The sequence below is a fragment of the Acomys russatus genome, chromosome 27 (genome assembly GCF_903995435.1).
Source record: "Acomys russatus chromosome 27, mAcoRus1.1, whole genome shotgun sequence".
Taxonomy (NCBI): Eukaryota; Metazoa; Chordata; class Mammalia; order Rodentia; family Muridae; genus Acomys; species Acomys russatus.
The window spans coordinates 51091693-51163781 of record NC_067163.1 but is presented as its reverse complement, the minus strand read 5'-3'; the positions used below and the strand labels follow the sequence as shown (position 1 = coordinate 51163781).

Here is a 72089-nt window from a genome sequence, read left to right as displayed (position 1 = left end):
GACATTTAAACAATTAAACACATTTACAGACACAGAAACAAAATTTGGGATGACAGTCATAAGAGAGACAGTCGTATGGGCAAGACAAAACAAGAAGTGTCTCAAGACTGATAGCATGCAGCCGAAGAGATGCCAGGGAGAATTAGCAGGAGGTATGTGACCCCTTTCAAGCTGTTCCTGTTCTCTGCGGCTTGAAGTTACACAGGTTCAGGCAGCAGAGCAGAGGCTTAGTTTCACTTTTTCTGAGCTTTGAGGCATCCCTTGTAATCTCAGTTTAACTTTTCTCTCATGCCTGGGCTCTGAACTATCTCTAACAAAGGCCAAAAACTAAAAGTATTTACAGGAAGCTTCTCAGGTCTAAAAAGCATCATAATGATCCTGTAACTTTCCTCTTACCATTGTCAAAGTTTTTAAGTACACTGTTCCTTTTACAGGGAGCTATGGGGAAGCACTGTCTATAAACTCTAAAAAAATTAAAAACTGTTGTAGACTTAACCTTTGATCCCCCAGCCTGGATCATATTTTTCAGCATATGTACAAACAGCAAGAAACTATTAACATGGCCCATTTTTACTCATGAAAGATAATCACTGCACCTTTTTTTTTTTTTTATATGAGCTCACTTTTCTCTAGCGATGTCCTTTACTGGACCCCTGGTGTTTAGGCATCCCCTCTCTGTTCAGGCGCAAGTTGACATAGCCAGCTCTGACAACATCGAACAGATCCTAGGTCAGGGAGTGAGGGTTAAGATAAAATAAAAGAACAGAAAGAAGAAATAGAAGCAAGAAACAGTCAGAAATAAAGGATAGGTTCGGGAGGCGTAGCAGTCAATAGCACAGCAGCCTTAGGATTGAATTTGTGACCTCACCGTGCTAGACAAGTGCTTTACCTATCTCTCTATCCCACATTCTGCTTTCTTGGGTGCGGGAACAATCAACTCTAAACCTAGAGGCCACGGTGTATTTATGTTGAAAGTCTGAAGACCTTGTGTGTACTTGACAGATCATCTTGGTTCATCATGGTCTCAGCAATTCATGTGATTCTTATGCTGGAGCAAAGGGCACGAGAGCAATGCCTATGGACAGAAATCCTTTACAGATGCCATCCGACAAATATCCAGTTTTCTAACTCTAGAAAACTGAAAAGTAAGTTACCCAGTTTTTTTCTCCAAGAAGAAACAACCAGGGCACAGTTGCAAACAAAAATCCAACATGATAAATAACCCATGCTTAGTGAGTGGCAGTATATGAAAGGATTATTAGCTGGGGTGTTTTTGGAGAAAGTATGTCACTGGGGGTGGGCTTTGAGGGTTCAGAAGCCCAAACTAGGCCCAGAGTCTCTTGTCTGTGTCTGTCTCTCTGTCTCTGTGTGTGTGTGTGTGTGTGTGTGTGTGTGTGTGTGTGTGTGAGTGTGTGTGTGTGCATGCATGTGCGTGCGTGCGTGTGTGTGTGTGTCTGCCTGCCTGCCTGCTGTGGATCCAGATGTAGAATTCTTAGCTCTTAGCTACTCTCCAGTACTGTATGCTTTGTTCCCTGCCATGACAGTAATGGACTAAATTGTCTGAAAATATAAGCAAGCCCCAATTATATGCTTTCTTCTATGAGAGTACCAAAATCATGCTATCCCTCCACAGCAATAAACACAGACTAAGACACAAATTAAATTTATATTCACAGTTTTGTGTTTGTTTTTTGAGATGAGCCTTACTATGGGGCTTACTATTTAGACCAGAGTGGCCTCAAACTCATGGTGACCAGCCTGCCTCTGTCTCCCAGGTGCTGGTAATAACTGCATGTACTAACTTTATACACAAACTTTGTTTTTGAAAGTTATGGTTGATACAGCAACTGGTTTAAGAAGTATTATTCAAATTCTGCAATGTTCCTTTTTCGATTATTCAGTTTTCTTTCTAGGTGTGTGTGTGTGTGTTGCACAGGATTTCTTCAACCTTACAGTTATCTTTATGCCTCTACATTCTGAGTGCTTGAATTAAAGTTATACGCTACATGACCGGCTTCAAAAATAAGTTTATACTACAAGTTTCCCTTTTTCTTTTCTTTTTTTTTAAGGAAGTGGGTTTTTATTATTTTATGTGTATTGTTGTTTTTCCTGTATCTATGTCTCTTTACCCTGTTTTTGCCTGGTAATGGGGGAGGCTAGAAAAATGTATCAAATTCTTCTGGAACTGGAGTAACAGGTAGTTTTGACCCACCGCATATGTCCTGGGAATAGATCCTGCATGCTTTGGAAGAGTCTTCAGTGCTGTTAACCACTGAGCTATTTCTTCATACTGATTTTTCTATTCTGGACCATGTTTCCTGTCCAAGACAGCCTAGGTTACTAGAGAATCAGACTCCTGTTCATAATTAAAGAGTGGAATTCTCCATCACATAGGATATTTAGCCTTATTCAGATACTAATTGCCCAACAGGTTGTCCAGTATGTAGTTATAAGGCAAGTCTTGAAGCTTTGTACACACAATCAAAAAATAAAAAACTTGGTGTGAGGTAATCATATATTTCTGCATATGTATGCAGACATATGTGTAGGCTCAATTTTCTTAACCAATATATTTTATTACGAACTTATTAACCGAGCATACGTCCCTTATAACCCGAAACCAAAACAATAGGAAAAGAGGATTAAGGAATAACAAAACCATAAGGATATCATTTCTGAGGAACAATTCTCCTGGTGAAATCAGCAGGATTTCCTCTGCTGGAACCTGGAGTAGCCAGAACCCGGAACCTCAGCAGGAGCCACAGTCCCAAAGCCTTCCCTCAAGTGGTTTTTTTCTAGGAGTCTCTCAAAGTGGAGCGCTGAACAGCCAAAACTATCTGAAGTCTCCAAAAAGGCCCCGCCTCCAGTTTGGGGCTCATTTATACATCTCCTCCCAGAGTCTGTTCACAGCGCACATGTACATACAAAAATGACAAAGAAGAATGTATTAGTTGGAAAATTGGAAATGCATGGAATGGAGGCAAGGAAGGAGGAACGATGTTATGATTATACTTTAGTTAAAGTGGATGAAAATAAAATGTGAACAAAAAGGAGCGGCTAGAGATATGGCTCAATGTTTAAGGCCATTGGGTGGCATCCCAGAGGACCATTCATATGCCGTCTAAAAATCTGCTGTAATTCCAGTCGCAGGGCACCTGATGCCCTATTCTGGACTTTGCAGGTACTGCCTGGTAACATGCAGGCAAACGCCCAGTGAGAACTGGAGGTCAGACACAGCATTGAGGAGGGTCCAGAGCAGTCCTTGCAAATGGTAAAAAATACAGTGAGGGAGCGCTTTATTGACCAATAACAATCTTTCAAGAAAAAGTAACTTGGAACATCTTCTAGATCTTTGACTTCTTTCCCAGAGGATCCTCTCGAAGGTTCTTAGCTCCTATTCCTATTTTCATGCTTACTCTTGAGAAAGAGAGATGACTCTCAGCTTAGCTGCTTCAATGGTGTGTGCCTGGATACATGCATTCTCTTCTTCTTTAGTAAAAAAGGAGCTGCAGACAGTATGAACTATCTATTCCTAGAGACTTGACTGTAATACCCATGATCTTACTACATTCTTGAATTTTTATCTGTCTGATTTTAGCCTGTCTTCACTGTATCTTCATCCAGCCAGTGTTCTGGAATGTATGAATTGAAATACACACTATGAACTTTCTTATTTCCTCAGATGAGGGATGAAATGAGAACCATACTCAAGTATACTGGGTTGAGCTGAACCCAGCATGTTTCTATCTGACTTTGCTTGGCCAAAGCCTGGAAGCTTCTAGCATCCCTAAAACCCAATCTTCTGCAAGCTTCCACCTTGAGGGCTTCCAGCCTTTATCTGCTAACCGAGGCCTAGAATGTTTTCAGCCTCCCAGGCTTTCTGAAAAATCAAATGACCCTTTCTACTTCTTTCTGAACTCTGGCTGCATGGTTCAAGTCCCCTGTTCTGGCTCAAAACTCCTCTTGAGGCTGACTGATTTCAACTGGCTTCTTTCTACTTCACATTGAATTGTTCTGCTTAGAAAACCTGCCTGAAAGCCACAAATTCAAGTGCACAAACTCAAATGTACTCAACTGAACGAAACTGCACTAAATTGTATTACACTCCTGAACTCTACTGTGCTGTCTCCAAGAACCCTACTGTATTCCTCTATTACACTGTACTGTTTGTTCCTCTCTCTCCTCCCTATCTCTGCTTCTCTCTCTTTCTGTCTCTCACTCTATGTCTCTGTCTCTCTCTCACTCTGTCTACTTGTCTCTCTCTCTGTCTCTGTCTATCTCTCTGTCTCTCTCTGTCTCTCTCTCTCTATTATTCTTAAATAGTCTTTCTTTCCAGAGACTTATGCATATTCTACCATTCATTCTGTTATTTCTTTCTGAGTCATTACTTTATCACTCGAATAGATAATATTATTTGGAATTAAAGGTTTATACTAAACTCCAGACAGATGGATGAAAGGTATGCCATGTCTATAACCCAGCCAGAAGGACTAAGGATGCTTATTTCAGCCAGTGGGATTAAGATGTATACTAAAAGCGTGGTTGTATTCCAGATAGATGACACCTAAGTTTGTGGATGTGATCACTTGCCAGAGTGGTCCTGTTGTTAACATTAAAATTTCTCTACAACATGCCAAACAAATCAGGAAATTTCTAAATATTTTATGTTGGGAAAATGTTGACACCTCGCGGGATATACTTTTAATATTTCCCTCAAACATCTTAACCCTGTTCTCTAAATTTATAATTTTTTGAAACTTGTTATGTTTTGCAATTTATATAGAAGTCAAAAATGACAGCAGTCAGGCTAAATTCCCAGTTCTAGGGATGGATTTCTATCAGTCAAGCTACCTGAGTTAGAGAATGAATAGTATAATTTACCATATGCATTCTTATAGTAAGTACCTATGGGACAGAGAATGTAGGACACAGAAAACACAAAACATAATATAATGGAGAAATAAATTAGCATGTTCTTTTTCCATAGCATGTTTGTGTCACAGCAACTTGAAGATAAAAGTAACAGCATGGGTTTGACTGGCCTGCCTTGGCAGACAAAACAGTGGAGAATGATCTGGACCACAAGAGTCCTGAGTATCTTAAAGAAAAAGAGGCTGGGAGAACCCATAGGGAGCGTGGGGATGGGACAGCACATTAAGGTATAGCACAGCCTGTATCTACAGCCTCCAGCTGTAAGAGCTCCCAGTAGCAATACCCAACAATCTGTTATTTTTATTTCTGTTGGATGTGTGCTTCCCAAGACTGGCTCTAGGCTGATGCAAATTCCCACGAGCCTTCCAAGTCTAAACAAAACAAAGCATCAGCTTCCTTTGATTGTTACCTAGTGCTGGAGGCATATTCCTAAGAAATTCTTCAGTCCCCTATGGAAGCCAGAAAGTTTATCAAGCAATGAGTCAAAAATTAAATAAACAAAATATACATTCTGCAAATCTGGTGTCACCTTCTTAGTATAAATGTGGTAATATCCTGATGGCTCAATCCCACCAGGATGTTTATGGGTTTCCCCATTCTTGTTTATGTAAAGACATTACAGTAACCAAAGAGGTCAAGTTTTATTGACCTTTTCAGTGAAACCATTAGTAAAATGGTAGCCGTGTTCCATAGCTGCTTCCTTCCTGATGTGCTCAGAACTGAAAACCATTTGGTGGCTGCTTCCTTCCTGATGTGCTCAGTAGTCATGATGGCAGAAAACCATTTGATGGCCTTCTGTTCAACATTAACCAAGCTCCCTGCTAAGGTGAGCCCTTCCTTCAACATGCACTGTATATGTGGGATGCAGACATCTCAGAGGCTAAATGTGCACTGTTAAACCATTTCTTTGTAAGGACACTTTACTTAGCTTATCATGGATACTAGCTTTATTTAGGTTAACATACCACTCTTGACTGTGCTCTTTTACTTAATCAATCAAACGTTTGTTATTTTCTAACATAAAAGAGCACATAATATACATTCCCATCCCAAAGGAAAGAACAGGAGACACAGTGAGGAAAGATTAGACCCAAGGAAAATTGAAACCCAGAGGGGCAAACACCAAATCCTGCAGCTGTTTCAGATACCCGGGGCTTCAGATTCAAAGGACATCGATGGCTTTATCCATGAAGCCTCTCACACAACTCTCTCTTTGACTGCTTGCACAGCCTATATGCAGCTCCCCATGCCAGATGCCTTAGAACATACTTAGCTATCTCATTGTCTCGTGGCCTAAAATGTAACCCGGGCTTCATCCTCACAACTATGTGCTGTTCACTTTCAGGGTCTCTCCTCACCTCGGCTTTGACTCTATCCATTGTAGGTGGCTGCAAAAATGCTGAGCTGAAACCACAGAGGAAGAATTCATGACCTTTAAATTTTACATCTTTCTTATTTCTAGGAAAAGTAGTAATCAGATGATCCCAGAGAACAGAGAAGTGTTCTTTTGGTGGTTTGATTATCTTGGGGATTGAGTAATATTTTTGACATGAAAGTTGTGTGCAGGAAAACTCCATAAGAAGGCACTATGCACAATATAAACTAAAATGGGGAAAATAATGTAGGTAGAAAATCATCTAAAGTAAAAAGGAGATAAAAAATATAGAGAAAGAAACTTTAAAACGTAAACATTTCCACCTAACAAGAAACCAATTCCTCTAGCTGTACTGCCGTCTCCCTTAATACAACCTGGTAAAATGCCATGCTCATGCTATTTCCTCAATAAATCCTTAAACACTGAGTGAATTGGCCTAGATAATATTTTACATGTGAATAGTGACATATAAACATATTAATTGGTTTGTGAAAATAAACCAAGAGTGACCAAATTAAGATACTGTAAATTTCTGTCCAAATTATGCAATGAGATCTTTACCTTCTTAAAAAACGTATTGTCTTCAGGTGGTGGTGACACATACTTTTAATCCAAGCACGTGGGAGGCAGAAACAGGTTTATGTCAGAGTTCAAGGCCAGCTTGGTCAACAGAGTGAGTTCCAGGACAGCCCTACCTACACAGAAAAAAAACCTGTCTTGAAAAAGATGCTGGTCATTCTATGTAAGGGTTAGTGTTGGAATGTATATCTCTCTAGTGCCAGGTGAAGACACAGGAGTAAGCATCATAACTGAAGCACACAGATGGACCTCACAAGCAAGAGATTACTGTTTCTGTGAGGTTTAGACAACTGAAACATAGACATAAAAAGCAAGAGCTTAAAAGAGAGCAACAAAGAATATCAATTCATATCAGACATTAACATATTGAGAGTCCTCAACTCTGAATCACATTTCCTGAGGTTCCTAGAGTTTCTCTCTCCTACTGAGTAAGAAAAGAGAATATGAAGTTTTGAAGATGGTGGCACTGATCACGCACTGCATCTGATCAGCAAGAAAACCAGGACTGCACAGCGACCTAAAGACCAAACTGAGAGCTAAAAAAAACCAGTGCTGCTTATTCCCAGGTGAGAGGGATCCACATTGTGTTGGGCATGGGCAGATGCTAGCCCACAGAAACATCCTGGGGGACAGCCCACATTAACCATCATCTTAGGAAGGACTGTGGGTTATCCATGCAGCTTCGGACTCTCTCAGCCCGTCTACTGCTTGCCGGATCTGGGATGGAAGGACTGTGGGTTATCCATGCAGCCTAGGGCTCTCCCAGCCTGTCTGCTGCTTGCTGGATCTGGGATGGAAGGACTGTGGGTTATCCATGCAGCTTATGGCTCTCACCATCTGTTTCCCAGATCCACGACAGAGTGGCAGACAGGCAGAGCTGAGTCCCAGCACAGGACACAACCCACATTATCTGCCTCCTGAGAAAAGGGGCAGGGAACCCAAACACCTTGGAGCTCTGATCCTTCTCAGCACCACAGCTGCTTGCTGGCCTAGCCTAGCTGGATCACAGAGTCTAGAGACCAAATCAACACGTTTTGCGTTCAGGGCCTGAGCACCTGACCCCACCCCCACCCCTGGAGTTTCCGGGGAGAGCTACAAACACACAGCTAGCAACTGTTCCTAGGGCTTGCACCCCGGGGCCAACCAATCAGAGCTACAGGTCACACTGACCAGAACAAATGAAAAATTCCCTCCTGCAGTTTGGCCCTGATCCTCTTGCTTAGATGTGGTCACCTAGGCAATCAGCTTAAAAGTCACCCTGTTAGCCAATCAAGTTTGTACTAATCGCTGTTGCTGAAATCTGCTTCTGTAAAGGGTATGAATACCCACTGCTTTTGCTGCTCAGGGTCTCCTCCTTCTTGGAGGCAGGTAGACTCCATCGTGACGGATCAATAAAAGCCTCTTGCATTTCCATCGATCTCAAACTCAGTCTCTCATTGGGGCTACCAGGCAAAGACTCTCCTGACATGAGTCTTACAAGAGCATATAAGCATAGTGTTGCCATCTAAAGAGGGACCTTGGAGGACAGAGCTGAATCCAGGCTCTGGCCACAGTCCGCCTTAGCTACCATCTTAAGAGCAACTTCAGGCCTTGGTCTGTCTCTGCCCACCTGCCTGAAGCACAGCGCTCACACAAAATAAGACACAAAGCAAACAGGCTGAACAGAGAACTATGCGGCCCACAATCTTCATTAGCTGCTATCCTCTGAGCAACTTTGGGCCTGGGTCAGTCTCTTCCTGCCTGCCTGAAGCATACCGTTCTGACTCAGCTAAGGCATAAAACAAACAGGCTGAGCAGAGACTTGCTTGGGCCACAATCCTCATTAGCTGCTATCCTGCTAGGAGCTTCTAGCTCTGATCTCACCCTGCCCACCTACAACCTATTGGCCTGATCCACCTAAGTCACAGAGCAGAAACCTGTGCGGGCCACACCCTGCATTAACTGCTGTTTTGTGAACAGCTTTGAGCCCAAATCTCTCTCTCTTGACCAGAGGCTTACTGACCTAGCCCATCTGGAACACAGCAGGTAGACAGAGCCCTGCCATCTGAAAAAGGACTGTAGGGCACCTGAGCAAATTTGGGCTTAGAAATCTATCAGCCCACTCCTCTCTTGCCAGACCCAATTGGGATACATTCAGGAAACCCAGCTGGGCTGAGCTGGGTGCAGGTTCTAACAGCCTCTGTCCAACATTGTGAGGAGGCCTCTGGGGATCCCAAGGAAACAACCTTAGGATCATAGCTCTCTTTACTTTCTCCCAACCTGCCTGGCCAAGGTGGGACACAGACAGCAACCTCATTAGAGGAACCTCTAGGCCTGCTAACACCAGAGACAACCTCAAGAAGACTAGCTAAGCCAGGCGTGGTGGCCCACGCCTTTAATCTTTTTTCTAAAAAGTGAGTCCAGAATGGCCAAGGCTACACAGAGAAACCCTGTCTCGAAAAACCAAAAAGATAAAAAAAAGAAGAAGAAGACTAGCAACAAAATTCAGAGCCACATAACAACACCAGAAACACAGCAAGCCCTGGAGATATGAATACCCATGAAGTTCAAAGAGAAGACTTTAAATTTGATATGATGAAAATGATAGAAGCTTTGAAAGAAGAAAATAAATCACTCAAAGAAACACAAGAAAATACACTCGAACAGATTGAGTAAATCCTATAAAGAATTACAGGAAAATTCAGTCAAATGGGAGAAAGAAATGAATAAGACTTTCAAGACCTAAAGATGGAATTAGAAGCAACAAAGAAAAAACAAGCTGAGGAAATCTTAGAGTTGGAAAACATAGGGAAGAGGACAGGAATAATGGGCACAAGCCACGCCAACTGAATACAAGAGAGGGAAGGATTCGCAAGTGTGGAAGATATGATCAAAGTTATTGATACATCAATTAAAGAAAGTGATCAAACCAAAAAGTTCCTGACACAAAACACCTAAGAAATCTGGGACACTATAAAAAGACCAAATTTAAGAGTAATAGAAATAGAAGAAGGAGAAGACTCCAAGCTCCAAGGCCCAGTAAACACTTTTAACAAAATCATAGAAGAAAACTTCCCCAGCCTAAAGAAAGAAGTGTCCATAAACATACAAGAATCCTACAGAACATCAAACAGATTTGACCAGAAAAGAAAAACCTCCCATATAATAATCAAAACATTAAATGTACAGCACAAAGACAAAATATTAAAAGAAGCCAGACAAAAAGGGCAAGTCGCAGAGGGGAGGACATCCTATTGGGACTCTAAATGAGAGAAGCATGGGAGAATAGCAAAGTAGAAGGATCCAGAGGGTCCTAGAAACCTACAAGTAGAACATTATGATAGGCAGATTTGGGCCCAGGGGTCCCGCTCAAACTAAGGCACCAGCCAAGGACAATACAAGCAGTAAACTTTAAACCCCTACCCAGATCTAGCCAATGCTCAGAACATTCTCCACAGTTGAGTGGAGAGTGGGATATGACTTTCTCACATACTCTGGTGCCTCACATTTGACCATGTCCCCTGGAGGGCGAGACCTGGTGGCACTCAGAGGAAGGACAGCAGGTTACCAAGAAGAGACTTGATACCCTATGAGCATATACAGGGGGAGGTGATCCCCCTCAGGAACAGTCATAGGGGAGGGGAATAATGGGAAAATGGGAGGGAGAGAAGAATGGGGGGGGATACAAGGGATGGGATAAACATTGAGATGTAACAAGAATTAATAAAAAAAATCACTAAGGACACTGTTATATAGCTATTAACATAACTTCTCAAACTAGATGCAAGGTTTCTATTGGCATCTTCAGTCACTTTAGTTAGAGATTTAATCAAGTGCAACTATGATTTTATTATAATTAGTTCAACCCTTAGCATCAAAGTAAAATTTTGTGAGGTCATTTTGTTAAGCTTAAAAAAATCGAGCATGACTAAATGTAATGAATGTGCTCTTCCTTGAAGAAAACATTATGTTCACATTTAGATGGAGCACAGTGCTATGAGAGGGAAGATGTTCTACTTTATTAAGAAGCCAGCACATTAAAGATGTGATTGAGATGGGCAGGACACAGAGCCATTACTCTAGTCTATGAAGGTGAGCATTCCCATGAATTAAAGCAGAGAATTTTCAGAATTGCATGTATATTGAGTTAGAATGACTTGATAATAACACATATATGACAAAGCTGAGGTGAAATGATCACAATCAATATGGAAGAATATACATTGTTTGGGTTTAGAAATTATTACAAATATTTCTAGAGAATTATTTTGTAAACTAATATACCTACAATTTAGTGATATCCATTAGCAAACAAATGTTCCTGGACATATTTTGTTAGCTCTTTTCAAACAAGTGGAATTCACATTTAGAATCTGTGTCAAATCACAATTATAAAAAATTAAATGTGAAATTGTAAGCATTAAATTACTCATAAAAATCAAGATATCAAATGAACAAGTTTGGTGCCATATACTGTATTTAACTTGTTTTAAAATTCAATAGTGTGCTTTGGAATATTTCAAAATTCAGTTGTGGAAAGAAAAAACAAGAGGCAAGTCACATATAAAGACAAACCCATCAGAGTTACACCCTACCTCTCAACAGAGACTATGAAAGCTAGAAGGGCCTAGACCGAAGTCATGTAAAGATTAAGCGACCACAGATGCCAACCCAGACTACTGTACCCAACAAAACTTTCAATCATGATAGATAGAGAAAATAAGATATTCTATGACAAAACCAAGTTTATTCTGTACCTAACCACAAATCCAGCCCTACAGAAGATACTAGAAGGAAAACTCCAATTCAACATCAATGGCCTCAACTCCCCAGTAAAAAGACACAGGCTGACAGAATGGATGTGAAAACAGGATCCATCATTCTGCTGCATACAAAAAACCCACCTCATCCCCCTCAGTCACAGTCATAGGAGAGGGGAGTAAGGAGAAAATGGGAGGGAGGGAGGGAGGGAGGGAGGGAGGGAGGGAGGGAGGGACGAATGGGAGGATACAAGGGACGGGATAACAATAGAGACGTAATATGAATAAATTCATAAAAATATTAATTTTAAATACATTTTTAAAATGTAATGCAAGGAAAAAAAGAAACCCACCTCACCAATAAAGATAAACATGACCTTGGAGTAAAGAAAACAGTATTCCAAGCAAATGGACTCAAGTAGCAAGTTGAAAGCCATTCTAGTATCTAATAAAATAGGCTTTCAAAAAGATATGAGGAAAGTCACTACATCCTCATCAAAGGAAAAATACACCATGATAATGTCTCAATTCTGAACATATATGCACCAAGTGCAGGAACGTCCACATTTGTAAAAGAAACACTACTAAAGCTTAAGCCTCACATTGAACCCCACACATTAATAGTGGAAGACTTCAACACCTCTCTCTTCCCAATAGACAGATCATCAAGACTGAAACTAAATGGAGAAACAAGGAAACTAATAGGCATCATGAAACAAATGGACCTAACTGATATCTACAGAACATTTCACCCAGACACAAAAGAATACACCTTCTTCTCAGCACCTCATGGAACCTTCTTCAAAACTGACCACACACTTTGTCACAAAGCAAACCTCAACAGATACAAGAAAACTGGAATCACTTGCATCTTATCAAACCAACATGGATTAAAGTTGGAACTCGACCACAAAAGAAACAACTGAAAGCCTACAAACTCATGAAAACGTAACAACTCCCTACTCAATGACATCTGGGTAAGGGATGAAATAAAAAGAGAAATTAAAAACTTCCTAGAATTCAATGGAACTAAAGACACAACATACCCAAATTTGTGGGACTCAATGAAAGCAATGCTAAGAGGAAAGATCATAGCACTAAAGTGCCTTTATAAAGAAACTGGAGAGATCCTATACTAGCAATTTAACAGCACATCTGAAAGTTCTAGAACAAAAGAAGCAGACACTCCCAAGAGAAGTAGATATATAGCTATCAATAATCAAACTCAGGGCTGAAATCAATGAATTGGAAATAAAGAAAACAATTCAAAAATTAATAAAACCAAGAGTTGGTTCTTTGAGAAAAATCAATGAGATTGACAAACCTTTAGCCAAAGTAACTAAAGGGCAGAGGGAGAGTATTCAAGTCAAGAAATTCAGAAATGAAAAGAGGGGACAAAATGACAGATGCTGAGGAAATCCAAAGAATCATCAGGTCTTACTTCAAAAGCCTGTCTACCACAAATTTTTTTATTTTATTAATTTATTCAAATTACATCTAAATTGTTATCCCCTCACTTTTATCTTCCCTTTGCTTCCTCCTTCCTCCTTTCACCTTTTTCCCCTCCCCTAGGTTTGTGACAGAAGGGGACCTCTTTACTCAAAATATGGTTGTAGCCTATCAAGTGTCATCCTAGTAGCCTGCTTGTCCTCTCTCTGAGTGCCACAACAAAAACAGCCCAGGACCAGATAGATTTAGTGTATAATTCTACCAGACCTTCAGAGAAAACCTAATACCAATTCTATTCAAACTATTCCATAAACCGGTGGGAGCGGGCCCTGGACTGGGAGTGCAGCAGACAAGCGGACGGGTGGCGGAGGCCTCGCAGTAGCGGCAGCTTAAGGCGTAGGCGTGGTCCGTTGGGTGGGAATCTGCTGAGCCCACGAGCCGCCTCTCAGCCCTTTCACCCCTGCCCGTTGGAGCCCGGGATCAGGGACCCGCTTAACCGGCATCATCATGACCAAGGCCGGTAGCAAGGGCAGGAACCTCCGCGACAAGCTGGACGGCAATGAGCTAGACTTGAGCCTCAGCGACCTGGCTGCACTCCCAAAGGCCACCGTATTGGATCTGTCCTGCAATAAACTGAGTACTCTACCATCGGATTTCTGTGGCCTCACACACCTGGCGAAGCTGGACCTCAGTAAGAACAAGATGCAGCAGCTGCCCGCAGACTTTGGTCACCTGGTCAACCTTAAGCATTTGATCTCCTCAACAACAGGCTGGTCACCTTGCCTGACAGCTTTGCCCAGCTCAAGAATCGGAAGTGGCTGGATCTGAAGGACAATCCCCTGGACCCTGTGCTGGCCAAGGTGGCCGGTGACTGCTTGGATGAGAAGCAATGCAAGCAGTGTGCAAACAAGGTGTTACAGCACATGAAGGCCGTGCAGGCGGATCAGGAACGGGAGCGGCAGCGCCGACTGGAAGTGGAGCGAGAGGCAGAGAAGAAGCGAGAGGCCAAGCAGCAAGCTAAGGAAGCGAAGGAGAGCGAGCTGCGGAAGCGGGAGAAGGCGGAGGAGAAGGAGCATCGGCAAAAGGAGTATGATGCCCAGAAAGCTTCCAAGAAGGAGCAGGAGAAGAAGCCCAAGAAGGAAACAAATCAGGCCCCAAAATCTAAGTCTGGCTCTCGCCCTCGCAAGCCACCACCCCGAAAACACACTCGCTCCTGGGCTGTGCTGAAGGTGCTGCTGCTGGTTGCATGCCGGCTGACAGGGCTGCAGCAGCAGCCCCTCTGCACCAGCGTGAACACCATCTACGACAATGCCGTCCAGGGCCTGCGTCACCATGAAATCCTCCAGTGGGTCCTCCAGACCGACTCCCAGCAGTGAGCCTGTCCTCAGCACCGCTGCCTCCCAGCCTTGGAGCTTGGATTCCTATGGAATTGGGTTCTGCTGGACACAACCTCTTTTTAGCGTCAGACCTACCTGCCACCATCTAATGGCTGCTGACTGGTACCTGAGATCTCCCTTTGTAGGACTTCTCTGTTCCTTGGGGCTCCCTGGTGGAATGAGAAGAAATGGAGAGGGGGGAAGAGTTACCTGCATGCCTAAAGGAATAGGCTTAGGGGCGGGGGAGAGAGAAGACATGGGCTTTTCTAGTTACACAAAGCTGGGCAAGACAAGGTTCCTTTCTACTAAATAATCAGCTGTCACTACATTTATACTTTTGTATGTCATGAACCCTTTCTTTCATTCCTCCCCGGGTAACCAGGACAGACTGGAGGGCAGTGTGACACTGGGGAGTAAGGGAGGATTTACTTGGGTAAATCCAGCCTAAGGTGGGGAGGGTAGAGTAATACGCATCCTTAAAGATCTCGGACATTCGAGCGCTTTAGCAGTGTACAGAATGTCTGGCTATGAACATAACTTCTCTGCCATTGGTCCAGTGTGATGCTTTGAGGCAGGAAGCTGTCCTTGACTTGTCTACAGAATTCTGGCTAGTCTAAGGCAGAACCCAGCTCTCACTCCAGTTTTCTTCCTTTTCTTGATGTCATTTGGCCTTCTTTGTAATACCCAAAAGGACAAACTCACACCAGACCTGTCTCAGCCAAACTGAGTCTGTTGTAATAGACAGTCTTGCCACACACATCAATAGATCTCAGACCGTCGGGGGCCTGGGAAGCGCCTGTGGTACTTTGCCTCAACCGAAATGGCTTCTACACAATGGCAGCAGGCTGGGTTTCCTGCCTCAGTTTAGAGCATAACGCCCCCATGGCCCGGAAGCCCAGAGGCAGGTTTCTGCAGAGCTGCATCTGGACAGCTCCGCTAGCACTGGGTGTGATGAAACCCCTCAAAGGCAGCCTGGAAATGAGATGTCAAAGAAGCAGCTTAGCGTTGATTCTGGACCTGTAACAGAAGGGAAGGAAGGAAAGGAATACTGGCAGCCAAAAGCAAACAGTCACATGATGGCGCTGCAGAGTGGTACCTAACTAAACATTAGCACAAACAGGGCAGCACTGCCTGCCTTTCTGATGCTCCAGAAAACATTCTTGCCCCCTTTCTTTGTTCACAACAGCTGGATGAAGGGATCAGAAACAACTGTGCCTCGGTGCTTATTCACTCAAAACTCCCAACTGCAAGCTCCTTCCTTAAGGGAGCAAGGACTTGTCATAGTTTAGACAGTGTAGCCCTAGTGGCCCATCTGGATAGCTCTGCCACTCAAAACTGTCCTGATACTGAAAGAAAGACCTTTGTTTTCTCCCTCCCCCCCCTATAGTTCTGCCATGTAGGTCCACACCTTACTCAGAATCACTACACATTCCTATAGTCTTCCTCCAAGCTCCAGAGCCATTGGTACAAATGCTTTATTGAGACAAAATACATACTACATATGGTGACATCATGAAAACAGAAATCAGCCTAGTCATAGTCCCCTGGCTGGTTGAAGCAGCTCAGTGGCTGAGCCTAGTCCGCAGGCAAGAGTTCACTCTGACTTCGAGATTTGATGCTTATTCTTTTGATTTCTACAATTATTAAATCCATGTCTGAGTGGTCAAAAAAAACAATTCCCTAAAATAGAAATAGAAAGAACATTACTGAACTCATTCTATGAGGCCACAGTCACCTTGATACCTAAACTACAGAAAGATTCAACAAAGAAAGAGAATTTCGGGCCAATTTCTCTTATGAACATTGATGCAAAAATACTCAATAAAATGCAAACCAAATTCAAGAATATATCAAAACTATCATTCACCCCAGGCATGCAAGAATGGTTCAATATACAGAAATCCATCACTGTAATTCATCATATACACAAACTGAAAGAAAAAAAACCCACATGGTCATCTCCTTAGATGCTGAAAAAGCATTCGATAAAATCTGACACCCATTCATGTTAAAACTGGAGAGAGCAAAGAAACATGGCACACACATAATAAAGATAATATACACCAAGCCTATAGCCAACATCAAACTAAATGGACAGAAACTTAAATCAGTTCCAGTGAAATCAGGGACAAGACAAGGCTGTGCACTCTCGCCATATCTCTTCAATATAGTTCTCGAAGTCCTAGCTAGAGCAATAAGACAACTAAAGAAGATCACGGGGATACAAATCAGAAAAGAGGGAGTCAAACTACCACTATTCACAGATGATATTATAGTATACATAAGTGACCCCAAAAAGTCTATCAAGAAACTATAGCTGATAAATACCTTCAGCAAAGTGGCTGGATATAAAATCAACTTAAAGAATCAGTAGCCATTCTGTTTACAAGTGACAAACAGGCTGAGAAAGAAGTTAGAGAGACTACACCCTTCACAATAACCACAAATAATTTAAGTATCTTGGTGTAACTCTCACCAAGAAAGTGAAAGATTTTTATGAAAAAAGACCAATCTCTGAAGAAAAAATTTGAAGATTTCAGAAGATAGAAAGATCTCCCATGCTTGTAGATTGGGAGACTCTCCATAGTAAAAATGGCCATCTTACCAAATGCAATCTACAGATTCAGTGCAATTCCCATCAAAATACCCACACAATTCTTGACCAACCTTGAGGATACAATTCTCATCTTCATATGGAAAAACAAAATACCCAGAATAGCTAAAAAGATTCTCTACAATAAAAGATCTTCTGGAGGTATCTTCATCCCAGATCTCAAGCTGTACTATAGAGCAATAGCAATAAAAACAGCATGGCATTGGCATAGAAATAGGCTGGTTGACCAATGGAACCAAATCAAAGACCCAGATATAAACCCACATACCTATAGACACTTGATTTTTGACAGAGAAGGCAAATCCATACAATGGAAAAAAAGACAGCATCTTCAACAAATGGTGCTGGTCTAACTGGATGGCTACATGTAGAAAAATGAATATAGTTCCATATCTATTGCCCTGCACAAAACTGAAGTCCAAATGCTTTAAAGACCTCAACATAAAACCTGATACACTAAATATGTTAGAAAAAAGTGGGGAAGAGCCTTGAGCTCATTGGCACAGGAGACAACTTCCTAAACAGAACACCAACAGCTCAGGCCCCAAGAGCAACCATTAATAAATAGGACCTTATGAAACTGGAAAGCTTCTGTGAGATGAAGGACATTGTCAACAGAACAAAACAACAGCCTACAGACTGGGAAAAGATCTTTACCAACCCTACATCTGACAAAGGTCTAATATCCAAAATATATAAAGAACTTAAGAAATTAAACACCACCAAACCAAAAAATTCAATTAAAAAGTGTTGTGCAGAACTAAACAGAGAACTCTCAATGAAGGACTATCAAATATCTGAGAAACACTTAATGAAATGCTCAACATCCCTACTTATCAGGGAAATGCAACTCAAAATGACTCTGAGATTCCATCTTACACCTATCAGAATGGCTAAGACCAAAAACTCAGGTGACAGCACATGCTGGTGAGGATGTAGAGAAAGGGGAACACTCCTCCATTCCTGGTGGGAGTGCAAACATGTACAACCACTTTGGAAATAAATATGGTGCTTTCTCAGCAAATCGAGAACAACTGTACCTCAGAACACAGCCATATCACACCTGGGAATATACCCAAAATATGCTCCAGCATACAACAAGGACATTTGCTCAACAATGTTCATAGCAGCTTCATTTGTAATAGCCAGAATCTGGAAACAACATAGATGTCCCTCAACTAAAGACTAGATAAAGAAACTGTGGTACATTTACATAATGGAATACTATTCAGCTATTAATAACTAAGAAATCTTGAAATTTGCAGACAAATGGATGGAACTGGAAAAAGATCATCCTGAGTGAGGTAACCCAGACCCAGAAAGACACACATGATATATACTCTCTGATAATCAGACATTAGCCACATAATACAGGATAGCTGCACTACAACACAGAGAATGAAACATCAACCAAGGACCATATATGATGTGGACCCAGACCTTCTGCCCAGATGTGGTAGCACAGCCTCCTTGTGGATCCCACAAGTGGAGAGTAGGGACTACTTCGGACATGCACTCTGGCTGCCAAATTTAGATCGCTTCCTTCTGTCAAGACAGACTTGCCAGGCTACAGAGGAAGAAGTTACAGGTAGTACAGATGAGACATGGTACGCTAAGGTCAGATGTTACGGGAAGACGGCTCCCATTTCTGAATAGTATGAGAGGAAGGGAGGGAGAGGGGATGAGGGAGGGAGGGAGGGAGGGGTATCAGGAGGGTATGAGGGAGGGGGATACAATCAGGATGTGAAGAATTTAAACTACAGAACAAGCAAGTAACTTATGTTGCTAACCCCACCGTATGGGAATAGTTCTGAGACTGGCTGATACATGAATGTCTAGGCATAGACAATGCTTCTTGTTGGCTACAGAACCTCTATGAATTACTATTAGATGCCATTCTTTTTTTTTTAAAGATTTATTTATTATGTATACAGTATGCATCAGATCACATTATAGATGGTTGTGAGCCACCATGTGGTTGCTGGGAATTAAACTCAGGACCTCTGGAAGAGCAGTCAGTGCTCTTAACTACTGAGCCACCTCTCCAGCCCTAGATGCCATTCTTTATATGGCATGAATGAAGATTTACAGATGTCTTTTTCCTGCTCATACAAAGAGCAGAAAACCACCTTAATTGTTCTGTGCATCACATACACTTACAATTTTAGAACTGTATAATGCTTGTGAGAAATTACATGCTTTCAGAACAATAGAACTGGACACTGACATTGGATCAGACATAACAGGATGCATTCCTCACAGTACACTGGACATTGACATCTTGTGTCCTTTATGTTCCAGCACCAAGCGCTTCATTGCAGTTCATCAGACAAGAAAGCTCCCAGGACACCTTCCAAGAAAGCTTCCAATCCCAATTGGTCCAGCATCTCAGACTGTCCCACACAGGACTTTAATTAAGCCTGGAATATCTCCACATTTAGAGACTGGACCACAAATGTGATTCCTAACTTATTTGACCATTTCCCCAATTTTATTTGGGGCCCTACTAGGTAGTATTTGTCCCTAATCAGCCAGAAGTAGCCTCAAGAGAATGATGCCACATTTCATTTAAAGGGGGTCAGGTAGGTTTTTGGTTGCTTTCTTGGGATACACACACACACACACACCCACACACACACACACACACACACACACACACACACATATATATCCTCACCATCAAAGAGGATGATGAGCATCAAAGAACCTCCTTATGGATATGGCTTCAAATGTGGCAAACAAGCTTTGGGGCAAAATGTCCTTCTTTCTACCACAGACAGAATTCTGCTTTAAAAAGGGCAAGCTTTGATGCAGGCAGTTTCGATGGCCAAACTCTGCCAAGACAGGGTAAGCAATTCCTCAATAGTTTCTGCCTCACAAATATGTCTGTCAGACATATTGGCCAGAAGGCTGAAGAAGATGCTCCAACATAATAGAGAGTTTTGGGTGACTATTCGGATAGCAAACTGTCTCTGAAATCTTCTCATTTGGAAAGCTACTAACCTGCACTCCTGGCATACTCAGGTAATCAAGTTTATTCCTTCTCAAGTCTCTCATGGAGTTGAAGATCCGGTAGCTTATTTTTAAAATGAAGTTTAGTTCTTCAGGGGTTAAGATATTTTTAGGTCTAGAAAGATATTTTAAGTTGACAAGATGTGATAGAGATTGATTTACATTCAGAATTTTAGACACACCAAGATGGGAAAGATGTTTTCTTCAAGGCTGTCAAATACAAATAGTCAGAAACTAAGAATGTGACAATTATATAATTCCTGATTGTGTGATGGTTCTTCTTGCTATAGGTAGTTTATTGTGTATATGTGCAATAATATAAATGTATATATTAACATGTTTATAAAATAAAACAAACAAAAATGCAGGGCAAGCTTGACGCCATGTAGTAGTGAAACACACCTCCCAAAAACAACACTTACCAGTTCTCCTCAAATTATTATGCAAAAAAGAAACAGATGAACAGTCCCATATTCCTCCCATAAAGTTAGCATTGCCCAGAAATCAAAAGCAGACTAAGAATCATCATAATAAGATAATTATAAGAAATATCTTTGATTTCTGTAGATGTAAAATCTATCAATAAAATATTTCAAAACTGTATTTAAGAACACATCAAAATAATTATTCACCATGATAAAGTTGGCTTATTCCCAGAGATGCAGGCATGGTCCGGCATACCCAAAGTATTACATGTAATCTACTGTATTAATAAAGGACAGAGACTACATCACCACCTCATGCAATGCAAAAATGCTTTTGAAATTATTGGAAAACACAGTTGGAAGCATAGGGACACATAGGATCCAGTTCAGCACAATAAAGATAACATATGGAAAACCCACAGTAAACACCACCCCAAACAAACTCCCGAAGTTTTCCACTGTATCAGGACCAACGTAAGCTTGTCTCTTCTACCATATTGTTCAATAAAATAGTCCAAGTCGTACCTCGAATAAAAGCAGAAGTGAGTGAATTAGATGGGGTACACACAATAAAGGAAGAAGTCAAGTTCTCTTTATTTGCACATGATAGGTTTATATACATAAAAGACTAAAGACTACACCAAAAATCTCTGGCAGCTACTAAATATATTCAACATTGTATTAGAATAAAAAATAATGCACAAAACATAGTAACCTTCTTAAATACAAATACCAAACACACCAAGGAAATAAACAAGCAATCAATACTTTTTACAGATTCTCACAAATATCATAAGATAACTATGACCAAGGAATTGAATGATTTCTACATTGAAGACTCTAAGCTTCATGAAAATAAAGAAAAGGTAAAATAAGCTGGAAAGGCCTCTAATGCTCAGATCTGCAAGATTAATATGGTAGAGGTGGCCATCCTACAATACTTCAAAGAAATTGAAAAATAAATCTTAAAATTCATAGGTTCAATAAAAAGAGCCAAATTAATCAAAGCAATCACAAAGAAAAATAATACCAGGTGAGGTATTACCTTCACAGATGTCCAGTTAGACTACAGAGCTTTAGGAATAAAGAAAAATAACATGTAGTGCTGATATTTTTAGAAGATTCATTGGCTAGTGAAATATAGTTAAGCACCTATACATAAATTTATACCCACACACCCATGTGTCATCTAACAAAGAAGTCCAGAGTACACAGGGAATTGACAGCTCCGTGGAGAGGAATGAAACTCAATCTTTTACTTTACTGCTGCAAGCTGTCAATATAAAATAGTACAGAAGTTATAAAAGACAAAAGGGAGAATCCCCAGATAACACTGCTTGAGGAAAGGGTAAACAAAATTTGGTGTGTTGATACAATGGACTTGAATCCAGCCATAAAAAGAGGTGGAACACTGATACATCCTAAAGCATGACTAAACATTAAACTATGAAAGAAGTCAAATGCCCGAAGAATGAGATATTTCTATGTTAGGTGATTTCATTTCTATAAAATACGCAGAATGATCTGGGTGGTGGTGGCACGCACCTTTAATCCCAGCATGCAGGAGGCAGAGGTATGTGGACCTCTGTGAGTTTGATGCCAGGCTGTCTACAGAGCTAGGTCCAGGACAGCCAGAACTACACAGAGAAACTCTTTCTTGAGCCTGAAAAGAAACAAAGAAATAAAACAAGACAAAACAGAAATGAGAAAGCTAGATTGGTTTACAACCTGTTTAGTCACTAACCAAAGAGACCTATGGAAAACCATGAATATAAAAGGCTATACCAAGGCTATTAGTTTCTCTACACAACCTGAAGAATAGGTCTGACTTCTGAAGGTAACACTTCCGTCATTGAACATGAACAGGCTGGGCTGGTGCCTAACTAGTTAGTGGGGTGAGGGGTAGGGCCTGGAGAAATAAAGGGTACCTACTATTGGGGAAAGGGTTTCTTCTCAAATGACAAAAATGTTTTCAAAACAAATAGGGTGGTGGGTTCATAACATTAACAACATGCTAAGTAAGCCCTACTAGATGGTATACTTTAAAAGAATGAACTTACTACATAAGTGTATTGCATATCACTAAACCTATTATTGCTATTATTTAATGGTTACATTTGTTTGCTGTGTTTGTATGTTTTGCCTTTATGCATGTATGAGCACTGTGTGTATGTCTGGTGTCTGTGAAGAGGGTTCTGGTTTCCCTAGATCTGCATTTACAGATGGTTGTGAGCTGCCATGTGGGTTATGTTGGGGTCACAGGGTTTGTAGCTGAGAGATATTGAGGATTGTTTTTCTCCTCCAGTAGCATGCAGAGTTCCAGTACTATGAACTCTGGTTAGAAGGGTCAATAGTCTAGCTCAACACCAGATCAACCTACGTGAGTTCAATAACTGAAGTGTTAACCTTCAGAAATCAGAACTTAGCGTCAGGTTGCACAGAGCCACCAATAGCTGTGACAATAGTCTATTTGCGGCTTTCCAAGTGTCTTTTTGGTTAATGATTCAACAGGCTGAAGCCCTTTCCTGGCACTGGAGGTTCACCCTGTGGCACAAGATGTGTAGCTAGAGACTCGCCTCCCTTGTTAGATTTTGGCTCCATTTGGATTCCTTTCATGTATGTATGGGAAGCTTCTAGAGTAGTCAGTTTCCAAATAATTTTTCAAAGGACCCTTAGTGTTGGGTGTCCCTGCCAAGATCCCCTCCTTTACCCTTCTCTCCCGCCTCCTCTCATTAAATCCTCCTATTCTAGCTTTTATTTCTTTATAACAGTATATGTTAATCCCCCTTCCCTGGGAGATATTCTCCTCCCTCCTGATCCCTTACTAGGTCACAATCCTCTGTGGCTATTCAGGTTGTAGTTCCCATATCACAACCTTTAAAACTAACATCCTGAAAAGAGAAAACATAAAATATTTATGTGTTTGAGTTGAGGTTTGCTACCTCAGGATGACTATTTTTCCTAGGGCAATCAGGCCAGTCTCAGGGGCACATATTGTCAGGGCTGTAGAGCTACAAAGGATCTGAACCATCAGCCAGTTGCCCTCAGTGTTTTGTCATTGGACGTCATGCCAGTAGGTCCACAGCGGAGTGGCAATTGACCTTGCTTTGCATATGCACCGAGCAGGGTAGGCTCCTGTCACTGGAGTCTGACCCGGGCAAGCACAGAACACAGGCATGGTGCTCAGTTGCTAAGCATCATTGTGACCTCAGAGCCTGTCATGGTGACTGAGCCGTGCAGCCATTCTTCTAGGCGATAACGCACAGATCTTTTCACACTGAACCAAGTGCCTGCCCTAGCTGGACGCGCGTGTGGCTCGGTGGAAATATTTCTGTTTTTTCAAAAAAATTAGTGTAGAATTTGGGGGTCAGAGGGAGGTTAAAGGGGAGGGAAGAGAGGGTAAGACGGGCGTGGGCGGCCCTGAGGCTCAGTCATGCTTGAGGACATAGAATACATTGCTGAGACCTCTAAAACCCAAAAGCCAGCACGCTGGTACACCCGCCTGTGGCGGGCATGCCTGTGCTGTGGGTGCTTATGTAACCAAAAGAAGAAACTTCAACCCTGTCTCACTGGCTATAACCCTGTGGGGATACTCCAAAGAGCGGCCAGCACGGGTGACTTGTATACACTTGAGCAACTCATCAACTCCAGTCACTTTCACATTGATGAATGTGATAGGAAGAACAGGTAATCAACCTGAAAAGGCTGGGGAGTCGGGAAAGGGCGAAAATGCGTGGGGACACTCGGGGCCACGACCTTCCAGGGCTGCTGAGTCGCTTCCTTCACTGAGCCCCTGGGTTTTCTGCCTGCTTTACGCTCCTACGCATAGGGGACCCACACACCTTCGAAGGGCAGCTCCTAGGCCGCCTATAAGGAAAGGAAAAAAAAAAAAAAAAACTTCAGCTACTTTACAAATCCTTTTCTGTTGTCTCTTCTTCAGCACTTTATTTTTTGTTGTTTATTTGTTTAATCACTATACAGCCTGATACTAACCCTTCCCCCTCCACTCCTTCCAGTCTCACTCTCCGGTCCCCTATGCCCATTTCCCTCTCTCCTTTACAGACAAGGGGAGGCCCCCAAGAGATACCAACTCATCCTGGCACCTCAAGTCACAGCAGGACTAAGCTCCACCTCTCCCACTGAGGCCTGGCAAAGCAGCCCAGCTAGGGGAAAGGGACTCAAAGGCAGGCAAGAGTCAGAGTCAGGCAACAGCGCCTACCCCCACTGTTAGGGGACCCATTGTTGGCCAAGCTGCACATCTGCTACATAAGTGTAGGGGCTCTAGGTCCAGCCCGTACATGCTTTTTGTTTTGTGGTTCACTCTTTCTGTGCCAGATTATTTTACTCTGTAGGGCTTCCTGCAGTGTCCTTGACCCCTCCAGCTCCCTCTATCCTTCCTCCCACTCTTCCACAAAACTTAACAGGCTCTATTAGTTGACTGTGGGTCTCTGCATCTGTTTCCTTCAGCTTCTGGATGAAGCTTCTCAGAAGACACTTATGCTAGCTTCCTGTGGGCAACCATAGTAGAATATCATTAACAGTGGCAGGGGCTGGCTCTCTCCCACGGGGTAGATCTCAAGTTAGGCCATTCCAATGATTTGCCATCCCTTCAATCTCTGCTCCATCTTAATCCCTACACTTCTCGTAGGCAAGTCAGTAACAGAGAATAAAGTTCAAATCAAGCAGGTGTTCTCCTGTTATTCAGACAGGCTGGTGTGAGCAGGGAGGATGGTTGTGATAGAGCACTTACCTAGAATGGGGCAGCCATGCACTGTATCCCTAGCATATCTAATGAACACAAGAGTAGAGGCAGAATTACATAAGGGAATTCCAGCTAAGTAGCTACTTATATGAGAAGGAAATGAACATCATACTGCGTATTCTTTACAGCTGAATGTGCTTTTACATAGTAGTCATGACTTCTTGAAATGTCCTCCCAATCTGTAGGACTTCACTGCACTACGCGTGTGCCCACAACCATGTGGATGTCGTGACACTGCTACTAGACTACGACTGCAGCATTGATATCCAGGATGACGAAGGCTGCACACCCTTGATTAAGGTAGATGAGATTTGGTCCTTGTTTGGTTTCTGTTGTTGTTGTGATAAAGCACTGACCAAAACCAAATCAGGAAAGAGCAGGGTTATTTGGCTTAAATTTCCACATCTCAGTCCATCATTGAGGGAAACCAGGGCAGGAGCTCAAATCAGGAACCCGAGGGAAGAGCTGAAGCAGAGACCACAGGGGACAGGGGAATGCTGCATTTCCATGGCTTTTTCCAAGGCTTGCTAAGTTTTTATACAACACAGGAGCATGTGTGCGGATGTGCCACCATACTTAAGAGCATGGGCCCTCCCACATGAATCCATATCAAGAAAATGTTCCAGGGACTTGCCTAGAGTCCAGTCTGATAGTGGCAATTCCTCAAGTGAGGATCCCTCTTTCCAGGTGTTTCCAGCCTGTGTCAATTTGGAAAAAAAAAAAAGGACAAACAACCTCTGACCTACAACAACAACCCCCCACCCAGCACAGATCTAAATGCTTAGATGATCTAGGTGTGTTGGCACACTCCTTAAATTCTACCCCCTTGGAGAGCTAGGGTGGGAAGATTATAAATTCAGGCAAGGCTGGGATATACTTAAGGAGAATGAATTTAGGCAAGCCTGTGATACTTAAGAAGACCCTGTCTCAAAAAGAGGGGATGATAGGCATACCTGAAACAATTTGTCTCATCTAAGTGTAACTATCTAGTGCAGTACCTTGACTTCCTTGAACTGAAGGTCTATCCCTTTCTACCATACTCACAGGCTGCCCAGGAAGACAATCTGGGATGCATATGTGTGCTGCTGTGGGTGGGGGCTGATCCCCACCTGAAAGATTTTAGTGGGCATACAGCCCTCCACCATGCTGTTTTGAGAGGTAACATTGCCACTGTTGAGAAGTTGCTTGAATTCAATGCAGACATTGAAGCTAAAACAGAGGTAAAGATCAATCAACTTCATTTTATTCCCAGTCACTCTTATCATGACACTCAGATCCATGTTCCACACGCCAAAGCTCAAGCTGTCTCACTGAATCTATTCACGGGAAAACATTTGTCTCCAAATGTGTTTTTCACATTTTTCGGTTGTTAGTGTAAGATAGCAAAACACAGCATAGCTTGTTTCAGAATTGGGCTTTATTTTAAAATTCAAATTATAAAGAATTTGGGCCCGGACAAACACCACAGCTACAAATAATAAATATAAATAAATGTTTTCATGTAACTGTTTGTAGAAGTTACTGGTATGGTTTTTGGCTCAGGGATGAGGGTGGAGAAAGGACAATGGAACAGGCACACAAGTAAATTTGGACATGTGACCATTGAAGAAAACGTATCAAAAAGATGTTATTTGTGTAACTTTTAAAGATTTTTGGTGAACATAGGAAATGCTTTTGAGTTTGGTAAGCAATTCTTAGTTGAGCAGAGAAATATTTTGAGTTATAGAGACAGAAACTCTGTTCCAGGCACTTGCTGAGCACACCCACTCAGCAGAGGTATGCCCAGCCTTTACTCCATGTTTTAGGGTTGGGGGAATGGAAGCTCACCCCCATGGAGCTAAGAAGCTTGACCAGTGAGTGTTTACAGAGAGTTCTGCAGAAGAGTGGTGTTCACAGGCCATGTTGGACAGGGGAAAGCTGTGTGAGAGGAAAGAAGGCTGCCGTGTGTGGGAAAGTACGCCAGGGGCTCTAGGAACATTGATGCTTTGTGACTCTTTATAGCATGTATGTATGTTTACAAAATAGGTGGTGAATTTTCAGTTGAGAAATGAATCATTTTGTAAAATTTTTTCCCTTTACAGTATGGCTTAACACCCCTTCAGCTTGCCATATGTGAAAATGACTACCAGATGGCAGAATTTTTAACATCAAAAGGTGCAAATGCACATAGTGTAGCTGATCCGAACAGGTACAGATTTTTCTTTTTCTTTCTTTCTTTTTTTTTTTTTCTTCTTTCCCCCATTCTTCAGTACTGTTCTTGAGGGTGGCAATTGATTAAGTCAGAAATCCTAAAATGAAAGGAGGAAAGTTGGCAGAAATCCACAGACACACAGTGAGGATGCCTAACACACATGGAGTGTGAGCTGGAAAAGGAACTGTTCTGACCACAGCAGAGCAGTGTGCATCGGGGATCAGCCACTTCACACTACGAGCATTCAGCCAAGCACAAGAATGAGCTAGATCAATGTAGCTTGGTGCTACACTGCAGAATCTCTGCCTTTTCAGCAGGTCTTGTCACTAAGGAAAAAGCCCCACATGTTCTACCATGGATATACATCCGCAGTGCCTAAGCCAGAAATTGTATAACCTCTGTCTGACTCAAAGGATTGCAGCATTAGCCATTTCTTTAGACTTATACAGTCCATAATCACAGGTAACAAATGGGCTTTCCTAAAATCCGTTTGAATCTTGTAATGTCCAACTCAACAGAAAACTACCTTTCTCTAGGTGATGTCCTCTACAGCGTCATCCTCTAATTACCCAAAACCTTTCGTTATTCTGCAGTTCAAGGCGCACGTTTTCCTCCCCATTTCAGATGACGTTTTCACAGGGGATTTATGAGTAGTTAGCTTCTTTCTGCAGATTCTGGTACTTCAGCATTTTAAGCCTTGCCCCGATTTCTGTTAATGTTTAGCTCTGAAGCAGCTTGTTCCTACAAAGGCATATGCCTCAGTCCATATGAAATCACCTTTTTATGCTGAAAATTTCATTTTAGTTCAATTGTACTTATTTTATGTTTAGCCATTATTTCCAAAGTAACAGCTCCGTATTTTAAGATGAGCCTTTCTAGAGTTAACCACTCTCATTGATAGCAATCTACCACATCCTGCTTATTCAAAACTTCAATGTTTTAAAAACTGCATGTGCATGCAAGGGTGTGTGTGTGTGTGTGTGTGTGTGTGTGTGTGTGTCAGTTTGTGTCTCTGTCTGTGTGTCCATGCGTGTAAGAGTACTCCAAATGTAGTATCTGAGGAGGACAGTAGAGGGCATCATATCTTGTGCAGTTGGACTTAGGGATGTTAATGACCTATCTGGCATGGGCACTAGGGACCAAACTGGGGAACAAACTTTGGTCCTCTTCTGCATGAGCAGCTAGTTGACTTCACTACTGAGCCAGCTATCCATCATCACATTCAAAACCTTTTGTGGAGTGCACGTGTGAGCCTGTTCTTCAGGGGGAGTGAACAACTTTAGGCTTTTCCTTGTCTTTTCTGGCCATAGACATGAATTAACACCATTCTCAATGATGAGATCAAGCTATGGAAAGACACTAGAATTGTTTTCATTCTTTCACCCCACATTTTCCTGAGCAGCTGCTTTCTACCCTGTGTAGCACCTTTTTTCGTGTGGTGGCAGAACTCATACTGCTCTTGCCCCTCATGGGCAACAACTTCCCACTGCTCACTCAAGCGGTGTGTTATGAACTATTTAAAATGGCTTGAAGGTACCAAAACTGCAGCTTCTGAGAATGAAGGCAGAGGGATGCTTAGGAGCAAGAACAATGTTCATTATCTACAGAAGCCCCTTCTTGGTAGAGAGCATTGCCCTCAATGAAATGCCTCCAAAGTGTCCTGACAGAGATAGGGCTGCGGTGCCCTAGAGACGTAGGCCGATGACTGTAACAGGAGCACTAACTCCATGAGCACACAAATACAAAGTTACTGCAGCCATAAAACAAAACCTACAGAAGGACCACTGTCCACATTCTGTGTGTGTGTGTGTGTGCACACGTGCACGCACTCACACATGTGTATTCACAGGTGAGCGTGCATGTGTGTGTGTGTATGTGTGTGTGCTTGTGTGTATCTGTTTGTGCTTGTGTGTATGTGTGTGTGTTGGTCTTATTGTTTTAATAAAAAGCCAAACAGTCTTCATTTATTCTTGAGTCACACAGATCTCTGACTTCAAGGGCACCATGGTCCATGGAGTGGGCTTCAGGATAGCTTGGCTACATAATGTAAAAGTAACATTTATTTGCCTGAAGCAATTGTCACCTTGGAGGCTTATTGTCTCAGTCGGCTACCCTAGGCTTAGTCCTGGAAGCTTCTAGTCTCCATACAATCTAATCAAGGCCTAGAATGTTTTCTGACTCTGAGACTTACCCCTAAAGAAGATCACCCTTTCTAGCTCTTTCCGAACTCTGGCTGGCTGGTTCATCCCAGCTGTTCTGGCTCAAAATCCTCTCCAAACTGACTGATTCAACATGGCTTCTCTCAGTCTGTCACTGAATTGCTTGGCTTGGCCTCACTAACTTTAACAATCTGTTCTAATCTTCTGGCTCCTTCTCATTCCGTGCCTCTGTCTGCCTTCACCTGTGTCTAATTTGTTCTCTCTTCAACCTGTCTCTGTAAAACTCTCCCAGCAAAAACGCCTCTGAATTCCACTAAGTTTCCACAGACTCAACCTCACTGCACTGCCTGAATGAACCACGCTGCCTGAACAGAACTGGCTAGAATTCAAAGAGATCTGCATGCCTCTGTCTCCTGAGTGATGATATTAAAAGCCTGTACCACCACACCTGGACCTAAGCTTTTCTATACCCAAAACTTGCTCTGTACCCAGCTGTCCTTGAACTCAGAGACCTGCTTGCCTCTGTCTCTTGGGATTAAAGATGTGTCTGTATTAGAGCTGGATCACACAGTCCTAGAAGGACTTTGGATGTGATCTCGTGCCAGAGCAGCCATGTTCTGAAATAAAATTCATCTACAGTTTCAAAAATTGTTGTAAATATCTAAACTAAGATATAGTAAACACTCAAATATAAAGTGCTTAAAACACCTGTTAGATGCTCCCTTATAATAATAAAATGATAACTTTTAATCATATGTCACAGTAAAGGAACACAAGCTGAAGACCTAGAAGAGAAGCACGTAAGATTCAGTAAAGGTAAGACTTTTATAGTGAATTACTCTATCTAGTTCTACGTACCCTAAATAAAATAAGAGTAGAGATTTTGGCTCCCCAAAAGGAGTTAAGGAGATCAAGTATAAATGCAGTTATATTGTTTTCAATTTCCTCTAATAGTCAGGAAAGTCAAATGTAATCAGGAAATTATTCATAAGCAGTTTCAACTATGAAAATGTTGTGAATATGCTGCTTATTTGATTTTGCTCCTGATACATGTACTGTGTTTGAATAAATAAAAAAAACAACCAGGCCATGCCCTCAGTAATCATATTATAGCCAAATGGATTGTTAGAAATACAAATTTTTCCTTGAGTTTTATGACAAGTGCCTTGTACTTTGTACGGCATATTATTACAAGGTATGCACCACTTAAAGGTAATTATATCACAAACAAAACTTGAATAATCACTTTAATTAATTTCCTTCTTACCAAATGATGTAACTAAAAGCACCTGGCTATTAAATGTGTTTACAATTTCTCAATTTAGACAGTTTTTATATACTCTACAATTGTTTTCTTTAGTCACCTCCCATTTAGTCAGTGTTCTGCCATAGTGAGTGTAATAGACTTTAGAAACACTTATCAATGCTTACGTGTTTCCCTTTCCTTCGTTCTTTCCTTCCTTCCTTCCTTCCTCCCTCCCTCCCTCCCTCCCTCCCTCCCTCTCTCTCTCTCTCTCTCTCTCTCTCATACACACACACACACACTTTTTAATTTGTTCAATTTACATCATGATTGTGACCCCTCCCTCATCTCCCCCAGGTCCCATGCCCCCATTCCCTAACCCTCAGAAAGGGAGCCCTCCTCCACTAACATCTGATGTCAGCACATCAAATCTCATGTGGACCCTTTGTATCCTCTTCCTCTGTGGCCTGGCAAGGCTTTGGCGGCATCCCTGGCGCTTGCCCTTGAACTCTCAACTCTTCCCTTTAGTTTTGCTAAGTAGAACAGGGTGAGGTGAAGCACTATTTGCAGGGAAAAAATGGACAAGAAGAGAATTGAAAAAATGACGTCATTCTGTATTTCAAAGTGTTAAGTGTTTCCCAATTGAGTCTGAAGAGACTCTGTGACAGTGGGACACTCTGCAGAATTCGTACTTTCAGCAACTGCCTTCACGGTGTCTTTTATACCTAAATTGCCATGCAAAATCACACTAGGTATTAAATTCAAATGACCTTCTTTCCTCAAAAGGTAAGATGAAGAGAGTCAATATTATTGTAATGTAGGTAACTTTTTATGTCACTTTACTCTGGATTTTGTTGTTCTTGGCATTCCTGGAGGTGAGGATGACTGAGTGCTCCCATAAGGTAAGCATATGCTTTACTCCTGAGCCCCAGTCCTAACCCATTCATTGGTAGGACACGTGCCCTTCTTCATTCATGAAGAATGCTAAGGAGGTACACTGAGATTCTTACTTTAAACAAGATGAAAATGAAATATTTTTATTTTCTCTGAAAGCATACTGCTGGTGCACAGTGGAAGCCTAAGTGAGTTCATAGTTTATGCATGTAAACATGCAAAAATGATTCCATGTCTGAAGGTGACCCATGGAATTTGCTGGTCCAGGCCACAGCTGTTTCTCTGCTGCTCTCTCACTGTGAGGTAAAGCTCAGGGTGCACTGCTACCAAGGAAAGGGTCTTTCCAATAATTCTTTTCATGAGAGATCACAGTGCTTTCATGAGCATCCATTAAGCTGCTCCTAATGTTGGGAACACTGCTGAAAGTAAGGAGCTTCTTCTCGCAAACGGGAAAAGGAGAGGAGGCATGCTGTCCACCCTTGAGCTGTATTGTGATGGCCTTTGTTCTTGGTCCGTTTCTTTGTGCTGTTTGGCCTTGATACAAAGAACAGTAACTATACATCTATTCGCTGTGGTAGAAACTTTCATCATAAACTGAACAATTTCAACTGAATACTGGGCAAGGTCCTTTGTTTTCATGATGGAAACATATGCATATACTCTCACTTCTTTTCCAAATCTGGTTTTTTGGGGGCTGGGGGTTGAGACATAGTCTCATTATTATGTAGCTGTCTGTACTAAAAATCACAAGACCCACCTGGCTTTGCCTCCTGAGTGCTGAGATTCACCTTCTATACTCTTTTTTTCTACTATCATTAGCCCAGAGTGATTTTGTGGCACAGTCAGTTGATGATACTTATTCTTGTAAGGAATCTACTCTCTAGCAGTCTGAAACAGTTCATTCCAGATCACCACAATTGCGTGTGGGTGTTTACTTTTAGGTAGTACTGTTTGATAAATTACTGTCTTTTTGATTTGAAATAGACAGAAAATGGAAGAGTTCCACATGAAGTAGTTGCCTACAAGTGAACATTTACTCTAGAATGGAATCCAGATCTGTATCAAAGACACTGATAACAACAATGAGTCTCATCATTTTCAGAGCTTACCTTTTTCTAGATTTGTAATAAAACACATTTTGTTTTAAGTTGTAGAAACGCGTTATTATTATACAGCTGCAATTCCTTCCTGCAGGTAAGGATTAACAATACATTAATACTAAGGAAATTCATAGATAAGAAGCTAATTCTTGTTGGGTGTACTCTGAGACATATACTGTTTTATATACATAATTTTTCCTGTGCCTTACAGTCCCCACTGCATTATGCATATATGTTTAGCTTGAAATGTTGCTCAGTGTTGTTCATATGCACATGAGGATTATACTCTCTGTTTTGGAAAATGAGCCTCTTGGTGTTAACCATGAACACTGATGTCCAACTAACACTCCTGGCCTTTTCAAAACCTTTCTGAAATCATCTTATGAGACCAGACCCACATGTCTAGTTATCCTTTCAGGCATTTGTCTTTCCTGAGAGCTTACATAATTTGGAGTCATTCTGGGTTGTCAGACCATACTCCAAGAAGAAAGCAGGTTTCTTTCCTCTGTTGACACCACCTTAACATGCCAAGGCCCATTTTGTGAGGTGTGGCACTCTATCCTAGATGGTGGGAGACCTCCATGTCTTCCTTCTATCAGAGTGCTCCATCCATCAATTGTCCATTCACATGACCTGTTTTCCACAGTAATGAATTCTCTGAGAGCCAAACTACAACATAATTAGGATTTATCTCTTTGCAAAAAGGACCTTATCTTCCATATCAGTTAGACGTGAACATGGGGCTGAAAGCCCATTGCTTAGCTCAGACATTAGTTTGGCAGAAAATGAAAAGTTCTATTTCAAGCCAGTTCTGTGTTCACTATGACTGGTTACTTCCATTATAGAGGATAATTATGTTTTATTTTTAATGGGTGGGGCTATGTACCAATGAAATATTTGTTACACATTATTAGATAGATTATTTACTCCAAGTCGAAATATATAAAAAATCATCACAGTTGATGTCCAAAATTAAGATTCATAATTTCCAGTAGCTACAACTGTTTAAGACATACACTACATAAAACACATCTTAAGAGTTCTACTTGGAATTCTAACCAGTTCCACGGTTTAAAAAAAAAAGAACGAAACCTAAAATTATTCAGTAAGTTTTATGATTGTTTGCTCATATTATTATCCTGTTAAGTTTATGGAAATGCTAGTTTGCCATACAAACAAGCAGTTAGTGGTTTTAGGATTCACTCATGAATGGGCCCAAGGAATTGACTGAACCTAACCAAAGGTGCAATGGGCTGTAAGAGTGCTAGCAGACATAGAAATCAATTTTTTTTTCTTTTTTGGTTTTCCAAGATAGGGTTTCTTTCTATAGCCTTGGCTATGTTAGACTCTCTTTGTAGATCAGGCAGACCTTGGGCTCGCATAGCTCTGCCTGCCTCTGCATCCCTGAATTACAGGTTTGATCCTCCATGCCTGGCTGCAGGAATTTATTTCAAGGTCTACAAACCAACCTCTTGGGAGGTAATATCACAGTCAGTGAACTAGAAGGTACTGTCTGCTCTAGGGGCCCAGAGTGACATGAGAAATAGAATCAGGGTAGTAGTTACATTGAGTAAAAGAATATAAAACCATCAGTTACTACAGCCATCAAAACAAAGGGTGGTGAGAAGCTAGTGTCTTTCTTCATGCGTGTGTGTGTGTATGTGTGCACATGTGCACACATGCATACATACATGTCTGTGTCTGTGTGTGCTGATTGTGGGGCTAATTTTGTGGGCTAAATTCCTCCCTTTTTTCTACATGAGAAAAAATTATAAGGAAAGTGTCACCAAATATAATCAACCAGTTTAAGAACAAAGTAAAAATTGTTAGTAAACTTCTAATGTAATGTATGTTAGGAAATAAAACAACAAGAATTCAAAGCATTTGGTAAATGTTTTCATATGAATGTTAAAATATCACTTTTTAAAATGTGCCACAGAAGAGTAAGACCAACAAGACCACTAAAATCCATACTGAAAACATCATCCCAGATCAATACAGGTAAGACTGACTGTGAATACTCTACTGGTTCTACCCTAATTACAAAAAAAGTTTTGTTCCTGCAAAAAAAAAAAGAAAGAAAGAAAGAACTAAAGTAAAATATGAATGTAGTTTATCCTTTATTAGTTAGCTTCCCAAATATTAGGGATTCAGATTTAAGAACTTGTTTCTCAAAATTTTTAAATCTCAAATTATATCGTCTGGGACATGTTTATTTAACAAGTACTACTGGTGCATGTAGTATCTTTTTATAAGTAAAAGTATTTTTAAACTAGTCCACATTATGTGTCCTCTATAATCACGTAACAGCAATTGGGGTTTGTTATAAAATGAATTTTTACTTCAGTTTTTACAATGAACACATTGTATTTTTCCTACATTTTATTATATATGTCAGAGTCAATAAATGTGATCATGTAAAAAAGTGAAAATGCAGTATTCATTACTTTCATTAAGTCTTTGAGGACTAAATGTGATTAGGGTTATCTGGGTTTTTCCTTTTTATAATTTCTCTCTTTAGACATATAAAAGTAATTCACATATTGTTTTATTTTTATTTTTGATTATCTGCCATTTAAGTGAACACTTCTTGGCATAATAAATGGCAAACTCAACAACTTTCTAAAAAGTGAATGGAGTTTGAGTTTTGTAGACAGTGTTGAGGACTGAAAACCGCCATTCTAAGTGTTCTAAGCAAGTGGTCTCCCTGTTGGATAGTCTGCCAGCACCCTTTTCCTTTAGTTTTACTAATTAGTATAAGATATAGTATACAAGACATCATTTCCAGGGAAAAATGCCACATCATTCTGTAGTACACAACACTGACTGGTCCACTGGGTCTGGATAAGATTGTAACAGTGGGACAACAGTACAGAGTTTGTATTGTCAGCTAGTGTCATCACAGCATCTCTCACCCCCACCTTGCCTTTTGAAAGGACCAGCAAGTGGGTAATGTAGAGAAATGTAAATGACCCTCTTCACATAAGCGTGAGATGAAATAGTACTGTTGTAACACGGAGGACGTTCTGTTACATTATGTCAGTAGTAGATTTTTCTCAGTGGTGATGAGGATTGACTGACGCCTCCCCCATGCTGAGCTTAGGCTTTACCATGGAGTCACATTCCCAGCACATTTGTTGTGGGACAAATGCTCTGGCCCACCCATGAGCAATGCCAGGGAAGGTATACTGGAGATTTACCCACTGTAAATGAGGTAAACATGATTAGTTTTTCTTCCTTTGTGGACAGAAGGCTGTTAGGGCACAGTGAAAGCTTGATTCATTCAATGGTTTATATGTGGAAACAAAAGTCTCATTTGAGATACTACTCCCTTGGAACTGCTGCTCCATCCCCAAGGTTCTTTTATGCTTCTCTCTCTGGAGATGCAGTTCCGGGTGCACAACTGCTACGATGAGGAGTCTTTGTATAGCTCTTACCGTGAAAAGCAATGGAAACTGACGCTGGGCTTCTTTGCACTGCACATGAGCTAGGGACTAGAGCTAGAACTGAAGGACCTTTAGCATCTTCCTCAGAAATGGTCAAGAACAGCACACACACTGACCTCTCTGGGTATTTGCCCTCCTGGCAAATGGAGATTCTTTTCAGAGCTGTTTAAGTCCTGGGTCACCCTGGGTCTCCTATGTTTGACTATGTTACAAGAACAGTCACCATAAACTGAGCTTCGCAGTGCCAGGAATTTCCATCCTCAGTGGAGCAAGTTCAACTCAATACTTGCTGAAACCCTTTCCACTTCTGTACGAGAGAAGTATACTCACTTAGATTCTGCCAACACCATTAGTCCAGAAACAAAAGCAGCAACAGCAACAATTCTGGCTAAGATGCCACTTCCTCTGCCTAATACTGCTCAGTATCATACGTGCTTTGTAAACAATTATAAGTAATAACTTCTAATAAATTTGTCTTTTGTATTTTAAACATACAAAGAAATGGAAATAAAGAGATTGCCATATAGTTATTGTTTAAAAATCAATATTCACTCTAAAAGCTATCCAGAATTGGTGTCAAGTGTATGTGGTAACAAAAGATTAGCCTTGCCATGTAATCGTCATCTTTTCTACAGTTCTTTAATAACAAGGCTTTTCTCTTTAGTAGCTGGTGAAACAGACAAAACTTCACTCCGGTAAGTGTGTGAGCATTTTAATATACAGTGAGTATGGAAAAAATATAAAGTTCAGAAACTAGCACTCTGTTTTCCTCTGGTAAGACAGTTTCTCCTTTATTTATTCCATCATCACAAGATGATGATTTATTTGTGGAGCACATAATGTTGCAATTTCTGATTACACCTCTGATACAGCCTGAAATACTGTTAGGAATCCAGGCTCAGGGAGATGATTCAGTAGATAAAATGCTTGGTGAGCATCTTTGAGAATGGGAGTTTAGATGCCCAGAATCCACATGCTGCCTGATGGTCTCCTGTGCACATGTGCTCCTTGTAGTGAGATGGGTGGTGACAGGGAATCTTCTGGAGTTTACTGGATAGCTAGCCTGAGGCTTGCATTCATGAATAAGGGACCCAGACACAAAACTAAGGTTGGAGGCCAGAGTTGTTGCTCACGTCTGTACTAGGATCACCACACCTGCACACTGGAATGCATGTACCTAAAATCACACACACATACAAATACACTGCATATAACATGCCATGCATATAATATTTGAAAATATTAGTTTCATGTCAATAATTCAGGTCAGCAGTATGTTTGGGACGAGTTGTCTGCTGAGAAGAATGCGAGTAAAAAGGCAAGGTTCTAGGCTGAAGTTGCTGAAAACAGCTTCAGAATGGGCTATGTACATGCTTTTATTCAACAGGAACTTCAATAAGTTCCAAAACTACAGTGAAACCCAAGGTTTGTGGAAAGTAGGAAAACAGAGGGGCTGGTCCAAAGTTTACCAACCAGAAGCCCTGAGATTTGGAGTTGTTGGCTGCAGTGAGGACAGAGTGGAGCTGAGGGCACAGTGTTACTTGCCCTCTAGTCACTATAAAGATTAAGCATTACACAGAAATGAGCATAAAAATTGTCATGTCAGTCTCATCACTTGTGGACAGACTATCAAAAAGCAGCTTCAAATCACCAAAAATGTGATGGCTTCTGAGGTCGTTGGCAAACGGATGCTCAGAGACAATCAATTTCATGCTCTACCAAACCAACTTCTTTGGAGAGACCATGACACTCAATGAAATGCCTAACAATTGTATAGACAGAGAAGCAGCCATGGTTCCCTACGGGTGTGGGAAGAAGAATGAAGTAGGAGCATTATGTACATTGAGCACATAAATACAAAGCCATCAGTTACTAGTTACTGCAATCATCAAGTGTGTGGAAGACCCCTCCCCTCTATCTATCTATCTATCTATCTATCGATCTATCTATCTCTATCTTTCTCTCTCTCAGGTTGCCTGTTTTGCATATGTCTATGTACAGGGATGAATGCAAGAGGAGGATATTGATGTCTTGTTCCATGGTTGCATAAGTTACTCACCATACATACATAAAGACTCTCGCTAAAACTGGAGCTACACTAGCAGGAAGCCCAAATAATACCCTGTCTCTGCCACCCTCAGGACTGTGTTTAGAAATACATTCGAGTCTCTTCTTGGTAGCCTGCTGTCCTTCCTCTGAGTGCCACCAGGCCTCCCCATCCAGGGGACGTGGTCAAATATAGGGCACGCAACGGTGGAGAATGTCCTGTCCATCGGCTAGATCTGGGTAGGGGGGAGGAGTTCCCCCTCCGTCATAGGGAAGGAGAGTAATGAGAAAGCAGAAGGGAGGGAGGAATGGGAGGATACAAGGGATGGGCTAAAACAATTGAAATGTAACACAAATAAATTAATAAATACTTAATTAAAATTGAAAAAATAATATGAAGAAAAAATAAAACTACTTGCTACTCAAAAAAAAGAAAAGAAAAGAAAAGAAATGCATTCGACCATGTCCATGGTTTTGGGGGGTTTTTGTTTTGTTTTGTTTTGTTTTGTTTTGTTTTGTTTTTTATGCTGAGAAATTAACCTCAGGTTGTTGTGTGTAGGCAGCAAGTACTTATTTACTACGGCATCTCACAAATTACAGGCTATTAATTTGAATTTGAAATTAGGTTATTTTATGGATTTTTACATAAATTTGTTCACTCACTTTACATCCCTAACATACCCCGCTCCCTCCTCTACTTTGGCTCCCATCCTCCTAACATCTACCCCATTTCCCCCTTCCATTCATCCCAGAAAAGGGGAAACCCATCTCCATATCAAACCACCCCATAAGGATTGAACCCATCCTCTTCCACTGATGCCAGGAAGCCAACCCCAATAAGGGGAAGTGATGAAGAATCAGGCAACAAGAGTGTGTGTCAGGGACAGACCCACATTAAGACAACACTGCCCATTGGTTACATATGTTTACATACAATGCATGCATGCTCTTTGGTTGGTGATTCAGTCTCTGTATGCCATCATGGGCCTAGGCTAGTTGGCTGTGAAGTCTTCTTGTGGAATTCTTGTCCCCTCTGGGTCCTTCGATCCTTCTCCCCACACTGCCACTAGGCTCCCTGAGCACCCCCTAATCTTTGGCTGTGAATATCAGTATCTGTTTACATCCACTGTTGGGTGGAGCCTCTCAGAAGACAGATATGCTAGCCTCCCATCTGCAAGCATAGCAGAACATCATTAATAGTGTCAGGGGTTGGCTCTGTCCCATGGGGTAGGTCTCAGGCTAGGCCAATCATTGGTTGGATCTTCCCTCATTTTCTGTTCCACTGTGTTGTGTGTGTGTTGGTGTTCCCCTCCCTCCACTAGAAGTCCTGCCTGACTAGAAGGTGGCCACATAAGTCTCCATGTACCCCACTGCTAACTGTCTCAGCTAGAGTCACCCCCATATCTTCCCAGGAGCTTACACTGTCGTAGGTCTGCAGCTTGTCACAGAGGAAACCCCCCTCGGTTTCCTTTCTCTCTTCCAGCCCTCTCACTTCTCATGCCCATCCCCCACCCACCCTCATTTCCCTTCCACATCATCTCCTACCCACACTGTACTCTCTCCTCATTCACTCCGATGTCTATTCTGTTTCCCTTTCAGGTGAGATTCAAGGAACCGCATTCGGATCCTCTTTTTTCCTTAGCTTTCTTGTGTATGTGGATTGTAGTATCAATTTCCTGAGTGATGATAATAGTTTTTAGTTCCATCCATTTGCCTGCATATTTCATGCTTCCCATGTTTTTAATAGCTGAGTATTATTCCATTGTATAAACTTACCACATTTTCTTTATCCATTCTTCAGCTGAGGGACAACTAGGTTGTTTCCCGTTTCTGGCTCTTGTGAATAGAGCTGCTGTGAACATAGCTGAGCACATGTCCTCGTGGTGCACTGGAGCATCTTTGATTGTACACCACGAGGTGGCATTGCTGGGTCTTGTGGTAGAATTATTCCCAGTTTGCTGACAAAGTGTCAGGTTGATTTGCCAAGTGGTTGTACAAGTTTGCGCTCCACTAACAATCAAGGAGCATTCCCCTTTCTCCAAATTCTGAACAGCATGTGCTGTCACTCAAGTTTCTGATGGGAGTAAGATGGAATCTCAGAGTTATTTTGATTTGTATTTCCCTGATGACTAAGGATGTTGAGTATGTCTTTAAGTGCTGCTAGGCCATTAGAGATTCCTCTATTGAGAATTCTCAGTTTAGCATTGTACCCCATTTTTAATTGGATTATTTGCTTTCTTGGTGTTAAAATTCTTAAATTCTTTATGTATTTTTGATATTAACCATTTGTCAGATGTAGGGTTGGTAAAGATCATTTCCTAATCTTTGGTCTGCCATTTTGTTTTGCTGACAGTGTCCTTTGCCTCACAGAAGCTCTTCAGGTTCATAAGGTCTTGTTAATTTGTTGGTCTCAGAGCCTGAGCTGTTGGGGTTCTGTTCAAGAAACTGTCTCCCATGCCAATGACTTCAAGCTGATCCCCACTTTCCCTTTTAATAGATTTAGTGTATTTGGTTTATTTTGAGGTCTTTGATCTACCTTTGTGTAGGGTGATTAATAGGATTTGTTTGCATTCATCTACACGAAAATCCAGTTAGACCAGCACCATTTGTTAAAGATGCTTACTTTTTTTCCAGTGTATGGTTTTGGATTTGTTAAAAATCAAGTGTCTGTGGGTGTGTGGGTTTATTTCTGACTCTTCGATTTGATTCTATTGATCAAACAGTTTGTTTCTATGCCAATCCCATATGGTTTTTATTACTATTGCCCTGTAGCATACCTTGAAATCAGGGAGGGTGCTACCTCCAAAAGTTCTTTGCTACTACAGGATTATTTTAGCCATTCTTGGTTTTTTGCTTTTGTTTTTTGTTTGTTTGTTTGTTTCTCCATATGAAGTTTAGAATTGTTCTTTCGAGATCTGTAAGGAATTGTGCTGGGATATTGATGGGGATTGCCTTGAATCTGTGTAGACTGCTTTTGATAAGATGGCTATCTTTACTGTGTTAATCCTACATAGCTATGAGCATGGGAAATCTTTCCATATTTTGATAACTTCACATTCTTTCTGTAGAAATTTAAGTTTCTTGTCATAAAGGTTGTTCGTTCACTTCCTTGGTTAGAGACAAGGCTGCCCACTTTCTCAGTATCTCTTCAAAATAGAACTTAAAGTCCTCACTAGAACAATAACTAAAGGAGACTAAGGGGGCACACACTGGAAAGGAAGAAGTCAGAGTATTGCTATCCATAGATGATATGATACTATACATAAGGGACCACAAAAATTCAACCAAATCCAGCAAAAAGTCAGTAGCCCTTCTGTATACAAATAATGAATGGGCTGAGAAAGAAATTAGGGAAACAACACTCTTCACAATAGCCACCAATAATATAGATTGAGATTCACAAAGACAACCAAAAGCTTTAGGACACCACTTGACTTCAAATTACTGAATGCTGAATTGGATATATAATCTCTTCAATAGTATTGCTCAAATGATCAAAGCCACCCATTATGGCATGTTTTTATTTTAAAGGCTTGATGACAAACCTGTCCCTGATATTCCTGGGAGTCCAATACAAGGTGATGCCAGTATCTCTGTTATCAAGGTAAAATTCTCTTTTGTGAAATTCATTTTCTTATCAATTTTGTTAAAATGTAACAGTAGTCAACCTACCTCAGTTTTATATGGAAAGTTGGTCAGAGGAAAGCATTTTGTAGATGTGGAACTTTCTACCAATTCTAAATGAGCAGTAAGTCCTTGAAGGTCATCATGGCCCAATAAGAAGCACATGGTGAGTGGGTGGTTGAGTGCAGTTCTCACATAGAAGAAGATGCTTGATGTTTGAAAAAGGATTCTTTGCAGAAATGAATACACATCAAAGTGGTGTTAAAATGTGGCTGTGATAATAGACCTGAATACATTTTAATGGATCCAGTTATTTCTATGATCCAGGAATCTCCCAGATGCCTTTATCCTTAGGATAAATGCAGGGAGCTTTTGGCTTCCCCTGGACACTCCTATTTCAGGATCACATATCAGAACATCTCCTCTGTTTCTGCCTTTGCTTCTGTATTTAGACTAACAGGAAACTGTGGAAATAAAGCCATTTGTAATCTGTTCATCAAAATTTGCCTTCTCGAGTGTTTACGCAGTCTTTTCTATTTGATTTCACTAAGAGTATGTTTAAAACTCCTCATCTAGTTAAACAGTAAGAGTCTTTCCCCACAACTAGACAGTAGTTCTAAAGCAAGGATGCAATAACTCGTTGTAACACTTTACATTCTGGTGGTTTTGTTATGTGAAAATAATGTATACTCCCACCCTTTGTGCCACGTTGAAACACTTAAGATACCGGAGGGTTCTAATCAGATCCTTACGCAGTCCTACGAAAGCTGCTTCATCACCATGAGCTGCAGGAGGTTAGGAAACCTGTTGGTGTAACCTGCAGCCCTGGAGTGAGGGCCTGTGTGGATAATAGTTGGAATTTTAATACATTTTGATGTGACTCAACAGACAAATGGGCTTCTCTAAAGCAGTTTCACAGGTATTTGATATGAATGACTCTAGTAATTAAATCAGTGTTTATTCAAAAGTGGAAAATAATAGGCCTTCTTGCCTCCTAACCATGGAACAGAAAGACTGTTTAAAGGGGCCTATTCCTATTAATAAACATTTATACAAGATTTAGAAAATTTAAAACACAGTGAGTTAAGTTTAGTCTCAACCAGAAAGGCAAAGCCCAGTTTCTCCACTCACGATTTTCTCTTAATCTAGGCAGGGGTAATAGAGTAACAGTTTCTCTTTTCAACTAGTCAACAGCCTACAACTAGTGAGGAAGAAAGTAGACTTAAAAGTATGTATCCTAAAGCAAAAGTGTTAATTTCAGAACAAAACCCAAAAAGTTAACCCTCCACCTTTGTATTGCAGAGACCATCTAAAGAATATTTAGACTTTACCAACAAAATAAAGAGCACAAAAAGTTGTTAGAAACTCTCAACTGAATGCATGTTCTTGTGGAGAGCCAATACCTGATCCACGGGAAAAAAAAAAAAACACCCGTGATGGTAATCCCACTAATTTGAAAAGTAACATATGTGCTTGTTGTGAGGCAAATGAGTCTGTTTGTGTATGTCTTCAATATTGCAGCAGTGTCCGAGAAGAGAAACCTAGCCTTGAACATTTTCTTTGCCTCCTTCAAACCACACTCCTGGGAAATGTCCTTGCCAGTCACGTGATAAGGCAGTGGTTCCCCACCTTCCTAATGTAACCTATAATGGTTACAACCCTTTTATGCAGTTTCTTCACGTTGTGGTGACTCCCAGCTATAAATTTGTTTTTGTGACTACTTCCTAACTGTAACTTTGCTAATGTTATGAACTGTATTGCCAATACCTGTGTCTTCAGGAGGTCTTAAGCAATCTTTGTGAAAGGTTGAGAAGCACTGCCCTAAGATGTAAGTGATAGTAAAGTAGACTATGGAATCAAAAGAAAACCCAGAAAGTGAGCGTGTTTTTCATAGCAGTAAGGAGACCTCATAAAACTACAGCAAATATATAGTATAGACCACTGGATTAGTTTTGGCCAACATGAAAGTAACCAAAATATTTGTGTGCTAAATATTGATTTACTTAATGTGTATGAATGTTTCACTTGTGTATGTGTGTGTTTCTGAAAGACACCAGAAAAGGGGATTTGGTCTCCTGGAATAGGTATTCCTGATGGTTGTCAGCCAATATGCAGGTGCTATGAACCAACCCAGGTCCACTAAAAGACCAAGAAGTGTTATAAAGTCCTTCAACATTTTTCCAGCCCCCAGAATGAATAATTTTGATATGTAAATAATTAAAGTATAAGCCAAGTTTTAATAAGTGGGAGTTAATAGGCAGGCTCAAGATGTTTCCTAGCTTCCTGGACCCAAGGTGTCAATATCTTGCCAGTTTTACACATTGAAATCCAGAGACATAAAAGCAGGAAGCACACAATGGGAGGCTGGAAAAGTTGGTGCACACCCTTAATCCCTGCACTCATGAAGCAGAGGCAGGCTGGTCTCTGTCAATTCAGGAACACAGTGTCCTCAAATTATTTCAGGGGGTGGGAGGAGGCAAGGTACGTGTGCCATAGAAGAAATGTGGAGATCAAAGGATAATTTATAGGAGTCAGTTCTCTCTTCCACTACTTCAATTTCAGGGATCAAATTCAGGTTGTCAATCATGCTGGCAAGAACCTTTATGCACTTAGCCATTTCACTGGCACTCTGATCTACAAGTTGACTGAAAGTATTTTAGTAATTCATACAGAGAGAGAGAGAGGGAGAGAGAGGGGGGGGGGAGGAGAGGAGAAAGAAGAAGAAGGAAGAAGAAGAGAAGAAAGAGAGAGAGGAGAGAAGAGAGAGAGAGACAGGAACAGAGCGAGAAGAGGGCTCATGTGTCTCAATACATTCTTCCTGTTTGGGAGATTGTTTAACTTTTGGGGTTTGGCCTAGCTAGCAAAAGGTTGTCAGGGGTGGGTCTTGATGGACATGACTACTTTGGGTACCAGTTCTGTATTATCTGCTTCCCTCTCTCCCGCTATGTGAGAAGCAACAGACCAACACCACAAACCAAGCCACCCCACTTTCTTTCCCCCCAATATATTTTCCTTCTCCACTGCCTGCAGCCATGAGCTTTCCTCCATTAAGTAATTTTTGTCAGATATTTTTTTCATGGCAGCTACAAAAGCAACTACAAAACTAACATCCCTCTTTTCTGTTTTAAACCCCATTCAGAAGGAACAAAGTGAACACAAGAGTCTGTTTGCAAATCTTACTTAAAGCAATTGCTATCTCCACTACAGACTGTTAATGACTTGCTAAACACATTGAAGCATCTCACTTCATCACTAGGAGCAAAATGAGCAGATTAGACATGCTTCTTATACCTAAGGAAACCTCTAGTAACTGTAACATTACTATTGCCAGAAACCAAACTCAAATGTTCTTTCTTTAAAGCCTAATTCAATTTGGTTTCCAAATAAATATTAAATACTATATGTGATCATGGAGTGTTGGTCAAGCAAGTATAAAACAAGCAGATAGATGTCAAGTACTTTTAATAAACAGAAATTCACTTGCCAGTCATCTCCTAAGAATATAAGTAAACATGCTAAATATGAAAGAATTTTTACAGTGGTTGCATTTTCAGGATGACACAAGAAGTAAATAATGGTGATGGGTATGGTGGCCATGGAGTAGTTACAGTTGGCACAAAAGGAGCCAACATCTTTGACATGCAAGTAATTAGAATACAAACCACAACATCACTAATAGCAATGAGATATTAACAATACCTGAGCCAACTAGCCCAAAAGAATAGTGGTCTCCATTTTTCAAAGAACTCATGTGACTTTAACAAAAATAGACATCAATGTTCTGATCTTAAACTTGCATAAAACCCAACTAAAGCAACATTTTCACAGAAGCCATTCCCTAGCCATTGCAGTGTAATGAGTGTAAAATTACAGACCTGAGCTGGACAATTTCAGTTTTGCACCACATGCTAACAGAATACTACATAGAAATCTTTATAAAAAGATACAGAGAGGCAAGGTTTACATTGACACAGGCATGTTATAAGGATTGTGCCTGGGTTTGGAGGAGGAAAAAGCTTGCATTCCAATGAGAAGTTCAGAGTTGTCTCCATATTATTTTCATTCTGAACTGCTAACAACCAATCTCTCTCTCTCTCTCTCTCTCTCTCTCTCTCTCTCTCTCTCTCTCTCTCTCTCTCTCTCTCTCTCTTTCTCTCTCTCTTTCTCTCTCTCTCTCTCTCTCTCTCTCTCTCTCTCACTATCTCTTTCCTCTCTCCACCCAATTTCTCTCTTATCTTTTATTTAAAAATTAAAGCACATGTACACATACACAAATAAAAAATCAGGCACATTATATACATATATATATACATATGCTAACAAGATGCCAACGAGGTGGTGCAGTGGGTCAGAGCACTCGCCTTGCAAGCCTAATGACCCAAGTTCCATCCCACAAAACACAATAAGCATAAAATTTCTCACATACTTAATCCCAGCACCCTTAAATCCAGATTGAAGGCTGAGACAGTAGAACAGTCCTATAACTCACAAGCCATCCATCCTGGGACACACAGAGCAACAATGAGAGACCCTGTCTAACCCAATGGAAGGAGAAAGCCAGCTCCTGAGAGTTGTCCTCTGGCAAACATACACACACACACACACACACACACACACACACACACACACACACACACGCCAGCACAGCACAAACAAGTATAGAAATGTGCACACACATGTACACACATCCCAGTAATACTTTTTGAATCCTATGAAACTGTGTATTCTGATGAATAAGTGGTGTCCATACAGTCATTACTAGTCCTGTTGTGTAACTAACAGTTCAGGAGCCAATCTTTAGGATCTTCTCATTTATCTTCAGTGTTTCTGTTTACATGGGGGCTTTCCATTCCTTTTTGCTAACTGGATTAAGCATACTTAGTTAATGAATAGGAATCAGTGAATGGAAAATCATGTGCCATATGAAAACATGTCTATGTCTGACAAATATCACATATTGTGCTCAAGTTCGTCTTTCTCAATATAATCTATGAATTTTAAATTCTCACATGATCCATATGAACAGTTTGAACACACATGTAAAATATATACTTCCTTAACTTTTTGCTTTGATCAACAATGTTTCTTAAGCTAATTTGCTTAATCATCTTGGTGCTATGTTATTTGATGATGCTGGGTAAGGCTTGGAATGTATGGGTCTTTCACTTAATTAGCATACACCATCCTCAAGCCTGGTACTAAGAAGCAAAAGTAGACTTCTAAGTTATGAGTTTCACTGAGGTGTAATGAATGACAAAGATATGGAGACATTATTTGTCTCCCCAAATTTATCTGAGTAAATCAATGCGTGTTCTGGGTGTTTATCTAATCCAGAATTATGGAATTTTCTCATTTGTTTTGTGACCTACTGGGGAACGCCCCCTCAGAACTTTGAAGGAATCCTTCAGACTTTGTTCATGTCACTCCTACTGTAAGGAGATGATGGTTACACTAGATACTTTCTATTGCTATGATAAACCATCATGGCAAAGGCAACATCTAGAAGGAAGGGTTTATTTGAAGTGGAGTTTAAGGTTCCAATTGCATATATCCAGTTCCATTGCCATCATGGTTCATGCAGATTAACATGGAGCAGCAGCGGAGAGATCACATCTTGACACTCACAGGAAACCAAGATCTCACTGGAAATGGCATCAGTCTTCTTGGACCTTAAAGCCTACCCCAGTGACACATCTCCTTTAAAAAGGCCACACCTACTAATCATTCCCCAAATAGTTCCACCATCTGGAGACAAAGATTTCAAATATATGAGCCTTTGAAACTGTCCTCATGCAAGCTGCACAGGGTGCTGCAGCAGGCCAGCATGTACATGTGCACTATGATGTAACAACAATAATCATAGCTGAGGAGTGAGATTGGGAAGGCAGATCCTGAATCCGTACTTGCCACTCAGCAGGTCCCCTCTGCTGTGGGTAGTAGCAGATTTGGCTCAGACATTTCAAAACGATCCTCACCATTCTGCTATCCCAAGAACCTAATGGGAACTCGTGAAAGGCCATGAGGAAAGGATTAACGTAGTGCAGAAGAAAGAGGTTCTTTTTGTTCCTGAAGCCCCACATTGCCACTTTCTCTTATTCTGGCTGCATTGTAAACTTCAGGTCATAAGGACAGGAGAGGATACATTCTGTCCACGTCTTTTTATATCTTCCTATTTTACAGAGAATGATGATGTCAGGTAGCAAAAAGCAGGAGAAAGAAAGATATAACTGTGACCATGTTCCTGTCTAAGATTTTTAGAAACTCTTGGCCTTCTATACAAGCAGAAAGGAAGAAGAGGTTTCTCAATATCAGTGGCTCTAGTGATAAAATTAGACTGAGCACACAAACATTTGGGGACTGTAAATCAAGATTCTGACATAAGATAGGTGATAAAACAAATAAAATCAGTGACACTTTTAATGAAAACTAACATCTCAAAATTTCCTTAAAGGTTGCAAAAAAGAAGAGAAAGAAGTTTTCTTATGCACTTCCTGCACATAGTGATACTGTGCCAATTCCTTCTGCATGTGCTGGTGACCCAAGTGAATTAAATGAGGAAAAAGACTTTGCAGCCACTCATGACACCCACATGGATGTCACACCCCCCACAGCTGCCTTGACTGAGGATGCATCACGCACGCCACATGTGCCCTTTGCGCGTCGTAATCTTGTGCGGTGGCCAACAGCTCAAATTTGGTCAATTCCTTCTGCATGTGCTGGTGACACAGGTGACATAGGGGAGAAAAATGACTTCAGCCCAACACATGACACCAACATGGATGTTACACCCCCAACGGCTTGCCCTGAGGATGAAATTCTCACTAAACATGCTGACTCTCAGCCCACTGCTGGTCATTGCACTGATAATGAAGACCTGGCTCTTAAAGCTTATAGAGCAGAAGAGAAGTGTGATCAGCTCACTGCTGTTCAACAACATGCTCTTGATCATGATGCAGAAGAATCTCTGGACCCTACTGAGGAAGATCAGGCTCTTTTGCATGCTGCACATCCATCCAACCACACTGACACTACCAGAGACACGAAAATGAAACCCGTTCCCCATGAGGAACCACAGATGCCACTGTTCGTGGCAGCACTGCTCTTACTTTTTTTGATCTCCCTATATGCAGTGCTATGGATAATAAAGCAAATTCGACAAGTGTGGAATGGAGAAAATTACTACGGACTTCCCAGTAACGAAAAGGATGAACAGGGTAAGTTACACCATAGTAATGGGTTAAATAGATGAAGATTTTTGTACCAGAAATCTAATTCTCTTTGGCATTAGTACTTATGATTAATAAATTTCATGCTTTACATAGGGCTACTTAGGCATTATCTAGAACCAGAAACCATTGTTTCCTTTTTGCAGGTCTATTGGAAATACTTGGCATAAAATAACAAAATCAGTTTAGACCAGCAAAACTAACCAATAAAAGATGGTTGGTTCTTAATTTTATCCTACTCTAGAATAAAGGAATTATTTTCCATCCCAGTGAGAAACTTGTTTTCTAAATGGCTAAGCAGAGAGATAAAACTGTTAAATATTAATGTCTATTTTTCTGTCTCCATGAACTGTGACTTCTGAGGATAGGATCACCTTGGTAACAAACACTCCAAAAGAAGCAGCTTCTGAGAATCAAAGCAATAAAATCAGGCTCCACGTTCTCACTCTTTCTCGTTACAAGAATACTAATGATACTCATAAGATGCACTGCTAAAGACACTGATGATGCTGACAATGCCACCAATGATGCTCTGGGTAATACTACTGATAATTCTTGTTTTTCTTTCTAGTGGCACCTGCACCTGCTCCCTAATCCCTTGAAGCCGACTGTATCGTATGTAAACTGTCACGAAGAATTATATAAATATAGAAATTTCAAAGTTACATATTTCTCTCAAGGAGGGCACTGTATATAGTAAATTTTGTATCTAACTTTGTAATGTTTTTCCAATAAAGTTCACTACACAACAATTATAAGCTGCTTCTTAGAATTGTATTAACTTATGACATTACTGGTCGGAGGTAGGGTTAAGAGTAAGGGTTTGATTATAGAGTAAGAACAAACAGAGGCACCTGCTGTGTCCAGAGCAGAGCAGAGTGAGAAGTTGGCTGAACATAACCAGCAGGCTGGATGTGGCCACAATACAAGCAGAAAGAGTTCAGAGAGAGGCAGTGACAGAGGTGGATACGGGGGGGGGGGGGGGCGAGGAGCAGAAAAAGCAGAGGGAGACTTATTGATAGAGACAAAGACAGAGATGTGTTTATAAAGAGGAGTAGGTGTGTGAGAAAAAGTGTGGGCAAGAAGGCGTTTGAAGGGATGAGAAGACCTAGGACTTTAGCAAGGACTTTAAAAAGTGTAGCAGGTGCTTGTGGTACTGAGGGATCCTGGAGGTCAACATGTGCTTTGGTAAGCTAAGGGGTAGCTGGTAGCCATGTTATACTGCTGCCAGTGACAAGAGAAGTGGCTACTTTGGGTGGAGGGGAACCAGCTTTATAGGTTCTGAGGAAGGCTGGCTTATATCTAACCTCCAGAAATCCTCCTAAAGTCTAGGTGGAGCACATTTCCAGATATCTGAGACTGCCTTTGGAGTTTTGAGAACTTCTGTTTATTTTGGACAGGCATCAGTGCATTTTAGCGGATCTTAAAAGTCACAAACCAGCCTTGTTGAAATTTACATAACCAAGTTGCTCAAACATATGTAAAGGCAGCATGCAAACTTTCATATTGTAATTAACATACACAGAATTAAAATGTGGTTGCTTAATTACATCTTCTTTTATTTAATTTTATGATAGCCCACTCCACATCACACATTAACTATGCAAAGTCCCTCACTGAGGGTTGGTGCCTTATGAGTCCCTCACTGTGCATGATGAAATGGTGATGGTCCAGTTTTTAGGGAGGTCTTGCGTAGGTGCCATAGCTGTAGGAAATCCACGAGTGTGGTAAATGCATTGTGGATCTTATTTCACAGACATCACCTACAACATCTGCCTCCCTCTTATAAAGCACTCCCTGAGCCTTGAAGGGCATGAAGCAGATATCCTGCTGAGGTCTGAGCACTTCACAGGTATTTGTTTCCTACACTTGGCTTCAGTTGTGAGTCTGTGCACTCACCACAGCCCACCGCAAAAAGCAGCATCTCTGATTAGGAATAATACTTGCCCTAGAGTGCAGATAGGCGTAAGTATTTATAAGGCAGCTTGATACCATGTACTTTTAACAAAACAACAATAGAGAACCTATTTGTGCATTAAACACACCAGTGACTAACTCACAGTCTCCAGTACTACATCACCCTTGCATTGAGGAAAGAATTAAAATCACTCCCATTTGGAGTCATTTATCCAAGAGTGAGAGTTGATTCAATTTCCTTAACAATTATACTTTATTATGAACTTATTAAATGAGCGTACCTCCCTTATAACCCAACTAACCTAAACAGGAAAAGGAGATTAAAGAAAACAAGAATGAAACCTTCTGGGTATCAGTTCCCAGGAACGATTCTGCTGGCATAATCAGCAGGACCTCAGCAGACCAGCAATTCCACACAACAGTCTGTCAGATGGTTTTGGGCCAGCGGGCTGCAGACTGGATGCCCTGAGAATGGAGAGGAGCCTGTGACAGTCCAGGCAGTCATCTCTCTCTGTCCTGTCTATACTTTTAGAAGTTGCTTGCCTGCACTTCCTAAATCTTAGATAGTATTTCCTTCTGGGGTCTCAGATGGGCTTAACGGCTAGATAGCCACAGTGTTACTATAAGCTTTAGTTTAAGAATTAAAAACACATTTATAGGTTGATAAATGTAATTTCTTTAAAAAAAGATTTAAAAAATAAAACTTTGCACACTATGATAAGACTCTGTAGGATAGGATAGTGAAATCATTTCTCAAAGATTGCCAAATACAAATGAACTGGTCCACATAAATGTGACTTTTACTGGATAATTCTCATAATATTTTTATTGTATACAGTTTACTATATTTAATAGAAAGGGGGGATGTAGGAGAGATAAACATGTTTTTGTTTGATCCCAAGTATGGGATAAGAAGAGACTTGTGAGAGAGCAGGTGATGTTTACCCACTTATAAATCAAACCACTTCGTGGGGGAGCTTGGTTGTTGCCATCTGAAAATACATCCTTCAACAGACTCTGAGAGGAGATATATATATATATCCCAAAAGAGGAGGCTGGGCTTATTTGGGACTTGGTATTGTTTGGCTGTTCATCACTGCACTTTGAGAGGCTCCTAGAGAGAACCACTCCAGGGAAGGCTTCAAGGCTTTGGGCTCTGGCTGGGGCACAGGGGTTCCAGTTGCTCCAGGTTCTAGCAGCAACTTTGATGGAAATCCTGGTCTGCTGAAATCCTGCTGACTACTCCAGAAGCATCATTCCTAGGAAGTAGCACCGAGGTTTCATCCCTGTTTTCCTTAATCTCCTTTTTCTCTTATTTAGGCTAGTTGGGGTATAAGGGAGGTAGTCTTATTTAATAAGTTCATAATAAAATATAATTGTTTAAAAATGAGCCTATAATGGTCTTTAAAAGAAGAAATACTAGATTCTAATGTATTTTACTCTAACTGCTTTACAAGCCATAAGCGCTTCTGAAAAAAATTCCAATTTGTATGTGTTTGTGTGCATGAGAGAATATCTTCCAAGTGTACACAGGTGACACCTACAATAATAGGGATCAGACCCCATCGATCTGGACATGAAAGGAGTAAAGAGCCTCCTGACATGGGTGTTGGGAGCTGAACACGGGAACTCCTCAAGAACAGAATGTGGGGGCTGGAGAGATGGCTCAGAGGTTAAGAGCACTGGCTGTTCTTCCAAAGGTCATGAGTTCAATTCCCAGCAACCACATGGTGACTCATAACCCTCTATAGTGAGATCTAGTGCCCTCTTCTGGCCTGCAGGAGTTATATGCAGCTATAATGCTGTATATGTAATAAATAAAAAATTTAAAAAGAAATAACAATGCGATGAACCACTTATGTAGCTCCAAAATACTTTTTGTGGAATAAACTAAGTGTTTCATATATTAGCAAAAAAATAAATAAATAAGAATCAAAATAAATGCTGAGACATCCAGTGGGCCCTTGTGAATATGATGAATCAGTGTCAGGCATCTTAAATTTGCAGCACAAATTCAACACACCCAAAGAAACTCCCAAAATTAATAACAGGAAAGCTGATTCCAAACCTACCTTCAAATCATAAAAAATCAGAATATTCAACAGGATTGTGAAGAATTAATATACGCATTGACACATCTGATTTCTATTCTTACAGCAAAAAAAAATGGTGATATAAGCCATGCTTCACTTTTAAGGCATGAGCTTTAAACTTCCTGCTTTAGTTGCCACATCTGGTAGTTAATGTCCTGCCTCTTGGATGCTGATCTGATGCCCCTCTGGAACCATAAACCAAATTAAACTCTTTGATACAGGTGACACCCATTGCACAGGCTGCTTCTCACCACAGAGAGAAGCTTCAGGGCTTCATCAAGCTCCTGAAGTCTCAAATGAAAGAAGTTGAAGAGTCAATCAGCGTTCAGAAGGAAAGAACCTTGGCCCTGAGTGAGGAGGCAGAAGCACAGAGGGGGAAACTGACTTCTGAATTTGAGCAGCTGGACTGGTTTTTATATCAGGAACAGCTGGCAGCATTCTCCAGGTTAGAGGACCAGGAGAGGGATACTGAGCAGAAACTTCTTGACAACATAGCAGCATTTGAAAACTATGCTTCCAAGCTCAGAGATCTCCTGAGCCCAGTGGTGACTAAGAGGGACAGAACTGCTGTCGACAATCAAGGATTTCCACCAGAATTTGGAGACTGAGATAAACCCACCACCTTTTTGTGTTCAGTTAAGAAGAGACTTATGTAACTTTCCTCTCAAATATCTCCCAAATTCGGCCCTAGAAAGAGTTATTGAGCAATTTACAGAGCAAGAAACTCTAGACCTGGAAACAGCCAATCCAAACCTGCTTGTTTCTGAGAATAAAAAATGTGTAACATTTGTGAAGGAAAGGCAATGTACTTCTGCTTCTTCAAAAAGGTTTACCAAGAGCCCCGTTGTGTTGGGCTTTCCTTATTTTTATTCAGGGAGACATTTCTGGGAGGTGCAGGTAGGAAAGAAGCCCGAGTGAGCTGTTGGTATCTGCAAGGCTGATTTGCCCATCAGGGAAAGGCAGTCCTCTATCCCCCAGGGATGCTGGAGGATTTTCTGGCAGGGGGACCACTTCGATGTCTCAGGAGTTGACCCTGACTCTCAGTTTAAGGATGCCAGAGCCATTGGTGTTTTCCTGGATTGTGAACTGGGAGAGCTTTCCTTCTATTGCATGCCTGAGAGATGTCACATCTACACCTTCAGGGACACCTTTCCTGGTCCTGTTTGCCCTTATTTCTACACAGGACCTCATTCAGAACCTCTTAGACTGTTCTGCCACAGGTTCTGAGTGAAGCCCCACATGGTGGCCTTATGAGGTTTGTTCATATTCTAATCTCCTCTGCCTCCAACCCAGATGTGCCACTAGCTTGCTATACGGTTATGACTTAGGATATTTTATCAATTTGTATTTAAAAATTTAGTGTGTGTATGTGTGTGAGAGAGGAACACAGAGATAGACTATAATTGAGGATGTGGGTGTCAGGAAAACTTCCCCTCTTTCATCCTATGCCCCAGGGTTTGCATTTTGGTAATCAGGTATGCACGGCAAGGCCTTTTTCCTGCAAAACCATCTCAGGCCCTGAAATTGGCTCTTGATAGAGAAGGGAAACAAGGAAAAGAAAGAGACTGATAAGTGGCTGCTGAGCTAGACCTAGATCAAACAAGAAGTATCTGCATCTTTGCAAAGCAGGATAAGTGTAGACAGTAGTAATGTCCCTTAGAGTTGAAAAGCTGCAGGAAAGCATTTGGGATGATGTCACCAGAGAGAGACAAATGTTGGAGGAGATGGTTGTAAGCTGATGTAAATACAACATATGTTCATGTTGTGAAATGTGACAAGGTTCCCATTAATGCATGGGTTTTGTCCATTAAATTAATTTTAATAAAGGTAAAGTGGTTCCTTGTATGCAAGAAGACTGTTCCTCAGGGTCTTGTGTTATCACTTTCACCTTCTCACAGTTTTTCACTTAATTCTTAAAATGTACAGGCTTGGCTGCTCAGGCTGCATCTCTGCACTGCACTCTGGCTCTGGACTCACTGTATAGTTAGGATGCTGCAAATTCTTGATTCTCCACATGCTGGCATTACAGGCCTGGGCAACAAGGCTGGGTTGAAATAATGTTAGTTGTGACCTGGTTTTGAGACAGGGGCTCACTTTGGGAAAGGCTAGCCTCAGACCCACAGCAAGCCTACTTCAGCTTCCTGGGTGCGGAGACCACTGATTTGAGCCACGATGCCCAGGTCCCATGAATTTCTTCTGTGAAAGAAGATTTACTTTTATTTATGTGTAGGTAGGCACATCTGTGTTTAGGTATGTGCATGTGTCAGGCCAGACAATCTTGTCAGATCCTCTGTAGCTAGAGGTCCAGCAGGCAGATGTGAGCCACCTGACATGGCTGCTGGGGACAGCTACAGCCTTGAGGGTGAACATGCATTCTGGTCCTCTGGCTGAGGTTCTGACAGATGACTGTGTAGTGCTGGGATATACTCCAACCTCTAGAATGACTACTCCGGGCAAACACTATGGCCCTGAGCTAGAGCCCCAATACTAAGGCTAAAGGTTGTTGTTAACAGGATTGAGCTATCGTGGTTACACATAGAATTCAAAGTCAGCTGGGTCTCCATGATTGGGCATCTCAAACCTACAAGCTGAAGCCAAGACACACACCTGCAAGGATTGGAGGTCCACTGAGCCTGCCCAAGCTCCACTCTGTTCTATTATCCCAGAATAAGACTACACTTCTCTAAGCCGATTGGACAGATAGCAGCACCATCTCAGGCCAGTGGCATTGAGCACCTTGAACTCGCAGCCCCTGGCTTTCCAACATGAAACCTAGGAGTCAGGTCTCTTTCAGTCCTGAGCTCCTGGCTGAGAAAACTGAAGCTCAGCAGGCCAGGTTCCTATTTCACACCAGGGCATAGGGGCAGGGTTCAATGTCTTGAAGACCCATACTCCAGAGTCCCCAAACGAGGGAAGAGGGGACTCCCACACAGCCTGCCGCTGAATAGCTCTGATGTTCACAGTAAGACACATGGGAGAGGTTGTTGATAGAGTTTAGAGTTAGGGTACTTGCCTGGCATCTGTGAAACCTTGGTGTGAGTCCCAGAACAATTGGCGTGGATTCATAAGTTGTATTTTATATTCAGTTACCACTATTATGCAGGAGACACCATGTTTAAACGTGTGGACGCTTATTTAAATCATGTTAGTTGTAGTTATGCAGTCAAGCTATTCTTTAAAGAATCCAGCATGTGGATTTTATGGGAGTGTCAGTGGGGAGGGTGGTGGGGGCGCAAGTGAACCGACTCAGGCAGAGACCAGAAGAGGGTACTAGGGATCTTTTCTCATCCTCTCTCTCTACCTCAGAGTCTTGTTCTCTCCCTGAACCTGGGACTGGGATTCTGCATCCTCCTGTCTCTGCCTCATTTGAACCAGGCGCTCCAGGTGTGCGGAGGCAGAACCCATGTTTTAATGGGCTATAGATATTAAATTTTGATCTTAATTCCTTCCCAGCAAGTACTCTTATCCTCTGAGCCATTTTTGGAAAGTTTTTGTTTTAAGGAGAGGGCTTCACTATGGAGACTTGGCTAACCCGGAACTTCCATATAGACCAGGCTGGCCTCCAACTCAGAGATCCATCTCCTTGCCTCTGCTGGGTTTAAAGGTCTTTTCCATTACACCAGGCCTTTGGATCGTCTGTCTGTCTGTCTGTCTGTCTGACTGTCTGTCTGTCTGTTTTAATATGGGGAGAAAATCATCTATTCATTCCAGACAGACTAAAGAAGATTTCACTCAAATCGTGGATAACCAATGCACTCAATTGGAGCTACATACATTGCATATAGGTAAGGTTAAGCCTATTGGAGCACCCACAGGAAATAGATCATCAACAAAATCTCAACCCTCTGACAACCTTTTAACCTTTCATAGAGTCTCCCACAGAGGGCAGGCCTCCTGAGCCCTTCACTTTTCCATGACCAAAGGTTACATCCCAATCTTGTGCAGATCCTCTGAGAGTAGTTACAGATGCTGTGCATTTGTGTAATCTTTAGCCAAAATTGAGATGGAATTTCTGGTCCTCCTGGCTCTACCTCCCAAGTGCTGGGACTAGAGGCAGGTAAAACATGGGGCTTATGAAACTTGAGTGGAACCCAGTTCAGTAACTTTAGTTTTTTAGTCAGATGAAAATGTGGCCCTCTGTTTCTACTTTTTAAAGTGAGTTGCCTCCCTTTGATTTCGGGGTAACGTGCTATGTGTCACAGGTTGCCCCTCACCATCTTGCTCTAAAACCACTCTAGGCAGTATTAAGAAAATTACTGTTCTCTCCTATAGCCTTGTCAGAGTTCAAGATGCCAAGACAGGCCTGGAACTAACTACGTCACTCAGCACAGAGAACCTTGAGTGGATCTCTCTATGGCGCTGAGTATCAGGACTATTGCAATCAGTGTCCCACATGCAACAATTAATTCCATAGATATTCTTTTGTCTCTCATTTTCTATTGTTTGCCTCCAACATTTGCATATGTATCTCAAGTTGTATGTGCAAACTTTTGTATGTTGTTCAGTTTTGATTTAGGTTGGTTTCTTTATCCAGTTCAGTTGAAAGTGTTCCTTACCTTCAGTCACATCGCATTTTCTGTACCCTCCTTATTCTTGTCTTTTCTCTTTCATCCTTTTCTCCAGCCCATTTTACTTCTTAACTATAACCTTCTATAACTTTAACAATCCTTAGGATCCACAGCCCCTAACAATATCTCAGCTTTCCCTTCTTAACTACAGTTGTTTGTTGTTTGTCACTGTTGTTGTTCAAGAGAAGTTCTCACTATGTCTCCCTGGACAGCCTGGAGCTCTCTATGTAGACTAAGCTAGCCTTGAGCTCACAGAGACCCACCAGGCCATGCTTCTGTTTCTGAGTTCTGCAACTAACAAGTGTGCACCCCCATGCACTATAGTTTTTCCTTTGGTCAATTTAATACCTACTTAATTGTGGACAATTCTTTACCCTACAATCTCCCTGCCCCTCCGTTTTGCTTATGTCATCTTACCCCAGTATTCTCTTTTTCACATTAATATCATATTGTGTACAACCTGACTGCATCCTTGAATTCATGAGCCATCTTTTCTACATCCCACTTGCCCCCACCAACACTGAATTCTATTATTTATTCTGCAAATATTAGTCTCTTTCAGAGCCTCAGTTTCTGACTTCAGACAGACAAAGCTACATTCACTGACCTCAATACCCATCATCCTCTCTGAGGGCTGCTTCTGCACCTGGGGTGTGGAAGATGCTTTGCTCTGGGATCTGTGTTTCTTGAGAGCTGGTTGTTTCACGAAGGTCAAAACTAACCCTGCCTTCACATCTGCATCAACAAGGGATCCCAGCAGATTGGAAATTGCTACAGTAGAGAGAAGGGAGAGGCAGAAGCAAGTTGCTTTAAAAAACAAAACAAAAAATCCTTTATTTTCATATATATGGGTGTTTGCCTGCACCTAGGTCTGCGTACCACATCTGTGCAGGGCCCTCAAAGGTCAGAAATGCTTGTTGGATTCCCCTGGGACTGGAGTTACAGACGATTGTAGGCTGTCACATGGGTGCTAAGACCCAAATTTCAATAATGTAAGAAAATACCGTGCTTTCAACTGCTGGGCTATCTCTCCATCCCTGGCAGAAGTAAGAAAAAGCAGTCTGCAATGAAATGTTTTGGCCAAACTTTGACTATCAAGTTGCTCCTAGGAATACAAAGGGCACTAATAAGAAAGGGCTGGAGAGATGGCTCTTTGGATTCAGAGCACCGGCTGTTTTTCAGGAGACCCAGTCAATGTTCAATTTCTAGATCCACAGAGCAGCTCAAAACTGTCAGTGCAGACCCAGAGGACCTCATCCCCTCTTCTAGCTTCTGCAGGGCCCTGAAAACACATGGTGCATGGGTAGACATGGAGGAAACTACCCAAACACAAAAGCAAATTTTACACTATTAAAACACAAGGTCATTTCTTGATCTCTGATGCAGGCCACACATCTCAACTCCGCAGGAGGCTAAGACACAAAATCCAAAGGGTAAGGACCTGCCTGAGCTACAGAATTATTTCAAAGCCAGACTGTGTAACTTTTTAAAAACTTTGTTATCATGTTGTGTGAGATGTGTGAAGGGCATGTGCATACCATGATGCTTGCAGAAGTTGGAACACAACTTTATTTTTGTCGTTGTTAATGCCAACAAGGATCGCATCATTAAAGCAGGTGCTCATTTCATTCAGGCCCATTGAGCATGCGCAGGTCCTTTTCCCTCCCTCTTCCGGATATGCAATCTCTACAAGTGAGAGGTCTGTGTGCTCTGTGCTGGTCTCAGCTGTTCTTTGGGGCTGCCTGAGTGCCTCCTGCAGGTAAACTGGGCTGTTGGTAGGAGTGGGGTGTGGTGGGGGACCATAGAAACGGTTGATGAGGCCATAACTAAGTGCAGAACCCTTAGGGGTGCAGATTGTGCGCTGTTTGGTCTCTTTAGACTCTGGAGTGGCTTTTAAGAAAAACAGAATCAAGTCGGCTTGGTAGAGACACACTTGGAGGCTGAAACAGGTGAATCTCTGGGAGCAGGAGGCCAGCCTGGTCTACATGAGGAGTTTCAGGCCAACCACTTGTAGGCTAAATAGTGAGACCTGATCTCAAGATTAATTAACTAATTAAGACATGATCACTTGTGGATCTTCCTGTAGTCCTCCAGGTCAGATCCCACCTCCTTCAGAGGCATAGGCAGGAGAAAACAAAGGCCAGTTTGAATTACACATAATGACTTCAAGGGCAGCATTAAAAAGAAAGCCACTTTATTAATGTGTCTATGTGATTGTGTGTGTGTGTGTGTGTGTGTGTGTGTGTGTGTGTGTGTGTGTAGACATGCGTCTATAGTGGTGCTTATGGGGGTTGAACTAAAACTGTGTGTAGTCTCTCCTTAAGCTTTTAGGTGGATCCTAGAGATTGAATTCAGGTGGTTCTATGCATCCTATGCCTGCAAACATTTTTACTCCCTAAGCTATGTCCTTGGCCCAGCCTATTTGATTACTGAAACCTTTTTTGTTGGTTAGTTGGCTTTGTTTTTGACACAGTTTTGCACTTAGTATACTAGCAGACCTGGAACTCAGGATAATCTTGCCCATCTCTGTGTCTAGAGTGCTAGCGTTGAAGGAATACTGTTAAAAACGCTGGACTGTAAAAAGAATTTAAATCATGAACTGGGCAATGTGGTATTCTTACCAAGCGTGATGCAAGTAAAATCAGGTCTGTGAGGATGCTGTGTTTGTGCGGGTGCCCATTATCTTATTCTCGTACACTGGCGAGAAGCTATTCCAAGGTTGAAATCTGGACAGGTTTTAGAAAAAGCTAAGACCCTATAGAAATGATTTGGAGTTGGAGAATGTCAGTGTTAAGGAAGACTGGGTCAAATGAGTAAGACAGATCTTACTGTACTATTGACGTTGGGAAAGGAATCCACTTGGGACTGAACATGACCTGAGTTTGTAGAGGTGACTGACTAAGAGAATTACAGACATAAAGACAGTGCGTGAGTCCAGAAAAGTCTGAAAGATGATAAATTCTGAGGGTTTGGTGCCCTCAGACTGGATCCTCCTACCTGGTTTCGTGAGCTCTGGGAAATGACTTGGATTTTCAGGGTCAACATGGTGGAAAGAGAGAGACAACTCCTATTTGTCATCTGTCATCTGTATGGGGACCATGTCAGGGGCATGCCCCTCCCCATAGAAGCTAGGAACCAAGTAAATAGTATTTAAAACAACTAAAATATATCTGTCTCATAAGGAAAGCTAGCCAACCGTTTGAACTTGGCAAGGATTATGTGTCAGTGTCCTTCCCCAGTGGTGACATTGCAGGTGTGCTCTATACATCCCAACCCCATCTTACACACCACGTAGCTACACTAACCCCACCCTAGCCTTACACTTAGCTCCTGTGCTCCACACTCCCCCACCCCAGCCTTACACTCAGCTCCTGTGTCCCACACTCCCCCACCCCAGCCTTACACTCAGCTCCTGTGCTCCACACTCCCCCACCCCAGCCTTACACTCAGCTCCTGTGCCCCACACTCCCCCACCCCAGCCTTACACTCAGCACCTGTGCTCCACTCTCTCCCACAACTTTACCATCCATTCAGCTTGTTGATCATCTGTCTTACTTAATGCACCCAAGGTGCTGAAGTAGAAACTCAAGGCCACAGAAATCCAGTTCATCAGGAACATGTAGCTATGTCAGTGATAGTGTGAGATAGAACACTCCTCTTAGAGCCCACTGTCTAGTTGTATCTCTTTACATCATCATAGAGAGTATAACCATGTTCCTTTTCTTGTGAAATCCTCTTTAGATATATTTAGGATTTTGGCAACTCCAACCAGTGAACTATGACAGGATATTGTATGAAGCTGTTGTGGGGTCCACTTAAAAACAACATACCTCAAACACCAGGTCAATGCAGGTGACAAAAATTTATTGTAATCAAGCTGCTACTGTTCAATTGGGGCCACAGAACAGACTGTGACCAGGATATGAACCATGAGCCTGAAGGGATGTCACACAGTATTTTTATAGCATGAGACCATCAAGAATGGAGAGGATGGCCTGTAGCATTGTTCAGTCATATTTTTCCTTCAGGGGTTGGGCAAGGGAATTTCTGTCATTTGGGATAGGAGTAGGATCTTGGGCCTGGGAACATGACCTTAGTTGCCCTGCCACTAAGATGGAGAAATTGTCCTTGAAATGGCTGGACTCCAACTATAGCCTCCTTACAAGTTGTCCCTGAGATGGCTAGACTCAGACAACCGTTTCCTTACAACAGAAGCTGTTCAGCTATTTGGAAGTCCCCAGCTCCCCTAGGTCCTGGGATCTCGAATTTAGTTTCTCCCTGTGATGAAATGGAATCTGAGCACTAAATGATGGTACTTAGAGGAAGTTTATTTTGCTTGTCCAACAGAATGTTTCAATATTAGGGTTTCTTCTTCTCCTCCTTTTTCTTCTTGTTCTTCTCTTTTGGTTCTATCTATCTATCTACCACCTATCTATCTATCAATCATCTATCTATCTACATTTTCGTTTTTTTAATCACTTCATAGACTGATTCCAGGCCCTTCCCTCCACTCCTCCCTGTCCTGCCCTCATATCCAAGCCCCATCTCTTTATCCTTCTTATAGAAGGGAAGGCCTCCAAGGGGTAACAAACCACACTGAATCTCAGTTTTCAGCAGGACTAAATTATCCTCCCTTGCTGAGGAGAGACAATGCAGACAAGCTAGTGGAAAGGGATCCAAAGGCAGGCAGCAGAGTCACAGACAGATCTTACTTATATTGTTATGGGTCCTACATGTTGACAAAGCTGCACATCTGCTACATATGTATAGGGGGTGTAGGTAAGCATATACTTGCTCTTTGGTTGGTGGTTCAATCTCTATTATATCCCATGGCACAGATTAATTTACACTGTAGGTGTTCTTGTGGTGTCTTTGAGACATCAAGCTCCCTCTCTCCTTCCTCCTGCTCTTCCACAAGACTCTCCAATTTAGCCTATTGTTTAGCTGTGGGTATCAGTATCTGTTTCCATCAGCTAATGGATGGAGCCTCTCAGAAGGAAGTTATGCTAGGCTCCTGTCTGCAAACATAGCTGAGTATCATTGAGTATCAATAGTAGTGTGATGGGTTGGCTCTCTCCCACAGGGTGGGTCTTAAATTGGGCTGGTCATTGGTTTGCCATTTTCTCCATCTCTGCTCTCTCTTTATCCCTATATTTCTTGAAGATAAGACAAATTTTGTGTCAAAAGATTTTATGGGTGCATCGGTGTTCCCCTCCCTCCACTGGAAGTCTCACCCAGCTATAGAAGGTGGTGAATTCAGACTACTTAAACACAGCCAGTCTTAGGTAAGGCCATGCCATAGGCTCCAAGGAGTCTCCTCCAGCCCAGATACATGCCCCCAATGATTTCCATTCTCTCTCCCATCTTGTCCCCCCACACTCCCTCCTCTCACTTTCTCCACACCTTTTCCCCAACCCCCTTACCTTCCCTAACCCCCAACCAGTTCTCTCTTTCCATCTACTTCAGATATCCATTTTATTTCCTTTTTAAATGAGATCCAAGCATCCTTCCTTGGGCCCATTTTACTTCTTTGGATGGTAGCATAGTCATCCTGTACTTTATTGCTAACATCTGCTTATTTGTCTTTGGTTGGTTGGTTGGTTGTTGGTTGGTTGGTTGGTTGGTTAATTTTTGGTTTTTTGTGATAGGGTTTCCTTGTGGAGCTCTGAATGTCCTGGATTCACTTTATAGACCAGGCTGTCCTCCAACTCACAGAGATCTGCCCGCCTCTGATTCCCCTTGTGCTGGGATTACAAGCATGTGCTACTTTGCCTGCCTAATACCCACCTATAAGTTAGTATATGCCATGTGTGTCTTCCTGGGTCTGTGCTACCTCACTCCGTATGATCCTTTCTAGTTCCATCTATTTACATGCAAATTACATGATGTCTTTTATTTTAATAGCTGAGTAATATTGCATTATGTAACTACATGACAATTTCTTTACCCATTCTTCGGTTGACAGACATCTTGGTTGCTTCCAGTTTCAGGCTATTACAAAAGCTGCTCTGAACATAGTTGAGCAAATGGCCTTGTTGTATTATGGAACATCTTTTGGGTATATGGCCAGGAATGGCATAGCTGGGTCCTGAAGTAGATCTATTCCCAATATGCTTAGAACCCTCCAGATTGATTTTTCACAGCAGTTTTTGACATTTGCACTCCCACCAGCAAAGGAGGAATGCTCCTCTTTTCCCACAGCCTCACCAGCAGGTGCTGACACCAGAGTTTTTTTTATCTTAGCCATTCTGCAGTTATAAGATGGAATATCAAAGTCAATTTGACTTGCATTTCCCACATGACTAAACATGTTGAGCATTTCTCTAAGTACTTCTCAGCCATTAGAGATTCTTCTATTGAGAATTCTCTGTTTAGCCCTGTACCAAATTTTTAATTGGGTTATTTGGTTTGTTGGTGTTATAAGGAAGTGGGATTTGTCACTTCCCTGATCTCCAGGGTTGATAAGGCTGATCTGGCTGGCTAGGGAGGTGTCCCCTTTTCCCTAACCACTCGATGTGAGTCCCCCCTAAAGCTGTACATTTGGTCTAAAAGGACGACCTTCCCTGAATACAGGATGACTGGTCTTTAGTCAAAGGTATATGAATAGTTTCACTCCCCTGCTAGAACCTCCAAAGTATCTCTTTTTGTTTTTCAAGACAGAGATTCTCTGGGTAACATCTGTGATTGTCCTGGAATTTGCTCTGTAGACCAGGCTGGCCTTGAACTCACAGGCAACAGCCTGCCTCTGCCTCCCAAGTATTGGTCTTAAAGGCACCTCCACTGCTGCTGCCACCATGGCCACAGCTGCCACTACCATGACCTGATTCAGTATTAGTTTTCAGGTTGTACAGTAATGTGAGTACACAAAAGAGTAATGAGCCAAGTATATCAGTATCATCGATGCCAGCAAGTATATTAAGCTATCTATATATCTATGTGTCTATGTATCTATCTATATACCTATGTATCTATCATCTATCTATCTATCTATCATCTATCCATGTGTGTATATGTCTGTCTATGTATCCATTTTTAAAGAAGGTGTCATATACATGAAGCTGGCCTCAAATTCCCTACGTAGTCTAGAATGACCATAAGATTTGAAGTGTTGTTGACTGGTGGGATATTGTGTTGGAGGTTTTTTGCTTGGAGACAGGTGCTCTCAGTTTAGCCCATGTTAGCTACTACCTGGCCAGACCATTGTCTCAGCCTTCTTACTGCTGGGATTACGGGTGTTGAACCAGTGCAAGCTACACTGGGAACCAAATCAAGAGCTTGGGGCATGCTAATAAAGTACTAAGTGAGTTTCAATCCTAGCCTTCAATTTAAATAATAATAATAATAATAATTATTATTATTATTATTATTATTATTATTATTATTATTATTATTATTTATTTCACATTACATCCTGTTTGTAATCCCCTCCCTCTTATCTTCCTGTTCCCACCCTCCCTCCCTTTTCCATTCTATTCCTTTCCCCCTAGACTTCTGAGAGAAAGGGGTCCTCCTCCCCCACCATATGACCACAGCCTATCAGGTCTCCTCTGAAAAGCTGCATCCCCTTCTTCTGTGCTCCCACAGGGCCTCTCTCCTCAGGGGCAGTGAAAAAATCAAGGGCACCAGAGTTCTTGTGAGAGGCAGTCCCCCTGTGGAGAATGAACTGTCCATTGGCTACATGTGAACAGGGGGTCTAGGTCTTCTGTTTCCAATGTCCTTGGTTGGTGCATCTGTTTATTCAGGTCTCTATGGGTCAGATCTGTCAGCCTTGTCATATTGATTTTTTATTAAATATAGATTTTATTTTTTATGTGAAGAAAAAAAAGATGTATTGAAGAATAAAGTAAAGCCACCAAGAACATGGCTGTAGTTTTCTTTAAAATAGTCACTTAGTTTTTTAAAATTTATATTGCATATTTACACACTGGTAAAATGAGCTGTATAGGTGTTTGAGCAACTATGCATTTGGAGGTCAGAGAACAACTTTATGGAGTTGGCTCCCACCTCCTATTTTTACTTTATTTTTAAGTAGTTGTTTGGGGTTTGTATGTGTGTTTGTGTACTTATTATGCACATATCATAGCCCACCTGTGTCAGCCAGAGAACCAATTACAGAATTGTTCCTTCATTCCATCATGTGGTTCTGTGGATAGAACTCAGGTTACCATGGTTGGCCTCACGCATGTTGATTCATTGAGTCATCTTGTTGGCTTTCTGCCCATCTATGCATGCTTTGGGGGCTTTAAAACCACCTGTAAATCTAGCTCCAAGAGGGATCTGATGCCTCTAGCCCCGTAGGCAACTGCAGTAATATTCACTTTCCCACATGCAGACACACATGTAATAAATAATGATAAAAAGAAATCTAAAAGGAATTTTTTCTCATCCACAGGAATACTAGATTCATTACACATGTGTCTGCTTTCTAAACCCAAGCTCATGACCTAGTTTGTGAAACAGTTGCAAACTTTGAATCTCTTATCTTCTGAGCTAAGTTAAGGCACTTCGGTTAGCTTTATCAGTGGCCACCATCAGCGTAACAGGCCAGGGAAACCTACGAAGACTTGGAAGGACACAACAGCTCAAATCTCCTGGGAGGCAGACCCTGCCACAGGACCGTCTCCACCCATTTTTCTCTTAGAACAATGGACTTCCGAGTCCTGGAGACCTTGCAGGTTATATGTGCCTGTCCCATTTGTTTGGATTTCTTCCTAGACCCAGTGACCACTACTTGTGGGCACAACTTCTGTCACGCCTGCCTCAGTTTGTGGTGGAATGATGTAAATGACATTTTCCTCTGTCCTGTGTGCAAGACATGCTTTCCACAGAGAAGCTTCAGCAGGAACTCCCAGTTCCGTGACCTGAGTGAAACCATCAGGCTCCTGCAGGAGACACAGAGCAAGAGGAAGCAGCAGGAAGAACAAGCCCCATGTCAGAAGCACAATCAGCCTCTGGTCTTATTCTGTGTGAAGGATCTAGAAGTCTTATGTGCCCAGTGTAGCTTCTCTGTGGAACACCAGGACCATTACACCTGCCCCATTGAGAAGGCTGCCGTGTATCACAGGAGAATACTAAACATGGTCACTGAGCTTCTGATGATCCAAGTGAAAGAAAGTGAGGATGTGGTAGCTCGGCAGGACAGAATCCTTCTTATATGGAGGAGGACGTTTGAATATAAAAAACAACAGATAAGTTATGAATTTAGGCAAATCAAGCTGTTTCTGCAGAATGAGCTGGAGGCACTTCTAAACGAGATCCACATTGAGGAGCTGGTGGGTTTATCAAAACTCAATGAATATGTTCAAGCCCTGTCAGACCGTATTTCCACATTAAATGATCTGTTGAGGGAAGCAGAGGCCAACCACGTAGAGTCAGATCTCACACTTTTGACAACAGTTCCCAGAGCCTACCACAGGTTGGAAAACCTTACATGTCCCAAACCCTTGTCATCTGGGGCAAAGCAACATGGCCTCAGCCTCCCAGCACAGTATTCTGGCTTGGATAAGATCATCAAGCAATTTAAAATAAATGTGACTTTTGATCTTGACACAGCACACCCTCAGCTTGTTATTTCTGAGGATAGAAAATCTGTGGTTTATAAAGAAAGAGGACAAAGTGTTCAAGCTAGTGCTGAGAGATTTGACTTCTTGCCTGATGTCCTGGGGTGTAATGGATTTCATTCAGGTTGACGGTTCTGGGTGGAGACAGGAGGATCCAAACTTGAAGACTCTCCTCAGACACATAGCCGGTTCCAGGCCATCCTAGAATAAGAGAGACCCTAGCTCCAAAAAATAAACAAAAACAAAATGTCACTTCTAATTGTTAGGGTAAATATTTTTTAATAAAAACATCCTTTATTTGTTAATAATATACCCCCAAATAATCATATGTCAAGGCAATGATGATGCACCACTCACTGGCATGGCCTGGCTGGACGATGCACGACTCGCTGGCATGGCCTGGCTGGATGATTCACCACTCACTGGCATGGCCTGGCTGGTTGGTGCTCCTCTCATTTGCCTGGCCTGGATGCATGATTCACACCTCTGTGGAAAGGCCTGGTTGTGTGATGCTCCTCCCATTGTAATTACCACAGTGAATGCTACCAGAGACAAATTACACTCATTGCATCTTCTCCATGACAGCACTTCCTCTTGATGACAATTAAACCACATCTCCACCATCAGGACATCAAGCTGGACTCTTGAAGCCAGTGCCTGGATTTCCTGCTGGTCTGGAAACATGTTGTTGAGGAAGGCACGTTGCAATGCCCTGATTTGTTCACCACTGACTCTGATAGAGAACTCCAGAGTATATCGTGGCTGGTAGCAGCCAAGAGGTGGAATCAGCCTAGATGTCAGGGGATGAAGAAACTGAGGTCTAACACACTGGGAAGCTATATTCAGTGACAAGGCAGAGGAAACTGTGTCTGTTAGGGTAAATATTTTGATCCTCCAGTTTGAGACTGAAATGTGGCAGCAAGTGCTGGTAATTGCAATTACATTGAAACTGTGGTCATGTCCTCAGACTTAGGTCTTCCATGATAAACTAGCTGGACTCAAATATATTCTTCATGTTTCTGTACATATGTATGACTTTGATGGGCAAAAAAAGCTTATTTTTTAAAAAAAAACCCTTATGTGCCAGACGTGGTGGATGTCTGAGTCAGAGGCTAGCCTGGTCACAGTAGAAACCAGATAGTGAGCCCTTTTCTCAAAAACGAAATAAAAATTCCTTTTAAAAAAGTGACAGAGTTGTCAGATTCTTGTTTTCATGTCACATTTACCTCACAGGTGAACTTGAGAAATGTATTGAGGGAAGCAGATGGGTGTGCACACCTAATCCCAGCACGCAGGAGACAGAAGCAGGAGGATTGCTGGAACTTCCAGCCTAGCCAAGGCTACATAGAAGATTTTACCTGAAAAGAAGGAGTTTATGTGGGCATCTCTCACTTCATGAGTTTGTCCCCACACTTGACACATCTTAGGCCATCTGGCTTCTCAAGAAGGTCATGCTCAGATTTCCTGTGTGTGTGTCACTTATGAGTGCTTTACAGCCCTCAGCATTTCTATTTGTATGTGTGCATGTTCACATATGTGCATCCATGCGAGAGTATGCCGTGTGTGTGTTTGTGAGGAGCTCAGAAGATATGTGTGTCAGATCCTCTGGAGCCGTAATAACTACAGGTAATTGTGAGCCACCCGACATGGATGCTGGAAACTGAACTCAAACACTTTTGGAAGAGGAGCAAGCACACTTTACCACAAAGCCATCTTTTTGGTCCCCTAAAATATTTTTATTGAACCCCAACTCTTTTTCTAAAAAAATTAAAAAAATACCCACAGGCCAAATCTTACAGGGCTACGAGGTTGTAAGTTTGCCCAGTTATCTGAATAACATAGAAAAGTATAACTTCTGTTTCTTCTTTATGTATTGTAAGCACTTGGTCCTTAACAGTTTGGGTTGGTTTGTGTGTGCATGTGCACGCGTGCATGTGTGCGTGCGTGCATGCGTGCACGCGCGCGCGTGTGTGTGTGTGTGTGTGTGTGTGTGTGTATGTATGTGTGTGTGTTACATTCATTGTACCCTGTCTTGCACCAACATCCCATCACCTCATGTTTCCTGCCTACACACACACACACACACACACACACACACACACACACACACACCCTCGGCTTCCTTTATATCATTTCAGTCCTCCTTATTCTCTCTCTAAAACCTTCTTGCCCTTCATGACCGGCTGCTTGCCAGCCATGAATCTGACCTCCACCCTAGCTTCAGTAGTGTGGCTTTTCCTTTCTCTCCTTTATTTTCCTCCTCTAGGCAGCTGCCCTTGTTTTATTATCTCACCTCTCCTGGAGATCTTCTTTTTAAGCTCTTACAAAATGTTTTCATGATCAAAAACATAAATGCAGACAACTGAACAGATGAGTCATCAAGCATGGATTTTTTTTCCACCTCAATCCCCTTCACACACAACTTGTTTTTTAATTGATTGTTTGATGCAGTCTCCTGTAGACAAAGCTGGCCTCAAAAGCAAGTGTATGTTGTGTAGGGCACACTCATTCCATGTTGTACATGTGGAGAACACAGAAGATAACCTTTGGCCTTCAAAGGTACCCATACCACCCATGTACATTCTCACAGATATACATACACATAAAGTAAAATGTAATTTTATTAAATCACAAGATATTTTGTATGCATGCAATACAGTGAAAGTGTTTTTTAGGCATGACTTGGTCTTTGCTGTGTTCAAATCAAAGCAGCTAGGATTACCCTGAGCTTTCTCTTGTGGAGAACGAGGGGGCCGTGGCAGACACAGGAGGTCACATTAAAGTCTCAGTGGCAGCTCTGTAAGCCCACAAGGTCCAGCTGCTCTCCCAGTGTCTGTCAGTGGTTAGTCTCATTGCTGGAATGACAATTTATTTTCTTTGTTGGTGTAGCTGCCCATGGGTTACCTGTGCTTTGTTTATAGCTCCCATCAAACTAATTGGTTCTCCAAGCAAGACTTGGGTGAGATCAATTCTTTGGTCTATCTGGGGTGATGACTTATTGGTTCACTTCACCTGAGGGAACGCTAACACAGCCAACATCCACGACTGAATACAGAACACTTGTGCTTTCACCACCTGCTAGTCCTTCACCACAGACAAGTCTACCCATTGTGATATTTTTAAAGGAGCCATGGTCTAGTGATTGTAGATCAGACATAGAGTGAAAAGCTAAGCATGGCAGCCCACACTTCTAATCCCAGCACTTGGGAGGCTGAGGCAGGAAGATTGCTTGGAGTTCCAGGTCAAACAAAATAAAAAAGTGACTCTCCAAAACAAAACTAAACAAAAGCAAAAAAACAACAAAATAAAACATCCCCCATAACAATGTGACATGGATCTGTAATGGTCTGCGCTATCGCCAATGACTGTATGATGAACTGGGAACATGAACGTGTAAGGCATTCCCTAGCTAAGGCAGCACTCCCTACTGCTTCCCTAACGCCCATGTGCTGTCCTAGAAGTTACACATTAGGAGAAGGTCAGCAAAACCCAGAGTTCATGTACTTGGTTGGTCAGCATAAGACATGTGGATATAAAATGGGCATCCTGAGCGATGGCTTTTTGGGGTCTGGCACTTTGTGTCATCTAACATTTTCCAGGTAACGTCAGAAGTCGATTAAATTATAGACAGACAGACAGTACTAAGAGACCTGCTGGTGTGAAGAAATTTTATATATCTGTGGCTTGAAGTACATGTAGGTAAGTGGTGCTTACGAGGACTTGGGAGTACAGCTCGTTTGGCAGAGAGCTTGTCTACCGTGCAGGGAACCCTGGCTTCAGTCCCTAGCACTACATGAAACAGATGTGATGGTGCATGCCTAGGACTGATGGATGGAAGCAGGAGGGTAGGAAGTTCAAAGCCATCCAGGAATGCGAGTTCTAGGTCAGCCTCGATGACATTAGACACTCCTACACCCTCCCTAACACACACACACACACACACACACACACACACACACACACACACACACACACACGCACACCACCACCCACCACCACACCACACCACACAAAGAGAGAGAGTATTTTCCTCGAAAATCAGTCCCGTTATCCATCATCTCATCACACCTCCTAGGGGCAGCTCCCACTGTTGAGTCTGGGGTACCTCTTGTGCAGGATCTTTCTACTGGTAAATACAATATCAGGCCAGCCACAGTGACCATCCCTGTAGTCATCTCACTCCTCACAATGCTGAGGCAGCAGGATTTTGATTATTAGGCTAGCGTAAGTAACATAGGGGAAAAAAGTTAAGAAAAGAAAAAAGATGCAGCCGGGCGTGGTGGCGCACGCCTTTAATCCCAGCACTCGGGAGGCAGAGGCAGGCGGATCGCTGTGAGTTCGAGGCCAGCCTGGTCTACAAAGTGAGTCCAGGATGGCCAAGGCTACACAGAGAAACCCAGTCTCGAAAAAAAAAAAAAAAAAAAAAAAAAACCAAAAAAAAGAAAAAAGATGCAAGAGGGAGAGAGAGAAATTTGGGAATATTTAACCTTCTCTCTCAGAATGGATCTGTTATCTAAAGATTGTAAGACCAGCCGGGCATGGTGGCGCACGCCTTTAATCCCAGCACTCGAGAGGCAGAAGCAGGCGGATCGCTGTGAGTTCGAGGCCAGCCTGGTCTACAAAGTGAGTCCAGGATGGCCAAGGCTACACAGAGAAACCCTGTCTCAAAAAACCAAAAAAAAAAAAAAAAAAAAAAGATAGTAAGACCACATCATACTTCTTTCCTTGAAGTAACTTATTTAAATAATAAGTGAAAGAA

At 41.8% G+C, this 72089-nt stretch overlaps 3 protein-coding genes across 3 annotated transcripts; all 3 read left to right on the top strand.

Moving 5' to 3' along the window:
* Positions 1-13581: 13581 nt before the first annotated feature.
* LOC127209870 (leucine-rich repeat-containing protein 59-like) lies at positions 13582-15293 on the top strand. Its single transcript, XM_051169504.1, is given in 2 exon segments — positions 13582-13822; positions 13825-15293. Coding segments are annotated over 2 exon segments (867 nt in total). The 3' UTR covers positions 14451-15293.
* Positions 15294-23842: 8549 nt separating this feature from the next.
* Positions 23843-36341, top strand: LOC127210119 (ankyrin repeat domain-containing protein 7-like). The gene is made up of 6 exons (XM_051169806.1): positions 23843-24188; positions 25449-25563; positions 26310-26483; positions 27345-27451; positions 30377-30429; positions 36208-36341. The coding sequence occupies exons 1-6, from the start codon at positions 23935-23937 to the stop codon at positions 36339-36341; spliced, it is 837 nt and encodes a 278-aa protein (XP_051025763.1). The 5' UTR covers positions 23843-23934.
* Positions 36342-66415: 30074 nt separating this feature from the next.
* LOC127210118 (tripartite motif-containing protein 60-like) lies at positions 66416-67540 on the top strand. Its single transcript, XM_051169805.1, is given in 1 exon segment — positions 66416-67540. A coding segment is annotated over 1 exon segment (1125 nt).
* The last annotated feature ends 4549 nt before the right edge of the window (positions 67541-72089 follow it).

Coding starts and splice junctions, on each gene's coding strand:
- LOC127210119 (XM_051169806.1), top strand. CDS start 23,935: ATGCTTGAGGACATAGAATACATTGCTGAGACCTCTAAAACCCAAAAG. Junction 25,564..26,309: donor GCTGCACACCCTTGATTAAG/GTAGATGAGATT, acceptor CCATACTCACAG/GCTGCCCAGGAAGACAATCT. Junction 30,430..36,207: donor GCACGTAAGATTCAGTAAAG/GTAAGACTTTTA, acceptor TCCATCCCCAAG/GTTCTTTTATGCTTCTCTCT.